The 72089-nt window shown below is 45.3% G+C and overlaps 2 protein-coding genes across 6 annotated transcripts in view; both read left to right on the forward strand.

The window, feature by feature from the left end:
* Nucleotides 1-20091: 20091 nt before the first annotated feature.
* Nucleotides 20092-36771, forward strand: LOC141100183 (uncharacterized). 2 transcript variants are annotated; one of them, XM_073588482.1, is made up of 5 exons: nucleotides 20092-20372; nucleotides 23567-23714; nucleotides 23825-24010; nucleotides 24096-24219; nucleotides 28286-36771. In XM_073588482.1, the coding sequence occupies exons 2-5, from the start codon at nucleotides 23583-23585 to the stop codon at nucleotides 29629-29631; spliced, it is 1788 nt and encodes a 595-aa protein (XP_073444583.1). In that variant the 5' UTR covers nucleotides 20092-20372; nucleotides 23567-23582; the 3' UTR covers nucleotides 29632-36771. The 2 variants fall into 2 exon arrangements, with proteins under 2 accessions (XP_073444583.1, XP_073444585.1); XM_073588484.1 differs by having other exon boundaries at nucleotides 28289-36771.
* Nucleotides 36772-69660: 32889 nt separating this feature from the next.
* Nucleotides 69661-72089, forward strand: part of LOC141100185 (oocyte zinc finger protein XlCOF7.1-like) — an 18856-nt gene continuing 16427 nt past the window's right edge. For 2 of the 4 annotated variants that reach the window (XM_073588489.1, XM_073588487.1), the window contains exon 1: nucleotides 69662-70197. Coding sequence is in view for 2 of the 4 variants with exons in the window: in XM_073588487.1 (XP_073444588.1) it covers nucleotides 70127-70197 (71 nt within the window). In the remaining 2 variants the exon portion in view is untranslated. Of the gene's footprint in view, nucleotides 70198-72089 lie in introns of all 4 variants that reach the window. The other 2 variants (XM_073588488.1, XM_073588490.1) reach the window with 2 other exon arrangements.

The following is a 72089-nucleotide window of genomic DNA, read 5'->3' on the forward strand; positions in this document are numbered from 1 at the left end:
TTTTTAATAATTCCACAAGAAGGGCCCTTTGATACTGCAAGATTTTTGTACACCTGTCTGCCTCTGAAATAAGAGATATCAAGTTCTCCTATTAGTGTGTGTCTAGAAGTGTCACCAGTCAGTATTGCCTGGCTGTCAGCCAAAATTTCTAGAACGCGAGGGTCATGGGAAAGGCAGCGTAACATAAACTCAACCAATGCGTGCCAGAATGTGAACAGGCAAGACTTCCATGTCCAAACCAAGGGAATGACTGACCATGCTCTCCTCCTCCTTGTCCTCAGGCCATCCCCGACCTTCAAATAACCTCTGCACCATCATTGTAAATACATCATTGTAAATACAACCCTGTACTTTGTATCTCCCCAACCTCATTGTAGATTGTAAGCTCTCACGAGCAGGGTCGCTATCTTTTTATTTAATTATTGTATTATTGTTAATGTTGTTATTGTTACTTAGTACTGTTGTGTTTAAAAATGTTAAACTGTAAATATGTTTGTGCTATATAAATAATGATTATTAGTATTATTAGAACACAAAGAAGCGGAATGGTGACGCTAATTATGGCGTCATCACCTGTCCACCATCTTGGTGGATTCCTCAAAGTTTTGGAGGATGTTACATATGTCTGACATCCATGTCCACCATTGAGATCTTATGTGTAAAGTCTGAACTGAATACCGATGGCCTTGCTGGTAGTCAACAACTGCCCTCTTCTGCTCACAAATCCTTTCTAACATGTACAGTGTAGAGTTCCAATGCTTGGGCACATCACACACCAGTCGGTGATCCGGAAGCTGCAAACGCTGCTGAAGCACATCAAGGGCGGATGAAGCTGTAGCTGACCTTCTAAAATGGATACGCAGGGTGGCGTACTTTCACAAGCAGATCCGGGTCACTTTTGAGAAACCATTGACCAACGAGGTTAAGCACATGGGCCAGACATAGTATGTGTGTGAGCTTGCCTCGCTTCAGAGCTGCCACCAGGTTCCGTCCATTGTCACACATGACCATGCTTAGCTGTAGATTCAGCGGTGTTAGCCACAGATCTGCCTGCTCTTTCAGAGCTGTCCACAACTCCAGCATTGTGCAGTTTGTCACCTAAAGAGAAAACTGAGCAAAGCTCCAAAAAAAGCGACTATAAGTCCAGAGTAAAGTCAAAAAGTTTTTTATTTTAATTAAGACACATCCAGATACAAATGGGGGGAGTGAGCAATAAAGTGCGAAACCGCACACCGCATGGATAAAAAAAGGATTGTTGTACAACCAGAACCTATGCAGTAACAAGACATACATAAAGTTACTAAATTGTCACAAAGTGCATATGGTACATGGCAATGTATGGCAATTAAGAATGGACCGCCAAACAGTATATATGTATATATATATATCTCTTTATGCCAGCTCCATCCATCAAGTAAACAGCTAAATACACAGATCATTATCAGATAGCAGGTGACCATTCACCATGGTTAGACAGATATATGACGCCTAAGAAGCATAGTAATAAGAGAGGAAGCATAAATTACCTAATGAAATGGCAGACAGAGGTTCCAGCAGTCAGCAATCCAGCCCAACGATCGTTTCGGAGGGTTACTCCTTCAATATATATACTGTTTGGCAGTCCATTCTTAATTGCCATACATTGCCATGCACCATATGCACTTTGTGACAATTTAGTAACTTTATGTATGTCTTGTTACTGCATAGGTTCTGGTTGTACAACAATCCTTTTTTTTATCCATGCGGTGTGCGGTTTCGCACTTTATTGCCCACTCCCCCCATTTGTATCTGGATGTGTCTTAATTAAAATAAAAAACTTTTTGACTTTACTCTGGACTGGATATTTCCGCTTGCGGTCCAAGAACTGGGGTATGGACAACTGAATGCTGCGCTGGGACAAGGATGTTGACATGCTTGTGATGGTGCTATTTGAGTTTGTGTGCAATGACAGATGCAGGACAGGAGGCATCTTCGCATGCACTATGGACAGGGGATTTGCTTGCATGCACAACAGCGGAATAAACCGTGGTATCACCAACAGACACTGTTCCTGGATCCTGGCGTTCAGCCCACAAAGTAGGGTGCTTTGCTGCCATATGCTTGATCATGCTGGTGGTGGAAAGGCTGGAATTTTCGCTACCCCTGCTGATGCTGGCATGGCCGGTGGTGCAAATGGCCTGTTTGAGGTTATCGCAGAGTCTTTAAAAAACCACCAGACTCAGGAACACCTAACACTTGTACTGGCAACTTCCGTCGTGTTGGTGTTACTTGGCATTCAGTGTCTCCCTCTCCCACACCACCTCCTCACCTCGCCCATTGTGTTTTGGGGTTCCCCAAGGCTCAGTTATAGGACCCCTACTCTTCTCCATCTCCACCTTCGGCCTGTGACAGCTTATAGAATCCCAATGTTTGCAATATCATCTCTACGCCGATGACATACAGATCTACCTTTCTCGACCTGACATCACCTCCTTACTGACCAATATCACACAATGTCTGTCTGCTTTTTCCTCCTTATTTTCTGCTTACTTTCTAAAAGTGGACATGGACAAAACAGAATTCATAATCATCTTTCAATCATCTCACTGTACCCTTCCACCAGAACTATCAATGTTAATGGCTGATCACTTTCCCCAGTCCTGCATGATTGGTGCCTCAGGGTGATCCTCGACTCTGCCCTCTTTCAAGCCACATATCCAAGCACTTGCCTCCTCCTACCAACTCCAACGCAAAAACATTTCCTTACATTCGCATCCTTACATTCCTTGACCAAGAAACTGCACAAAAGATTTTGCACTCCCCCATCATCTCCCGCCTCGACTATTGCAACATTCTACTCTCTGGCCTCCCCTACAGCACTCTTGCACCACTCCAATCTATCCTAAACTGTGCTGCCCAACTAATCCACCTGTCTCCCCGTTATTCCCCAGCCTCTCCTCTCTAAACCCTAAAACTATGACATACAAAGCCATCCACAATCTGTCTTCTACATAAATCTGTGACATGGTCTACCTGGAGTTACCTACACGCAACCTTCGATCCTCTTAACATCTTCTTCTCTACTCCCCTCTTATCTCTTCTTCCCCAAACCGCATACAAGACTTCTCCCGTGCTTCACCCATACTCTGTAACTCTCTACCCCAACACATCAGACTACCGCCTACACATTCAAAATCAACCTGAAGAACAACCTCTTCCGACAAGCCTACAACCTGCAGTGATCCTCAGTCTACTGAACTACATGACCAGCTCTACCCTCTCCTACTGTTAGGCGTCGGATTCCTGGGACTGCACAACAGGAACCTAGAGCCGTACATCCAGCGGTCTCCCATTCCCCTCCAACCGCTCAGGGCCCTGCTCAGCATTCCCAGCGATCCAGGCATCCTGCTCAGACTCGCTCTGTGAGCCTGGATGTTGCTGCCACCTCTGGTGCAGCATTGGTAGCGCGACCTGCTCTGCAGGGAACCGCTCCAGAGGCTAAGTCCTCTCGTCGTGCTACTGGGCATGCCCGCAGGATGACCTCTCACTGGAGAGCAGGGGTCACATGCTCAGGTCCTGTGTCGGATCTGATTGGTCCTTCCCAGAGTACTGGAAGGTCCCGGAAGTGCATGGCTATAAAAAGCCCGCATGGCGGCTCGGCCATGCGCTAGTGTAGACTATTATGCTGTGTGTGAAAGGTGATGGATGCATGTGTCTGGTGACCCACTTATTTGAAACCCCCTTCCCTCTGATATTACAAATGGTGACGGAGTGTTGGTAATAGTCAGTACCAGGTAGTGGCAAGCTAGGCGCCACTGTGCTAACCGCACCTTACACTAGCGTCCGTCGGTGTCCGGCTCTCCGGCACCGTCACTTAGCGGCTACAGTTACCGCCGCGCTGCAGTAGCAGCATCTATTGGCGTTTGCGGTTGCGACGCCACACGCTGCCTGGCCTGTGGAGATAACAGGTCCAGCGTTCCTTTCCCATTTGTATTAGGGCGACTCTGTGTCCTAAACAGAGTCTGCCTAGGCTACCTCGGGTGACGTTAACCCGAGTGCTCTACTTCGCCATCTTGCGAGTTTGCCATTGTCCAGCAGCGGTCTTGTCACCTACCGCACGGTGGACCACGGGCGGCGAACGCACCTCCTATTATTTATATTTGGTGCGTTCCGCTGTCCCTAACACCTACTGTATCCACACCCATCCCCTATAGACTGTGAGCCCTTGCGGGAAGGGTCCTTTCTCCTTCTGTACTTGTGTGAGTCTTGTATTGCTCATGTTTAGTGTACTTGTCTGTCTGCCCCTTTTTCACATGTAAAGTGCCATGGAATAAATGGCGCTATAAAAATGACTAATAATATCTTTCACCACCTCGTCTTCCACTTCTGCACCCTGGTCCTCCTCCTGACTTTCTCGCAATTGTATCTCATCATTGTCCACCTCTTGTCACACGTTTCCACCGTCGCATTTGTGTGACCGTGGCTGCTCAAATATTTGGGCAGCAATACATGCGATATCATCTTGCCCCACCTCAAGTGTATCGTGCAAGAGGCCCAAATCTTTAAATGGTAAAGTTAACAGCTCTTGGGAGTGTCCAAGTGTGGGATCAGTTGTCTACAGGCAATCAGCATGGTGGGAGGAAGGAGGATCAGGGCAAGGAATATGCAGTCCAGACCCACGGCTACTCAGACTTGACCATATGGAAGACAGGGTGCTGATGGCAAAGTGACCGGTGGTGGCAAGTAAGCCATTAAAAGGTATCAACCACTGAGGACTTTCAATTCTGAATATTTTTCTACCGGTTTTAAAAAATTTACTATGGGGGGCACCATTCTGCACTTCGCCTCATGCAGCACAGAGGCTAGGTTCACCCCTGAGTGTCTAGATGGATGATGATGTCGCAGGAAGGGGCAGAGCCTCCTGGATCTCAGCACCACTCTTCACTGCTCATAGGAGACAATAGTTAATACATTTTTTGATAACGCTAAGGCCTCTTTCACACATCAGGTTTTCGCCGTCAGGCGCGATCCGGCGCTTTTGACAGAAACCGGATCCGGCGAAATGCAATGCCGGATCCGGTTTCCCCCCCATTGACTTGCATTTGCGCCGGATCGCGCCGGATGGCCATGCGTTTCATCCGGTTTTCGCCGGATCCGGCAATGTGTCGCGATCCGGCGTCTGGAAAAAACGGCTACTGTAACGTTTTTTGTCTCCGGCGAAAAAGCCGGACACGCCGGATCCGGCGCGTCTGGCTTTTTCACACAATGAAAGCCTATGAGCGCCGCAATGCGCCTGATCCGGCGAAAGCCGGATCTGGTGGCCGGATCCGGTTTTTTTGGTCTGAGCATGCTCAGTAGCTCTGCCCACAAGACATATATAAAAGCAAGACAGTGGGACCCACAGCCACACCCAACATGCCACCCAAGAAAGCAAACAAGCGCAGCAGGAGAAGGCAGGAGACCACTGCAGCACCATCAGCACCAACACCACCCCAAATGGAGCAGCAAATGGAACATGCTGAGGAGGGGAGTCCAGCAGCAGATGAGAGACGGTAATTATCAAATCCCCCATTCCTCCAAACTAGGGCCATGGAATATCAAGATATTCATTGGCCCTTTGTTTCTCTTTATTCAACAGCCGCCAAAGAGATGCAGCAGCAGCAGAAATGGCATCACTGGCAGCAGCAACAGCAGCAGCAATACCCACAGCCATGGAGTCTGGCCATCAACAGGACAGCACATCTTCTTCTGGGAGCCCTCCCTCGCATCGTCAGCGTTTGACGGTAAGTTGTTATTTCCAAAATCCATCATCTCTGTAATATATGTCTATTCATTGCCTTTTATTTCAAAACAGGAATCACAAGATGAAGAGGAGCTCCCAGAAGAAGAAGGAAGGGGTGGACAGACACCTGGAGTGGGCTCACAATTGGTAAGTTTTTTGCATCAAACGCAGAAACACAACATCACACTACACACAACACATAGAAAACAATGTTCTGCAGACCACACACAGCAAACAAATGCCTACATCCAAAGACATAACATTTTTTGTTTTCTTCTCTAGTCTTCCCAATCTGGTGCTCGGCCAAGAGGTCCTCGCAGTGCCTCCCAGGGTCGTCGGCGACAGCAACGCGGCGGTCACCAGCGTGTAAGTATAAATATTTTTGCTTTGTTTTTTTGCACTTTTTATTTCATTTCTTTTGTGGAGGCTAATTATGTTATTTTTGTCTTTTTCTTTAACAGCCTTCACAGCGTGCTCCCGACTCTGACGGTGAGGATGGAGGACTCGATGTGGACCACCTCATCGATCTCGTCAGAGAAAGGGAGCCGCTCTGGAATATGGCTGACCGCCGCCACGCTGACCTTATCGTTACCCGACGACTCTGGGAGGAAATCTGTTCGCTCCTTGTGGGCCGCTGGGAGGACCTCGATATTCGGGCCCAGATTAAAGAGCGTAAGTATATACAGTACCGGTTGCTTGATGTAAACCAGTGTTTCCCGAACTCCAGTCCTCGTGGTCCCCACGGATCATGTGTTCAGGATTTCTATTTACTATGGAAATCCTGAAAACATGACCCCTGGGGACCATGAGGACTGGAGTTTGTGAAACACTGATGTTGTATACTAACCACTCCTTTCTCGTTTCAGGGAACAGAATTGTGAATCGGTGGCGGTCTGTGAGGGATCGTTTCAAGAAGTAGTTCAATAAAGAGATGCGGGCCCCGAGTGGATCTGGAGGACGCAGGAGCAAGTACAAGTACGCACAAGCCCTGTCGTTCCTCCGGGAGACAATGCTCACCAGAAGGTAAATATTACACACCACATGTGACAAAAAAATGTTTAGATGTAACTTTTTTTTTCAGCCAGGGCCATACCATGTCACTATTTTAATTGTTTTTTTTTCTCTTTATTCCACAGCACGGTGAGCAGCACTCGGGAGCCTGCACGATTGGACCCTTCTGAGGCGATCCCTGAGGAGACCGGCACCGAGGGACACTTTGACCGCCCCGGTACATCTGCACCTTCCCAGCCTTCCCACACATTCGACCCATCTGTCCCATCCACCAGCACAGGAGCATCGTGGCCGCCTACATTACATGAAGCTGCTGGTGAGGAGATCGCTTTCCATTTACCCCACCCTTCTGCCCCTGCCACCTCTAGTACACCTGCGGGTACTGGGCGACAGCGGCAGAGGGGTCAGGAAAAGAGTTATGCGCAAGAGTTCTTGCATCTGAATGCATCTTTCCAGAACTGTCTAAAAGTCTTGTCAGAGCAAATCTCCGCAGGCTTTCAGCAGATCAACTCCAGCATTCTGGAGGTGAAGACACTTCTGCAAACCATGCATTCAGAAGCAAGATCTTCGCCAAACCACACCTTTTTCAGGTCTGTTGTGGAGCGCATGGCAACACTATCTCCAACCCAGCAGATGCATGTAATGCATTCGTGCCACGGTGCTCTACAGCAGGTTACCTCCCAACCTCCACCTCCCACCACTGTAGTTCCTCCACCTGCACCCCCTCCAGCCACTTTCCATCCTCCCCCTCCTATTACATCTGCACCCCCTCCAGCCACTTTCCATCCTCCCCCTCCTATTACATCTGCACCCCCTCCAGCCACTTTCCATCCTCCCCCTCCTATTACATACCAGCAACCTCCCCAGTACCAGACATCTCCCCACTTCCAGCAACCTGCCCCGTACCAAACTCCTTCCCCGTACCAAACTCCTTCCCCGTACCAAACTCCTTCCCCGTACCAAACTCCTTCCCCATACAACTTTCCATCAACATCATCTGCTCCTACAGTCCCTGCCCAACCCTCCACTCCACCGCCCACCACCTCTTCTGCCTCCCACATGTCCACCCATTCTGTAGCTTTTTCCACACCTTCACCTCTAACTGTTCCTTCCCCACCACGATCCCAGTCCTCTCTCCACACACCCAGTGTCGAAGTGTCCCGCAGCCCCTCCAGCAGTATTTCCACCCCACACTACACAGATTTGTAATGTGTGTTTTTTAATAAAAATGCCCATTGGGTTTAAAACCTTTATTAAAAAAGTTGTTTGCACTTTAAAAACATTTTACAAAAAAAAAAAAATTTTAAATAAAAGTTAAAGTATCGTTTTACAATGGTTGTCTGTCATTTCTTTCTGCGGCGAACTATGTTTAAAAAAAAGGTTAAATACAGGGTATTTCAAAGGTAAAAAGGTATTCAAAACCAGGTATATAACTGTGGGTAAATTTTAGCTTTTTGCCACAGTTGTGTTCCTGGTTGTGTTTGAAGCAAAGTATTTCACCTAAAAAGTTGTGTTTATTGTTGGTGATTTCCTAACAATGTACACAACTTTTGTTAAAAGGTGAAATACTTTGCATAAAACACAACCAGGTACACACCTGTGGCCTAAAGCTAAAAATAGTAAGACCATGACAAGATAGCCAACTTTGGTTGGCAAAGGTATATACTGTTGGTCCAGAAGGTACACAAGTTTGGTTAGGGCACAAATCTTTCACACTCTGTCATCCTGCCAGTGTACTCTGCCTTGAGGTGACATAAAGTATAGTGCAAAATTGTCCCTCATTACTGAAACCGTCACAGAACTTCTAGTGGTAATGTCATGGTAATCTTGCAAGGTGGTTTCTTCAGAGGTGTCCTCAATGGAAATGGGTTCCTTGCAGATAACAAAATTGTGGAGTACCACGCACGCTTTGATCACCTCGTCCACAGTTTCTGTCTTGAGGTTGATCGCAGTCAATAGGACCCGCCATTTGGCTGTCAGAATACCAAAGGTACATTCAACCATTCTTCTTGCTCTTGTGAGGCGGTAATTAAAAATGCGTTTTGGTCTTGTCAATCCTCTGCTAGAGTACGGTTTCAAAAGGTGTTCTGACAGCTGGAAGGCTTCATCCCCTACACAGACAAATGGCATAGGTGGACCAGATGTTTGCGGCAGCGGTCTAGGTGGTGGGAACTGGAAGGTGTTTCCATACAGTTTACGCTCCATGGCAGACAGTTTGAAAACTTGAGAGTCATTGGAGCGGCCATAGGCCCCAATATCAACCGCAATAAATTTGTATTCCGCGTCAGCGATGGCCATGAGGACAATTGAAAAATATTTCTTGTAATTGAAATATTCCGATCCCGATCCAGCTGGCTTTACAATGCGGATATGTTTCCCGTCCACAGCGCCCAAGCAGTTTGGAAACTGACATATCTGTTGAAACTTGTCAGCAATTTCAATCCACCTCTCTGTTGTGGGCTCTGGTAAAAACTCTTCAGCTAAGGAGTCCCACAGTGCACGGCATGTGTACTTCACAATTCCAGATATGGTGGAAATCCCGAGTCTGTACTGGAAATGCAGTGACGAAAGGGATTCTCCAGTTGCAAGAAATCTGTGGGGAATTAAAAAACAATAAATTAGTTTTAAATCACAGCATTACATACCAAAACTGACCTATAACACTTGGAGATACAAACTACCACCAACAAGATTGCAGTGAAAGTGTGCTCTGATGCGAGCATATCCAATAAATGTGGCTTACCTTAAAGTCACCATCAGACGCTCTGCGGGTGAAACAGAGAAGCGGCAATAGGTGTCCGCTTTTCTTATGAGGTGTGCAATGCGCTCCACCAAGTAATCAAAATTCTCCATTTTCATCCTAACATATCCAAAAAATTTATCCGGGTTTCGTCGAAGGTCCATGCAGAGTGTAGAATAGACCCCACGCGTCATTCTCTTGGCTGTGATGGGGTGGATCCACAAACGTCGTCTACGATGCCTGATGCGCTGCTGTCTCGCTCTCTCCTTCTCCAGAACAATCACCCTCAAACGATTCGCCTCCGCTATAAAATCCGCCAAATTCTTCAAAATATTTCCAATGACAACATCCATCTTCGCCAGTAACTTGCTCTTCTCTCCAACCTGCACTTTCTCCTCTACAACCTGTCAAAGAAGGGCTATAGGAACATGCTATATACTGTATAGTTTTCCAGTAGCCAATCCCGTTCGGAAGGCCACAAGGGTCAATTTTAAAAACCGGATACGGCGTAATCCGTCGAAAAACGGATAGAAAAACGGATGTACCGGATGAGACGGATCCGGTTTTGTCTGTCAAGAAAAAGACGGATCCGGCAGAAAACCGGATCCGTCACATCCGGTTTTACGAAACATTTGCCGGATCCGGCGTTCCGGCACGACGCCGGATCGCGCCTGACGCCGAAAACCTGATGTGTGAAAGTAGCCTAAGCCACATGCTGTAAAGCTAAGCTCTGCTCACTTTCTAAAACGTTTAAAAGAGCAGACGTAAAAAGGCCAAAAGTATTCAATTATGAGTTGTGCAGGAATTTTTCAGAAATTAAAACAATTCTACAAGAATATTCTTGAATAATCTATTTCAAGTTATTGGTACTAGATTTTGTTATGGGACATTAATCCAGGGAAATAGTCTGATTGCCATATGTGGAGTCAGGAAGGATTTTTTTCCCCTGATACGTGGCAATTGGCATCTCCCTCATGGGGTTTTTGTCATTAGCTTTTAGGTTGAACTTGATGGTCTTGTGTTTTCCAACTTTAAAACTATGAAACTGTCCCTGTATTGAGCTTCAAGGGTTAAGGCCAGGGTTCCGTTGGTACCAGCAGAAATGGAGTGTTTTGCTATCCTGTAGAATACATTGGCTTGTACTAAGTCTGGCCGAATAAGCCTTTTTTGAGCCAATGACCTCTGACATGTCCTAACGAGAGAGTGGCATCAGATTAGCTTTTTTTCAGATACGTTTTTCAACTACTCTAGACTCAGGCTCGCTTCTCCGGTAAGCAGCTACCGTATTTTTCAGATTGCAAGACGCACTTTTTTCCTGCAAAAATGTGGAGGAAAATGGGGGGGTTGCGTCTTATAATCCGGATGTACCGGCTCTGGCTGTGGTGGGGAGGTGGGGGAGCAGGTCACAGGAGGCTGGCGACTGCGGCTAATTCCTGTTTCCGCTGCTATAGAGAAATGAATATTCACTGCATTCCATGTGCATGAATATTCATTTCTCTTAAGTAGCGGTATACGTGACTGCCGGCAGCAGCCGGAAGTCGGTGGCTGACACTGCGCGCTACTGAAGAGCAATGAATACTCATGGCTCTAAGCACACACAGTCTCGGTTAGTATTCCAGCAGCTGTGCTCAGCATTACATCCCTGCCATGCACTGCTTGCAAGCATAAATCAGTTGCTGGCCCTGGAGCAGGACGATACGAGGGAGCGCCTGTTAGGTAAGTGTATTTTTTTTTTTAAATGTTTTCTAATGAAGCCATGTATACCAGGATGGGGGGTGGGGGCCAATTACAAGGATGGGGGCCTATCATACCAGAATAGAGATGGGACCATGCATACCAGGATAAGGATGGGGCTATGCATATTAGGACAAGATGGGGGCTCTGTATACTAGGATAGGGATGTAGCCATGTATACTAGGATGAGATGGGGGGCCCTGCATACCAGGATGGGGATGGGGCCATGCATATCAGGATAGGGAAGGGGCCATGCATACTAGAATAGGGATGAGAGCGATCATTCCTGCCAGGATTGGGATGAGGGGGCCATGCATACCAGGGTAGGGATGAGGGGCCCATATATACCAGGGTAGGGGATATTAAGTACAGAATTGACCACATTTTTTGCTTCAATTTCTTTCCCTAATTTCCTCCTCTAAAATCTAGGAGCATAATGTGGTCCGATGCATCTTATAGTCCGAAAAATACGGTACTCAGTGGATGCAACCCTGATGCTGTGGTAAGTCAATCTCCTTATGCAGGGATTGAAGGATGAAGGCTATGGTTCCTTTATAACTTGCAAGATGGATTGGCTTGCATCAAGTCTTTCCAAGGAAGCCTTTTTGAGCCGACTGCCTTAATGGGGCTTCACACATAGCGATATCGCTAGCAATATCGCTAAAGCATCACCGATTTTGTGACGCAGCAGCGATATTGCTAGTGATATCGCTATATGTGACACTTACCTCCGACCGGCTCCCCCACTGGCTATCGCTGATAGCGCGAGAACGTCCTGGGCTGTTTGTCGGCGGCGGCTTCCTGCTGGGCTTCCTGGTGGCGCCGACGAGCGACGTGTGGACGCGGGCAGGATGACGTCTTCATCGCCACGTCTGACAGGTAAGTAACGACCGCTGCTACGTCGCTGGTGAGATCTGCCTGTTTGGCAGCTCACTAGCGACCATTTAGTGATGCACCAGCGATCCTGACCGGGTCGTATCGTTGTCGGGATCGCTGGTGCATCGCTAAATGTAAACAGGACCCTTAAGGGCCTGTCACACTAAGCGATATTGCTAGGAATATCGCTGTAACGTCACTGGTCTTTGTGCCGTAGCAGTGATATTGCTAGCGATATCGCTATGTGTGATGCTTACCTCCAACCGGCTCCCCCACTGGTTATTGCTGATCGCGCGAGAACGTCCTGGGCCGTTTCTCGTCGTCAGCTTCCTGCTGGGCTTCCTGTGGCGCCGAGCGACGCGTGGACGCGGGCGGGAGGACGTCAGGATCGCAGTGTCTGACAGGTAAGTAACAACCGCCGACCGCTGCGATGTCGCTGGTGAGATCTGCCTGTGTGGCGGCTCACTAGCGACCATTTAGTGATGAACCAGCTTTCCTGACCGCGTCATATCGCTAGTCGGGATCACTGGTGCACAGCTTTTAGTGTGACAGTACCTTTAGACACATCCCAACATTTAGGGAAAAAAACAAACTTTAGTTGGAGTTGAATGAATCACTATGACTGCAAGATTACTACTCTGGCCAGCAGCTACTCTGTAGATGCAACTGAGGCACTGAGATAGCCTCCTGCTGTGCCTGACACAGTGCTATGTCCCCCCCCAGACAAAGTAAAAAAGTAAAAAAAACAAGTGCAAAAATATATTTTTTTAAATTTCTAAATAAATAAAAACCCTAATAAATTATTTTTTTTCTAAATAAAAAACAAACAAAAGTACACATATAGTATTGCCGTGTCCGTAATGACTTGCCCTATAAAACTGTCCCACTAGTTAACCCCTTTAGTGAACCCCTTCAAAAAAAAAAACAAGGCAAAAAAACATGCTTTATCATCATACCGCCGATCAAAAAGTGCAATAACACGCGATCAAAAAGACGGATATAAATAAACATGGTACCGCTGAAAACGTCATCTTGCAAAAAACAAGCCGCCATACAGCGTCATCAGAAAAAAAAATTAAAAAGTTATAGCTTGCAGAATAAAGCGATGCAAAAATAATTATTTCTTATATAAAATAGTTTTTATTGTATAAAAGCGCCAAAACATAAAAAAATTATATAAATGAGGTATCGCTGTCATTGTACTAACCCGAAGAATAAAACCACTTTATCAATTTTACCGCACGCGGAACGGTGTCAATGCCCCCTCCCCCCAAAAAAGAAATTCACGAATTGCTGGTTTTTGTTCATTCTGCGTCCCAAAAATCGGAATAAAAAGCGATCAAAAAATGTCATGTGCCCGAAAATGGTACCAATAAAAACGTCAACTCGTCCCGCAAAAAATAAGACCTGACATGACTCTGTGGGTAAAAATATGGAAAAATTATAGGTCTCAAAATGTGGTAATGCAAAAACTATTTTTTGCAATAAAAAACATCTTTTAGCGTGTGACAGCTGCCAAACATAAAAACCTGCCATAAATAGTAAATCAAACCCCTCCGTTATCACCCCCTTAGTTAGATGTGTTGGGGTTAGGGTTGGAGATAGAATTGGGTGGTTTCCACTGTTTGCGCACATCAGGTGCTCTCCAAACGCAACATGGCATCTGATCTCAATTCCAGCCAATTCTGCGTTGAAAAAGTCAAACAGTGCTCCTTCTCCTTCTCTAAACAGTGGTTTACTCCCATATATGGGGTGTCAGCATACTCAGGAAAAATTGGACAACTTTCGGGGTCCAATTTCTCCTGTTACCCTGTGGAAAATAAAAAAATTGGGGGCAAAAATATCATTATTGTGGAAAAAAGTATGATTTTTTTATTTTTATGGCTCTACGTTGTAAACTTCTGTGAAGCACTTGGGGGATCAAAGCGCTCACCAGTCACCACACATCTAGATAAGTTCCTTGGGGGTCTAGTTTCCAAAATGGGGTCACTTGTGGGGGGTTTCCACAGTTTAGGCACATCAGGGACTCTCCAAATGCGACATGACACCTGCAGACCATTCCATCAAAGTCTGCATTCCAAAACGTCACTACTTCCCGTATTAGATCAGCTGTCATGTGCCGGAAAAACAAATGTGGAAAAATGTTGAAAATTTTGCAATTTTCAAACTTTTGATTTTTGTGCACTTAACCCATTAACACCCAATGACGGACACTGCTTGGTGTGGGCTCCGGTGATGACCCCACACCAAGCAGTGTCAGTCATTGGGTTTTAATGGGTTAAGTGCACAAAAATTAAAAGTTTGAAAATTGCAAAATTTTCTAAATTGTTTCCACATTTGTTTTTTTTTTTTTTATAAATTAACGCAAATCATAATGAAGAAATCTTACCACTATCATGAAGTACAATATATCACGAAAAAACACACTATTAAGATCCCCGAAAGACCCTTATATAGTATGATGGTCCCACTAAAAGCCCCCCATACAGTATGATGGCCCTCCCGAAAAGCCCCCTATATAGTATGATGGTCCCCCACAAGCAGCCCCCCATAAAATAAGGTGATCTCCCATAAACAGCATCCCCATATAGTATGAAGCCCCCTACAAACAGCCCACCCCAACAAACAGTCCCCCATTTATTGTGATTGTCCCCCACAAGCAGCCCACCCACATAGTATGGTGGTTCCCACAAACAGCCCCCCATTTAGTATGATGGTCCCCCACAGCCTCCAAAAATACAAAAAATTCTTATACTCGCCTAACCCTGGCTCGTTGTCTCCGCATCGTCCATCTCCTCTTTTGTGCCTTCTCTCAGTGGATGCTGGCGGTGCAATGCAGTGACGCCATTGCACCGCTGACATCACCTGCATGTGACGGCCTGCAGCAGGCCCCTGGGAGAAGGGATGTCCAATGCCCCCCTTTTTAAGTGACCTGCATGTGACAGCCTCCAACAGGCCCCGGGCAGAATAGATGCCCGTGGCCTGCCTGAGTAAGTGACAGAGCCTGCGGCTCTGTACTCCATCACAATTAATAGCAGGTAATGCGGCCCACAGCCGGACTGGCTCATCTAGCATTTGCCAGTCAGGCCCTGGTCTACACTCTGCAGTCTCAAGTATCTGCTGAATGTTCATCACTGCCACAGCCCTTCTGACGACATCTACTGCCAGGGGAGAAATGGTAGATGGGTGTCGATTGGGGTCAAAATTTGCCATGGCGCCCTACATGCACCGCATGATCTGTCCCTCTTTCTGTTTCTCAAAAGTTGGGATGTGTGGTGTATATATACACAGTGGGTACAGAAAGTATTCAGATCCCTTTAAATTTTCCACTCATTGTTTCATTGCAGCCATTTGGTAAATTCAAAAAAGTTCATTTATATTCTCATTAATGTACACTCTGCACCCCCTCTTGATTGCTAAAAAACAGAAATGTAGAAATTTTTGCAAATTTACTAAAAAAAGAAAAACTGAAATATCACATGGTCATAAGTATTCAGACCCTTTGCTCAGACACTCATATTTAAGTCACAAGATGTCCATTTCCTTGTGATCCTCCTTGAGATGGTTCTACTCCTTCATTGGAGTCCAGCTGTGATTAATTAAACTGATCGGACTTGATTTGTAAAGGCACACACCTGTCTACAGTATATAAGACCTCACAGCTCACAGTGCATGTCAGACCTAATGAGAATCATGAGGTCAAAGGAACTGGCCAAGGAGCTCAGAGACAGAATTGTGGCAAGGCACACATCTGGCCAAGGTTACAAAGAATTTCTGCAGTACTCAAGGTTCCTAAGAGCACAGTGGCCTCCATAATCCTTATGTGGAAGAAGTTTGGGACCAGAAGTCTTCCTAGACCTGGTCGTCCAGCCAAACTTAGCAATCATGGGAGAAGAGCCTTGGTGAGAGAGATAAATAAGAACCCAAGATCACTGTGGCTGCGCTCCACAGATGCAGTAGGGAGATAGTTGACTTTGTGGAACTTTCTCCTATCACTGCAGTCCTCCACCAGTCAGCCCGACGGAAGCCTCTCCTCAGTGCCAGACATATGAAAAGCTGCATACAGCTTGCTAAAAAACACATGAAGGACTCAGAGGCTATGAGAAATAAGATTCTTTGGTCTGATGAGATGAAGAGAGAACTTTTTGGTGATATTTCTAAGTGGTATGTGATGAGAAAACCAGGCACTGCTCATCACCTGCCCAATACAATCCCAACAGTGAAACATGCTGGCAGCATCATGCTATGGGAGTGTATTTCAGCAGCAAGGACAGGACGACTGGTTGCAATTGAAGGAAACATGAATGTGGCCAAGAACAGAGATGTCCTGGATGAAAACCTCTTCCAGATTGCTCTGGACCTCAGACTTGGCCGAAGGTTCACCTTCCAACAAGACAAGACAATGACCCTAAGCACACAGCTAAAATAACAAAGGAGTGGCTTCAGAACAACTCTGTGACCATTCTTGACTTGCCCAGCCAGAGCCCTGACCTAAATCCAATTGAGCATCTCTGGATGAACCTGAAAATGGCTGTACACCAACGTTCACTATCCAACCTGACGGAACTGGAGAGGATCTGCAAGGAAGAATGGCAGAGGATCCCCAAATCCAGTTGTGGAAAAACTTGTTGCATCATTCCCAAGAAGACTCATGGCTGTACTAGCTCAAAAGGGTGCTTCTACTCAATACTGAGCAAAGGGTCTGAATACTTATGGCCATGTGATATTTCAGTTTTTCATTTTTAATAAATTTGCAAACATTTCTACATTTCTGTTTTTTAATACAAAATATCATGCCTATAATTGATCAAAATTAGGACTTGAGTCCAAACAAAGGGGGGCAACTCAATACTAAAGCACACAACAGAGATCAAAATGAGTTCAGAAAACGCCCAAGAAGTAATTATAGAATCATAGAATCATAGAATCGTAGAGTTGGAAGGGACCTCCTGGGCCATCTGGTCCAACCCCCTGCTCAAAGCAGGATTCGCTAAATCATCCCAGTCAGATGTTTGTCCAGCCTCTGTTTGAAGACTTCCATTGAAGGAGAACTCACCACTTCTCGTGGCAGCCTGTTCCACTCATTGATCACTCTAACTGTCAAAAAGTTTTTTCTAATATCTAATCTGTGTCTCCTCCCATTCAGTTTCATCCCATTGCTTCTAGTCTTTCCTTGTACAAATGAGAATAAAGTTGATCCTTCTACAATGTGACAGCCCTTGAGATATTTGTAGACAGCTATTAAGTCTCCTCTCAGTCTTCTCTTTTGCAAACTAAACATTCCCAAATCCTGCAACCTTTCCTCATAAGACAGGGTTTGCAGACCGGTCACCATTACTACGCTATCAAATATGAAATACACACAGAATTGTATTTTGTGCAAAAAATATAAATATTTTATTAAACTGTTATATTTCTTAAAATATCAGTAAGTACAAAATATGAGTCGGTACATGATGGAAGACAACATGACTAGAACACCCGGTAATAGTAATGTGATCGGATGAATAAAGGCTAACAGGAAAAGGTTAAGAGAAAAGGAATATCCCCAGATTCCTACTTGGGCACACAGTCTAAGGGTACTGTCACACTTAGCGATGTACCAGCGATCCCGACCAGTGATATGACGCGGTCAGGATCGCTGGTACATCGCTAAGTGGTCGCTAGTGAGCTGCCACACAGGCAGATCTCACTAGCGACATCGCTGGGGACGGGGGTCGCTACTTACCTGTCACACCAGGTGATCCTGCGTCCTCCCGCCCGGCTCCACGCATCGCTCGTCCTCACAGCAGGAAGCGCCGCAGGAAGCTGACGACGAGAAACAGTCCTGAACGTTCTCGCGCGATCAGCGATAACCAGCGTGGGAGCGGGTCGTAGGTAAGTATCAGACACAGAGATATCGCTAGCAATATCGCTATAACGACACTAGTTATAGCGATATTGCTAGCGATATCTCTTAGTGTGACAGGCCCTTAAGACTACTTCATCTGTGCATATACATATAATAACCTGTCTAGGGAAAATTCCTGTATGCAACATTGCAAGGCTCAGTAGCCAGCCCATTAACCCCACATAGTAATCCTGAGCTTCTGTCATTCAGCCATCAATACATATAATAAGAATAAGAGTTTTTTCTTACCCATAATGGTAATACCGGGGGTCCCGCCAATGCCCCTACGCGTTTCGCACACACAGGGCTTCCTCGGGGGGCCGTATACGGGACCCCGGTATTACCATTATGGGTAAGAAAAATCTCTTATTGTGATATGTATTGATGGCTGAATGACAGAAGCTCAGGATTACTATGTGGGGTTAATTGGCTGGCTACTGAGCCTTGCAATGTTGCATACAGGAATTTTCCCTAGACAGGATATTTTATGTATATGCACAGATGAAGTAGTCTTAGGCTAAGTTCACACGTTGCGGAACTCTCGCGGAAATGACCGCGAGAGTTCCGGCATTCCATTCCGCGGGAAAATCGCATTTTAAATTCCCGCGATTTCCCGTGGAAAAACTAGCATTTTGCAAGCGTAATTAGCTTGCAAAATGCTAGCGTTTTCCAAGCGATCTGTAGCATCGCTTGGAGAACTGATTGACAGGTTGGTCACACTCGTCAAACACAGTGTTTGACAAGTGTGACCAACTTTTTACTACTGAGGCCGCCTATGCAGCATCAGTATTAAAAGATAAAATGTAAAAAAAAATAAAAAAAGGTGTTATTCTTACCTTCCGACGTCCCGCGCAGCCGTTCCCAGTAATCCTTTGCGAAAATGCCCGCGATGACGTCCGTTCTCACGGGATCGCGACGTCTCGCCGTCATTCGCGATGACGTCGCGCGAATGACCGCGAGACTTCGCGATCCCGCGAGAACGGACGTCATCGCGGGCATTTTCGCAAAGGATTACTGGGAACGAGAGCGTGGAGAGAGGCGGGAATGCTGCGCGGGGCGTCGGAAGGTGAGAATAACAATATTTTTTATTTTAAATTCTATTTTTTACAGGGATATGGTACCCAAAGCCCGGAGGACAGTCTCCTCTCCTCCGGACCGTGGGTACCATCCGCAAATGTTCTGCTTACTTTCCGCATGGTGTGCACAGCCACATGCAGGAAGTAAGCGGAACAATGCATTCCTATGGGTGCGGGATCGCCGCGATTCCGCAAAATTAATGAGCATGCTGCGGTTTTTACCGCGAAGCGATTCCGCCGCGGTAAAAACCGCAGCATTAGCACAGCATTGCGGAATCCCATAGGAATGCATGGGATGCTTATTTTTCGTGGCAAAATCGTGCGATTAAAACCGCCGCAGAAACGCGAAAAAAACGCCACGTGTGAACTCAGCCTCAGACTGTGTGCCCAAGTAGGAATCTGGGGATATTCATTTTCTCTAAACCTTTTCCTGTTAGCCTTTATTCATCCGATCACATTACTATTACCGGGTGTTCTAGTCATGTTGTCTTCCATCATGTACTCATATTTTGTACTTACTGATATTTTATGAAATATAACAGTTTAATAAAATATTTATATTTTTGCACAAAATACAATTCTGTGTGTATTTCATATTTGATAGCGTAGTAATTACTTCTTGGGCGTTTTCTGAACTCATTTTGATCTCTGTTGTGTATTTCTGTTTTTTAGCAGTTAAGTTGAGGTGCAGAGTGTACATTATTGAGAAAAAAATGAACCTTTTTGAATATATATTATATAACACTCCTATAACGCCTCCATTCTGTCCTGTCAGTGGTTCCTGTGAGGTGCCCCCTCCGGTCACCTCAGCACCGAACTGTCTACAGCGGAGGCTCTGGTGAGACCCTCACTGTAGACACTCCATCTCGTCACCTCACCAGTGAGCCGGCTATAGACAGGAGCCACTCCAATCTAGACACAATCATCCCAGAACTGCTTCTCAAGGCGCTGCCCCAAATGTCACATGACTGATCACATGACTATGACATCATCACAGGTCCTGCAGTTACTGGCACCACACAGCACACACACCTCAGATCCTGGCTGGGGTATATGTGATTTCTTGGAATTATGGTACAAAACGATAATGACATTCAACCTGTGACATGTGACGAGAAGAACACTGGCTAGCTTGTTACAGTGGCTGTCAGCCATGACTGCATGGCTCTTCCTTGCTTTTGACCCAGCCTGAGGTTGAAGACCCAAAGAAGCATGTGACACCTCACCCAGGACCTTAAAGGGCTGCAACATTAATCTTCCAGTGCTAGGTTATCAGCCTCAGAGGTGAGTTTCGTGGCTGTGTGAATTTTAGTGCTTTATTATCCCGGATGAATCCCAGACTGAAGCTAAGGGTATCCAGCACCCTAGGGTGCTCTCTGGGAGAAGGCAAGATGGCGGGTGATATGGGCAATGTGCTGCTGGGAAACCGCAGTGCCTAGAATTCATGAGCTTGTTACTTGCACGTACAGCCCCCCCATGGCATAACATGGCAGCTTCACCAGGATAAATTGTCTCAACTAGTGATGAGCGATCGGGCTCGGATGGATAACATCTTATCCATTATCAGAATATCTCAGGCATGCTCAGGACAGCACAGTAGCTCAGTGGTTAGTACTGCAGCATTGCAGCGCCTGGGTCCTGGGTTCAAATCCCACAAAGGACAACATCTGCAAGGAGTTTGTATGTTCTGCCTGTTTGTGTGGGTTTCCTCCGGGTTCTCCGGTTTCCTCCTACATTCCAAAGACATACTGATAGGGAATTAAGATTGTGAGCCCCATTGGGGACAGTGATGATGAGGTCTGTAAAGTGCTGTGGAATATGTTAGCGCTATATAATTAGAGATTATTATGTTTGAGTCCCTGCGGCTGCATGGTTCACTGTCTGTTAGACTGCCTCAACACTTGGGGATTGTCTGTTAGGGAATTGCCATGATTCATGCAGCTGCAGGGACTCTAACATAATATATGAGCACAGCCGAGATGTTCGGATAAGATGTTATCCATCCGAACCTGTTCGCTCATCACTAGTCACAGCGTAAAAAGTGTGTTGGATTGATATTATTATTATTTATATAGCACCATTGATTCCATGGTGCTGTACATGAGAAGGGGTTACATCAAAGTACAAATATACCTTACAGTGAAAAAAAACTAAAAATGACAGACTGATACAGAGGGGAGAGAGGACCTTGCCCTTGCGGGCTTACATTCTACAGGATTATGGAGAAGGAGACAGTAGGTTGGGGGTTGTAAACTTTTTTGAAGAAGTGGGTTTTCAGGTTCCGTTTGAAGGATCCAAATGTGGATAACCGGACGGGGCACAGAATTCCAGATGATGGGGGATATTCGGGAGAAATCTTGGCGGCGACTGGGCGAGGAGCGAATAAACGTGGAAGAGAGAAGGAGGTCTTGGGAGGACCAGAAATTTCGTGAGGGAAAATATTGAAAGATTAGTTCGGAAATATACGGAGGAGAAAGGTTATGAATGGCTTTGTAGGTCAGTGTTAGTAGTTTAAACTGGATATGCTGGGAAATTGGGAGCCAGTGAAGGGATTTGCAAAGAGGAGAAGCAGGAGTGTATCGAGGAGAGAAATGAATTAGTCAGGCAGCAGAGTTAAGGACGGACTGGAGGGGTGCGACAGTGTTAGAAGGTAGGCCACAGAAGAGGATGTTGCAGTAGTCGAGGCGGGAGATGATGATGGCATGCACAAGCATTTTAGTAGAGTGAGGGATAAGGAAAGGACGGATTCTGGAAATATTTTTGAGCTGGAGGCGACAGAACGTGGTAAGAGCTTGGATGTGTGGTTTGAAGGACAGGGCAGAGTCAAGGGTTACTCTGAGGCAGCAGATTACAGGTACAGGGGAGAGTGTGAATTCATTTATTGTGATAGATAGATCAGGTAGGGAAGGTATGCGAGATGGAGGAAAGATAATTACTTTGGATTTGTCCACATTGAGTTTGAGGAAGCAAGAGGAGAAGAAGGATATAGTTCATAGACACTCATTGATATGAGGAACAGAACACATTTGTCAGAATTCAGCATGGTCAAACATCTGTAGGATGTGCTAGGAAAGCAAATCTGGTCCGTAGAGAACTCCCCGCACATCTTATAGGACTTATAAAATCAGCTGCTAACAGATTGGTGCCAGATACCATCAGGGATCATGTGGAGTCCGTGCCTCAAGATGTTAAAGCTGTTTTGGTGGCACAAGAGGGACATATACAATATTACCAAAGTGGTTTTAATTAGATTTGGGGCAAATCGATTCACATAACCCAGTCCATCAGCCATGACCAAAATGTCTATCTTCTGGATTGGTGCCGTGAGAAACGCCTCCTCCCTGATGGCATACTTGGCTTTTCTTTTGATTAGCTAGCCTAGTACAGTGTCATCATTGCAGAGTAGTGACGTGCCAGGCTGGATAATTAGGAAGCACCAAAGATGTCAAGAGGTAAGAGGCAGGTACTGCGGCTCTGGTCCGATAGCCACAGACCTGTACACAGTCACCATGGCTCAGTGGTTAGCACTGCAGCCTTGCAGCGCTGGAGTACTGGGTTCAAATCTCACCAGGTACAGGTTTGTATGTTCTCCCTGTGTTTGTGTGGGTTTCTCCCACACTCCAAAGACATACTGATGGGGAATTTAGATTGTGAGCCTCATCGGGGACAGTGATGATAATGTCTGTAAAGTGCTGTGGAATTAATGGCGTTATATATGTGAGTAAAATATTTATGGAGCCATAAATCTGTAGAAGACAGGGAGTGTCCTATTTCTATATACTAAAAGACAAAAATAGAAAAAACAAAAATTAAGGGGTTAAAGCCTACAAATGCCTGGGAAATTATAGCTGAGTCTTAGGGTAGATTCACATGACAGTCTAAAAAGTTGTTCAGAGATGCATCTAAAATCGTGGGACGATTTGTTTCTCACTTGTCATCTGTGTACAATCCGTTTTTTTTTTTTAATCAGCAGCTATTAATCATTTACAGGACCATTTACCGTTTCCTGTGTTACAGACTTGCAATGTATGGCAACAGATTTTTTTTTTCTCTCACACCCATAGACTTTTTTGATTTATGGAAGAACCTAGTTCGTGCTGCGATTTTCTTTTTTTTTTCACATGTAGATTCAGGTACTGAAAAAAATTGCTCATCTGCACTGCCCCATTGAATATCATTGGTCTAAGTGCGATCCTTATTTTAACTGATATCACTTGGAACGAAAATATGGTTGTGTGTACGAGCCCTTAACCATACAAGACAGCTGATTTTGGCTTCTGATTCTGCTGGAAGCTTCAAACCTACAGAGGGAATAGGGTAACTTTTACCAATATCCCATACATTTATATTAGTAATTTGAGGTTTTCCAATCCAGGCTCTAACGACTTATTGTGCCCATCTTCCAGTTTACTCAAAAATTAAGCTCATACAAACACTGCAATATTCAATATTCTCTGTGTTTTGTATTCCAATTCCAGCAGTCAGGATTGCTTAATGCTGAAGACTCCTCCGCACACTATGGTTCTCTCCTTCACTGACCCAACAGGATTGGACAAGCACAGAAAAACAATGACCAACGATATTCTAGAGCTCACCTTGGAGATCATCTACCTGCTGACCGGAGAGGTGAGAGTCACTGGGAATTATGAAACATGTCATCTCTATTAGCAATAACGTGGCATAGGTGGCGACATGAGAGGTTCTAAATATAAATAATGCGATTTCTCCATCTGCAGGATTACACAGTAGCAAAAAAGACATCTAGACAATGTGTGACCCCCTGCAGCTGTCCTCCTGAAGGATGGAGCAGGACCCAGATCCCCATCATGGAGCTTCCACCTCACTCACTTATACATAACAGAAATAATGATCAGAAGATCCTGGACCTCACCAACAAGATGATTGAGCTGCTGACCGGAGAGGTGAGCGCTGCTGAGAATAGTGGGACATTATACAGTAACACAAGGGATGATGTGTCTGGGTGATGACTGTATCATTGTGTGTCAGGTTCCTATAAGGTGTCAGGATGTCACTGTCCATTTCTCCATGGAGGAGTGGGAGTATATAGAAGGACACATGGATCTGTACAAGGACATCATTATGGAGGACCAAGAGACCCTCACATTCTTTGGTAAGAGGAACATTTTTTTGCATAATAATCATGCAAAATATAATAGGAGTGTACATATATTGAAATTGTACTAAATTTACAAACAGCTGATAGCCAAATTCCTCCAAAAGCAATGACACAGAGACACCCATTCTAATGATATCCCAAACATAAGCAGGTCTTCAAATGTATTTTCCACTAGGCATTAGACTTTTAGACAGTTGCAGATTACAATCAAATGCTTCTTATACCTGTGTATTTTTCTATAGCTCTCCACTCAGTGATTCTGTCTACATTTTTTATTTAAGTGTAATATGTACCGTAATTAAATCATGTTGAACTATGAAACATTTGTTGCACCTTCATTTTGTTTGTGTTTGGAATAAAATTGAACCAAATGTATCAAAATGAGGCTCAGAGCCTCAAAAATGTCATTTTCTTATACCACCTCATTGCTTTCATTTTATGTTTTCTTGACACTTTAAAACTAATGTAGGTATAACAATTAAAATACCGTAAATGAAAATACATAGTTACTTGGTACAGGTCAATTACTTTGTTTTTCTAAACATACTTTTTTTTTTTTTTAATATATAGTTAGTTAGGACAATGATAGCAATCTTCCTCTCAAAAGCTATTGTCTGTTCTCCACAGATTGCAGAAAGGGGTTGTCCACTACTCGGACAACATCTTTTCAATCACTGTGCTCCCTCCTTAGAAAATAATAACAGCCATGCTTGCCTCCGGTGTGGGCACCATTTCAGAGGTGATGGCACTGGCTCTCCTGGGGTTAATGTGACATTATGTCACGTGAGCCCTGCAGCCAATCAGCGAATGCTTCACTCTCCTCTGCCTCCGGACTTAACTGATATTTGGAGGAAGTCACAGCTGCAGGTGCTGTCTCACTTACTTTGGATGTCTACTTTTTTCGAGGGAAGGGAGAGTGAAGTCAACCTTTCAGGTTTCATGTGGCATAGAAATGACAAGCCAGGCCTGAAAGACTCATTGCCGACACCAGAGGTGAGTATAAGGCTGGCGTCGCACTACTGTAGAATACGGGCAAGAGCTATGCGAGGAAACATCGCATAGCACTCGGCCTAGTGTTAATCTCTGGGGCAGCTCACATCACCGTTTATTTTCTTGGGCGTATTCAGTGTGCGTTTAAAATTGCAGCATGCTGTGATTGTCACCGAGACTCATCAATGTAAGCCTATGGGTGTGAGAAAAAAAATCACACAGCACTCGGACCATGCGAGTGGTGTCCGATTTTTACTCACCGGTGTCCTTTGAAAAGCCAGCAATTCATGTGCAGCATGCAGTAAAATCACACTGACAGGTTAGAATAGAATAGATATATACACATAGAATACATAGATATATAGATGTCAGTGACATACACACACATATATATGTATTACATAGATACAAAAGAAACCGGCAATTCATCTGCCATGTACTGTAAAAATCACTGCAGGAGCCGACACGATAGAAGAGATTGATTACATACAGTAAATACATATAGAATAGAGATATAGAAGTCAGTGACATACAATTAGTGCAGTGTATGTGTAAATTACTGTACATAATTAATAAAAGATTTTTTGGAAAAAAATTGCGTGGTCTCCCGCGTAATTTTCATAACCAGCTGGGGGTCAATGTTTATAGCCTGGGAAGGGAGTAATACCCATGGAGCTTCCCAGGCTATTAATATCAGCTAACAACTGTATACTTAGCCTTTACTGGCTGTTAAAATGGGGGACCCATAAAAAAAATAAAAGACGTAGAGTCCCCCTATAATTAGTAACCAACAAAGTCTATGCAGACAGCTACGAGCTGATATTAATAGCCTAGGAAGGAACCATGAATATTGCCCCCCCCCCCCGGCTAAAAACATCAGCTCTCAGCCGCCCCAGAAAAGTCGCATCTCTAAGGTGCGCCAATTCTGACACTTAGCCTCGCTCTTCCCACTTGCCCTGTAGTGGTGGCAAGTGGGGTGATAGTTGGGAGGGTTGATGTCACTTTTGTATTGTCAAGTGACATCAAGCCCCAAGGTTAGTGATGTAGAGGTGTCAATAAGACGCCCCCATTACTAACCCATTAGTCACATTGTAAGAAAACACAGACACCCAGAAAAAGACCTTTAATTGATAGAATGACACAGATTCCTTTAATAGTCTTAATTAAACCATACTTACGACCTCGCCCATTCCCCCGTCATCTGCAAAAAAGGTTAAAAAAAAAAAAACATCAATATTCCTCATCTTTCCGCAGAGATGCTTTTAATCAATTTGTCTCATAACGGCAGGCTACATGGATGCATGATGCGAGCATGCAGCCTGTTATCCAGTAGACACTGAGCACTGTGTGCTCAGTGTCTGCCTGTGAACTACTATTCCCTGTCTGAGGGCACCGCGAGCGTGAGAAAGTTCTCCTGCTCGCTGTGCCGTTAGACAGGTCCTGCGAGTTCATGGTCAATGAACTCTGCTGGATTAAAGGAGTCTGTCGTCATTTCAATTAAAGGGCTGTTTTCTGGGAGACTGTGTTTTCTTACAATGTGACTATGGGGTTAGTAATGGGGGCGTCTTATTGACGTCTCTCCATTACTAACCTCGGGACTTGATGTCACTTGACAATACAAAGATGACATCAACCCCCCCAACTATCACCCCACTTGCCTCCGCTAGAGGGCAAGTAGGAAAAGCCAGGCTAAGTGCCACAATTGACGCATCTTAGAGATGCGCCTTTTCTGGGGCTGCTAAGAGCAGATGTTTCTAGCCTGGGTGGGGCCAGTATCCATGGCCCCTTCCTAGTTTATTAATATCAGCCCGCAGCTGTCTGCATAGTCTTTGCTGGTTATTAATTATAGGGGGACCCTATGTCATTTTTTTTTAGAGTCCCCCATTTTAATAACTGTATAATTAGCCTTTAACAGCTGTTAGCTGATATTAATAGCCTGGGAATCTCCATGGGTATTACCCCCTTCCCAGGCTATAAATATTGTTCCCCAGCTATCGGATATTCTCTGCTGGTTCCGAAAATTGCCCAGGAGCCCATGCCATTTTTTTTCAGAAAAATAATCTATTAATTAAATACTTGTACATTAATTTGCACATACACTGCACTAATTGTATTTGTCACTGACATTTGTATATCTACCTATTCTATGTGTATTTACTGTATGTAATCCATCTCTTCTATCCTGTCGGCTCTTGCAGTGATTTTAAAGTACACGGCAGATAAATTGCCAGCTTTTATTGTATCTATGTAATAAATATAAATAAATATATATATGGATACACCTGGGTGGGACTTTTATATGGATAAACCTAAATAAAATGGGAATGGTTGGTGATATCAACTTTCTGTTTGTGGCACATTAGTGTATGGGAGGGGGAAACTTTTCAAGATGGGTGGTGACCATGGTGGCCATTTTGAAGTTGGCCATTTTGGATCCAACTTTATAAATGGCTCACCCAGGTGTATCCATATAAATAGCCCACTCTGTATATTTATATATACTGTATGTGTGTGTGTCTCACTGACATCTACATATTTATGTATTATATGTGTATAAATCTATTCCAACTTGTCAGTGATTTTACTGTATGCGGCACATGAATTGCCAGCTTTTATTCTATCTAACTATTATATATATGTGTGTTTTGACAAATATTTCCTTGGAAAACGATGTGTAAATAATATACAAAATTGCTCCATGTAAAAGCTCATGTTAAAATCGCATTGCAATCTGATAGCAATCACACTGCATTCAGTTATAAATCGAGTGCTAGGTGTGAAAAATTGACTTTTACTCGCATTACACTCGTGCGACTCTCGGCATGGAGACTTGGACCGTTTATTTTCATATGTTTAGTGTGATTCCGGCCTAACTGTGATTATTTTATAAAGGGAGAATATAGCGATTGAGAAGGGGTTGTTTGGGTAGTGGACAACCCCCTTAAACCCACGATGAAAAGCTAAATTTTGCGAGATAAAGCAAAAATATGAAATTAAGATGTAATAAATAAAACAAAATGACTGACATTTTTTTAAAAATAAAAAATCACAACATCGCTTTTCTCCTCAGCAGATGGCTATAAGAAGGATCCAGAGGGATGTGTCTTGTTATCCTCAGCATTTGGAGGAAAAGAGAACAATATCACTAAAGATGCTTTTACAGGAAATCTCATTATCCCAACTATCTGTTCACAACGTCACGACGGACCAATACATTCTGAACCCTCTAATGGACAGCAATCGTTTTCTGAGCAGTCGCAAATTTTAACACAAAGTGCAAGTTATAGAGAAGGTCAAATATATCCATCTCGTGAAAGTGACTGTGGTAACTTCATCCAATCTTCCCACATGGGAGAATGGCCGCTTAAGTATTCAGAAAACGGAGAATGTTTCAAACAAAGCACCAGCATAAATTTGTTTTTGTGCACAGAATGCGGGAAATGTTTCAACCAAAACTGTTTTCAAGAAATCGACTTGGGGGAGAAGCCATATTCATGTTCAGAATGTGGAAAACGGTTCACGCAGAAAACAGGTCTTGTTGACCATCAGAGAAGCCACACAGGAGAAAGGCCGTTTCCATGTTTAGAATGTGGGAAACGTTTTTCCCGGAAGTCGCTTCTTATTCGACATCGTAAAAGTCACACAGGAGAGAAAATGTTTCAATGTTCAGAATGCGGTAAATGTTTTGTCTACAAATCAGATCTTTTTAAACATCAGAAACGTCACACAGGGGACAAACCGTTTTCATGTTCTGAATGTGCAAAATGTTTTTTCCTGAAATCTGACCTCGTTAGACATCAGAAAGTCCACACAGAGGAAAAGCTGTTTTCATATAACAGGATAGTTTTAGCTAAGGAACCAAATCTCCTTGAACCTCAGACAAGTGACACAGTAGGGAAACTGTTTTCATGTCCACAATGTGGAAAATGCTTTAGCAAAAAATCAGAACTTAATAAACACTGGAAAATTCATATAGGGGCAAAGACGTTTCCATGTTCAGAATGTGGGAAATATTTCTTTCATAAATCGGAGCTTTTACGACATCAGAAAAGTCACACAGGAGAGAGGCTGTTTTCATGTCAAGAATGTGGCAAAGGTTATATCCATAAAACCGGTCTTGTGGAACATCTGAGAACACACACAGGAGAGAATCTTTTTCCTTGTTCTGAATGTCGGAAATATTTTACCAACAAATCAGCTCTTGCTCGTCATTTAAAGGTTCACACAGGGGAGAAGCCTTTTGCATGTTGTGAATGTGGGAAATGTTTTGCACATAAATCCGGACTCATTGACCATCAGAGAATTCACACTGGAGAGAAGCCGTTTCTCTGTACAGAATGTGGGAAATGTTTTAGCACCAGATCAGATCTTACTAGGCATCAAAAAATTCACACACGGGGGAAACTGCTCACATGACCCAAATCTTATAAACGTTTGATCAAAGAGTGTTTAATCCAAGTGTTATCTACTGAAATTCAGTAGATCACTAAACCCAACATGATGCACAAAGATTACATAATTTGCCTGAAGTTAAGGCCGTGCTCACATGATGTGTTCCTGAAGTATTTTTTTTTGCCTTGATTTGTCAAAAATGTGGTAAAATAGCTGCTTTTTACTAGAAAAATTGCACAAAAAAACACACCATATGATCATGTTGTGGGTACACGGCCTAATAGGCCACACCGTGCGGTATTGCAGAAACAAGTGTGGTTTTTGATGGTTTTGGTACATTTACTAGTAAAAAAAAAAGCATGAAAACCATGCTTCGCTTAAAGGGGTTGTCTGGTCCAAATCAATAAGTCTGCACGCACTGTGTGCTGCGGGGATTCACTGGTTTCTGAATGGGGTCCAGAAGGTAACATCTCTCGGAATTGTCCTATTTGGGAAAAGAAGCGGAAGGGGCGAATGTTAAATTAACAGGCCTCATGGTCAACTAGCCCACCGTGGGGCTCTGCACCCCTAGGATGGGGATGATGATTCTGAAGATATAGTATCTGAAAGACCTACTACCAGAGTCAAGTTGAATGGACAATGAATCCGCTATTTGATGGACACTGGCTGAGGCGGCAGCAAGGGCCATGTGTAGTGACTGGAGGGTACAGTGTGGAATAAAAAGTATTTAGTCAGCTACCAATTGTGCAAGTTCTCCCACTTAAAAAGATGTGAGGCCTGTAATTGACATTATAGGTAGACCACAGCTATAAGAGTCAAAATGAGAAAACAAATCCAGTTAATCACCTTGTCTGATTTGGCAAGACTTATTTTGCAAATTATGGTAGAAAATAAGTATTTGGTCACCTAAAAACATACAAGATTTCTGGCTCTCACAGACCTGCGGTGAGCCCACATCTCTCACGGGACATGTCAGCTGTTTTGAACAGCTGATGTGCCCACAATAGTAGCGGGTGAAATCGCGATCCACCCACGGCTATTAAGTAGTTAAATGACGCTGTCAAGTGCTGACACTGGCATTTAAATGATGCTTCCGGCAATCGTGCCGGAAATATTCACACTGGTGACCCGCGTCATGTGATCATGGGTCACCGGTGTGTCGGCATGTCAACCCGAGGTCTCCTGGAGACCTCTGTGGTTGTCAATGCCGGATTGCTGTGAGCACCACCCAGTGGTCGGCTCTTATAGCAAGTCAGCAATTCTACTACATAGAGGCGATCTGACCATTGCCTCTATGTAGCAGAGCCAATCGAGTTGTGGCAGCTTCTAACCTCCTATGGAGACTATTGAAACATGCCAAAAGTTAAAAAAAAAAATATATAAAAGTTCAAATACCGCCCTTTCGTCCCATTGAAAATAAAAATAAAATCAAACATACACATATATGGTATCGTCGCGTTCTCAATCGCCTGATCAATAAAAAAAAGGATTAACCTGATCGCTAAACAGCATGGCGAGAAAAAAGTTAAAACGCCAGAATTACGTTATTTTGGTCGCCGCGACATTGCATTAAAATGCAATAACAGGCGATCAAAAGAACATAGCTGCACAAAAATGGTATCATTAAAAATGTCAGCTGGGCACACAAAAAATAAGCCCTCACACAACACAAGAGCACGAAAAATGGAGACGCTATGGGTCTGGGAAAATGGCCCATTTTTTTTTTTTTAGCAAAGTTTGTAATTTTTTTTCACCACTTAGATAAAAAAGAACTTAGACAGACACGTTTGGTGTGTATGAACTCGTAATGACCTGGAGAATCATAATGGCAGGTCAGTTTTAGCATTTAGTGAACCTAGAAAAAAAGTCATTAAAAAAACTGTGGGATTGCACTTTTGTTTGCAATTTCACCGCATTTGGAATATTTTTCCCGTTTTCCAGTACACGACATGGTAAAACCAATGATCTTCTTCAAAAGTACAACTTGTCCCACAAAAAATAAGCCCTCACATAGTCATATTAACGAAAAAATAAAAAAGTTATGGCTCTGGGAAGGAGGGGAGCGAAAAACGCAAAACCGAAAAAGCTCTGGGGGTTAAAAGGCTCTTCTGTCCTCCACTCATAACGGTAGTAATGGCACCTGTTTGATCTTGTTATCAGTATAAAAGACACCTGTCCACAACCTCAAACGGTCACATTCCAAACTCCACTATGGTGAAGACCAAAGAGCTGTTGAAGGACATCAGAAACAAAATTGTAGCCCTGCACCAGGCTGGGCAGAATGAATCTGCAATAGTCAAGCAGCTTGGTGTGATGAAATCAACTGTGGGAGCAATAATCAGAAAATGGAAGACATACAAGACCACTGATAATCTCCCTCGATCTGGGGCTCCACGCAAGATGTCATCCCGTGGGGGTCAAAATGATCACAAGAACGGTGAGCAAAAAGTCCAGAACCCACACGGGGGGGACCTAATGAATGTCCTGCATAGAACTGAGACCACCGTAACAAAGGCTACCATCAGTACCACACCAGGGACTCAAATCCTGCAGTGCCAGACGTGTCCCCCTGCTTAATTTAAGCCAGTACATGTCCAGACCCGTCTGAAGTTTGCTAGATCGCTTTTGGATTATCCAGAAGAGTATTGGGAGAATGTCATATAGTCTGATGAAACCAAAGTAGAACTGTTTTGTAGAAACAAAACTCGTCGTGTTTGGAGGAGACAAAGCTGAGTTGCATCCAAAGAACACTATACCTACTGTGAAGCATGGTGGCAAAATCATGCTTTGGGACTGTTTCTCTGCAAAGGGATCAGGACGATTGACCCGTGTACATGAAAGAATGAATGGGGCCATATGTCGTGAGATTTTAAATGCAAACTTTCTTCCATCAGCAAGGGCATTGAAGATGAAATGTGTATGTTTTTTTCAGCATGATAATGATCCTAAGCACACCGCCAGGGCAACGAAGAAGTGGCTTCATAAGAAGCTTATGAAGGTCCTGGAGTGGCCTAGCCAGTCTCCAGATCTCAACCCCATAGAAAACCTTTGGAAGGATTTGAAAGTCCGTGTTGCTCAGAGCAGGCCCAAAACATCACTGCTCTAGAGGAGATCTGCATGGAGGAATGGGCCAACATACCACCAACAGTGTGCGCCAACCTTGTGAAGACTTACAGAAAACGTTTGACCTCTGTCATTGCCAACAAAGGATATATAACAAAATATTGAGATGAACTTTTGTTAATGACCAAATACTTATTTTCCACCATAATCTGAAAAATAAATCTTGCCAAATCAGACAAGGTGATTTTCTGGACTTGTTTTCTCATTTTGACTCCCATAGTTGTGATCTACCTATGATGTCATTTACAGGCCTCTCTCATCTTTTTAATAGGAGGACTTGCACAATTGGTGGCTGACTAAATACTTTTTTTCACATTTCAAAAAACTGTCACTGTTTTTTATTACTTATTGCAAAGTGAAAAGTTTACATACATTTCATTAGTATTTAGTACCATTCAGTTTAAGGGCAATGACTTGGGTCAAACAATTGAGATATTCTTCCACAAGCTTCTCAATGGTTGGTAGGAATTTGGGCCTATTCCTCCTGACAAAACTGGTGTAACTGATCCAGGTTTGTAGGTCACCTTGCTCACACCTGCCTTTTCAGTTTTGCCCGTACATTTTCAATAAGATTGAGATCAGGGCTTTGTGATGGCCACTCCAAAACATTGACTTTGTTATCCTTAAGCCATTTTACCATTTTGGCAGTATGCTTTGGGTCATTGTCCATTTGGAAGACTCATTTCCGCCCAAGCTTTAACTTCCTGGCTGACGTCTTGAGATGTTGCTTCAGTATTGCCACATAATCTTCTTTTCTCCTGATGCCATCTATTTTGGGAAGGGCACCAGTGCCTCCTGCAGCAAAACAACCCCACAACATGATTCTGCCAACCCCATGTTTCACAGCTGGGATGGTGTTCTTAGGCTTCCAAGCTTCTCCCATTTTCCTCCAACTGTAACGATGGTCATTATGCCCATAAAGTGCAATTTATTTTCATCAGACCACAGGACAAGTCTCCAAAAATTAAAGTCTTTGTTCTTGTGTGCATTTGCAAACATTAATTTGGCTTTTTATGTTTCTTTTGGAGTATTGGCTTGTTCCTGGGAGAGTGGCCTTTCAGCCCATGTTGATACAGTACTTGTTTCACTCTGTATATTGACACAATCTTGCCAGCTTCCATCATCATCTTCACAAGGTCTTTTCTTTTTGTCCTTGTGTTGATATGCACATGTCGGACCAAAGCACTTTCATCTCTGGGACACAGAATCCATCTCCTTCCTGAGCGGTATGATGGCTGGACATTCTCATCTTGTTTGTACTTGTGTATAATTGTTTGTACAGATGAACAAAGCACCTTCAGGAATCTTGAAATTGTACTAAAGGATGAGCCAGACTTGTGCAAGCAGGGCTGTGGAGTCGGTAAGCCAAACCTGCGTCTCCGACTCCTCAATTTCTCTTACACTGACTCCAACTCCGACTCCCACATATATTGCTTATATTTAAGTGAAAAATGTATTGTAGTACAATGTGAACATCAGACATTTAATCATTTTTATGATGCAATAATCAAGATATTTAGAACATAATATATATTTATTGGAATACAACTTTAGAACACAAAAAACTAATGCATTGTAAATATGTAATGCACTATGTAATATCGATTACATATATATATTGTATGTATATATACATACAATATATAACACTATGTAATAAACTATGTAAGTGGCAAAAACCAGTTTTCAACACAAACATACTAAATAACATTTGTGCAGTCTATGAATTTGTTCTAAGAAATAGTATCGCCTCCATCAGATCCTCCTTCATAGATGACCTCAAATCTGACCTAATAATTTTAAGGCTAGAGAACAACCTCTCTACACTAACTTGGGTTGGAGGCAAAGCCGTAACCACATGGGCAACATCTCTAATAATTTCCGGGTATAAAGGAATTGCCTCATGCACAGTCAGTTTTGATGAACGGTTGAATTTTTCTATTTCTTTGAGAGCAAGTGAAACATTTTGCTGAAATATGTTCAATCTGCTTGCTATAGGAGACGGAGTGAAATCTTATTCCTTGCGGCAATGCCTACTCCATGTCATCCACTTACTTGTCAAAGTCAAACTCCTCATCTGATGAGGATCAAGATATGGCAGCATTAGCACTGTCAGGACCCAAGTCCTCTTGCGCCTGGTAGTCCTCCTGTAGGCCACTCATCCTAACTTCTACCTCAGTCAGAGCTTCTTTTCCTTTAGTAAGCTGTTGATCATCAAGTAATATACGGTGACTTGGGTCCACATAAACAGCTGCCAGAAAATTTTTATTTTCCAATAGTTGTGTCTCTGTTTCATTGAAGCAGAAATTTCATCTGTGATTAAACCTCCTCTTTGGGACAGGCAAAATAGCAAGTTCTTCCACTCCCTTATGAAAATGCCAGGAGTTAAATCCTCAGCTTGTAATTTTTTAGTCATGGTAAATGGGTGATTAAGCAATTCCTTCAATTCAGCCACCTGTGTCCATTGACCTTCATTTAGGATTACCTGAGGGTTCGCCATATACAGTATATAAGAAACGGTTTTAGTTCAAGCAATCGCTCAATCATTAAATAAGTGCTGCCAGACCGAGAGGCTTGATCGACAATTGCCACTTTTCCAGCACGTCTCTTCAAGATGGAATCAATTTTAGGGGTTCTGGCGGCAATAACCTATTTCCTCACTTTTCCAATCAGATTTCCAGCATGTCCCTCTTGCAGACTATCTCTTATTGCCAGCTGCAGCGTGTGGACAACTCTCTCACTTTCTCCTGCTCGGGGCCCAGGAATTGGATCCTGTGCAGGGCAGGCACCCCTCCCCCTCCTCTCTCTAGTGAAGACGGCAGAAGACAGGACAGAGGAGGGGAGATTGCCCCCTGCAGTCTGGAGCCGGTGAAGGACAGGAGCACTGCAGCATACAAATGAGTTTTGATAGGTGCGTGCCCCTGCTTCTGGGGGGGGTAGCTGCCCCCCCTGCTGCTCGCTGGCTACGGCCATGATTCACACAGCGTTTTTGCGGATCCGTTTTTTGCAGTGACTCTGGGCATCCCAGCAAAGTCAATGGGTTTCAAGATATGACATTCAGACACATTTTTTTGTGAGGATTCGTTTTTTGGCTGAATGAGCATGTCAGGTTGTGTGGCGTTTTTCTAATCTGCTTTTGCTATTGAAAACATTATCTATGAGCTCAAAAACCTTTCAGGTGATGCAGTTTTTTAAAAAGATGATCAGCTTTTGCAGCTGAAAAACGTATCCTCAAAAAACACAGCAAAAACGCTGTGTGTGAATGTAGCCTTAGATCAGGAATATAACAGTCATTTATAGGACATTTCATAACTTTCCCAAATTCCTATGAAAAAATATTCAGCACGTCCTGCATCGAACTACTGTACCCAATTTATTATATATTTTAGGAGTCGGTCCATTTTATACAGACTCTGACTCCACAGCCCTGTGTGCAAGTCCACAATTCTCTTCCTGATATCTTTGCTGATTTCTTTAGGCTATGTGCACACGCTGTGGATTTGGCCTCTGCGGATCCGCAGCAGTTCTGCAGACAGTGTACAGTACAATGTAAGTCTATGTGATTTCATGTCAGATATTGAGAAAAAATGCATGTGTCTTTTTATATAGTGTATGGAAACTTCTGGTTTCAACTGTATACCCTCCGGTCACGGCTCAGGAACTGGTGGATCCTCGCAGCGCACAATGTGTGCTGGGTGGATTCATAAGTTTACAGTCGATTCATTTAATGCCTCAGTCTGTTTTTTTTTTTTCAAAGATAGAACATGCACCCATTATAACCATTGGAGCTGTTCACATGTTTGTGTTTTTTGTGGAAAGTCTGTTCATGAAAAAAAATCATGGCGATTATGAGCGTGTGAAAATCCGCGGCCAGTCTGAGATCAGACTCATTTGTTGGGACATCTGCATGAGCCCTTCCAATGAAGCAGCGATCAGTATTTATACCATCACTGTGTCATTAAGCGGGAAAGTGTCAGACACCACAATCCATCATTATATCGGCATTCTAGGTGTTATGTATCCCGTGCACGTCAGTAAATAGATTGCAAACAATTCATGTGTCATTTTCTACAACAATGAGGATCTTATAATGCAACAAACGTATAAGGGATTTACAAGTGTTTTCCCTTCCAATCCGTCACATCACAAGAGTATGCAAACAAGAAACAAGTGGAAGAGGCTGTAAGCTGGGTTATACCCCCTAATTAATATCTCTGCCAAAGTACATGGCACAAAGGGCTGTCGCCCTACGTGACAAATGATGCTCGCAGTATGATGTCATATTGATAATTTCAATATTGCGGATCACATAATCCTTAAAGGGATCCTGTCATGTCGGATAGCGCTTTTTTCTGCAGATATATAGTTAATCTGCGGGTTAATAGCGATATGAAGGTGCTTGGCCGTTGTACTGAAAGTGTAGCACCGTGGAGAAAATGAACTTTTTTTTTTCCTCTTGGGAGTCGCCACCTTTCAGGCATATTGGTGCAGCTACAGTCACCTCTCACAGCAGTGTCAGTCAGTGCCAGGGGGTACTTACAGCCTCCGATCACTATGTACTGACTGTAGGCACGCCTGTATGACTGAAAGCCTGCGGCTCCCAGAGGAGAAATAAAGTTCATTTTCTCTTGGGTGCTGCACTTTAAGTATGGAGGCCAGGCACCTTCCTAACACTACTCACTCCATATCTGCAGGCTAAAGGCTAATAGTGGTATCAACCTGACAGGTTCCCTGATGTGCCATACACTGATGCGGCCACTATGTAATTGACATACCAAAAAGAGCCAAAAAAAGATGCAGCATCAAAATGTGATAAAAACAAATGTAAAAAAAGTGGTGTAAAAGCCGTAATGCATCTCCCCTTAAAAGGAATCTGTGACCAGGCTTTTGCTACCTGACTTAACTATAGAATAACAGAGACGGAGACCCGGATTCCAGTGATGTGTCATTTGCTGGGCTGCTTGCTGTAATTTTGATAAAATCACTGTATTAATAGCAGATTATCACTAGGGGACTAGTAAACCTACTGTCAGGTAGTCCTTCATATTCATAACTACACCCCCACCACTGATTGGCAGCTTTCTTCCTTCACACAGTGTACACAGACAGATGCCAGTCAGTGGTGTGGGTGGGGTTATACAGAGCTCAGCATTCAGAGAACTGGTACAGTAGCTCTGCAGCAGAGAAAACAGTGATTTTATTAAAAATGCCAAAAGCAGCGCAGGAAGTGATACATCGCTGGAATCGGTGTCTTTGCTCCTACATCATGCTGATCTTAGTTGTGGAGGCAAAACCTAGTGACAGATTCCCTTAAATCTGTAAAGATATTGCAAATTTAATGTAAGTCATGCTTCGCATGCCCAGCAATTTATTGGCCAAATTCCACGTTTTCTAGATCCTTCTGGTGGACCTTTGTAGATGCAGTGGAGATGTTTTGTTGCTTTACGGGGCTATTAAATAAGCCAAAGATCAGGAAATACTATAGTGCAGATATTCTACACAAACCCCAGTTTATTACATGGCCATAACCTGGAAAAACTGAAGCAGTCATGAAATTGTTGCATTAATAATAAAATAATTGTTGCATTAATAATAATGCACAGTGCCCTCCCCTACCCCCTCAATGACCGCCTATAACCACCTATTTAAAATCAGATCGGTCCTCGTTTTTTTTTTTTAGCACAATGTCTGTTGAGGCCTAAAACACCTAAAAGTGCATTTTCATAGATACGTACACAATCCTTTAAAGAGAACCTGTTAGGCTATGTGCACATGCTGCGGATTTGGCCTCTGCAGCAGTTCTGCAGACAGTGTACAGTACAATGTAAGTCTATGGGATTTACAGTCTGCTGTGCACATGCTGCGGATTTACAACTGTGGAAAAGCTGCGGATTTGAATCCGCAGAAAGAATTGATTCCGCTGCGGTTTGCCACCTATTCCATTGTCCAGGTGTCAAACCGCAGGGGAAAACCACTGGCCAATCTGCAGGTGTAAAACCACAGGTCATTTTACCTGCGGATCCGCAGATACAAATCCATGGGTGAATCCGCAGCGTGTGCACATAGCCTTAGCAAGAGTTAACCCTGTAAATTACAGACAAGGTCATATTGGAACTGTGATGCTGATTTACCCAATGTGAAGGGATACGTTTTTGTGCTACTGTGTCCTTCTGTGCAGGGTCTTCTTCTGGTTCGCTGCCCCCACCAGCCTCCTCCGCTTGTACAGGTCACTGATTATTTTTAAAATTCCATCACTGCGTGGGCAGCACGTGCGCAGTACGAGTGAGCATCCTATGTGCAGGACTTCAATAAAACGGTGCGGAAGGTGGCGCATGCGCAGATCAAGATGTCGGTTCAGTCCATTTTTCACATACCGTACTTCTGATTATTGCGTGTTTGCTGCGTTTCTTTTATTTGTTCCCTCCTTTATTTGATGCATTTTTGGTGCAGATGTGACTGCGTTTTTAGTGCTTTTTTAGTAATACAGAAAAGCTTTAGTCGCATTGATGGTGGAGATTTCATGGAATCACATCCACTTTGCTTAGACATTTAGACCATGTTCACATGTAGTGGAAATGCTGCGTTTTTTCTGCTTTTTTTGTACTGAAATTGGCTGTTTAACTTTCCAAGCAAAGTGGATGTAATTTCATGAAAACTCCGCCCCTCTGTGGTCTAAAGACGCTGCTGAATTGTGCGGTTTTGGTGCTTATTTTTCCCTCTCTTCTTTGTGGAGCCTTAAAAAAAGCATGTAAAAAAACTGCAATTATTTATTAAGTGCAGAATCAAAGCTTTTCTGTACCATAAAAAAAAAACACATTAAAATGCGGCTTCACATGTGATGACATAGAATGAAGCTAGATAAAGAGAAAGTTCTGGAGGTTCCGACTGTGAATGAAGGAACAAAAAATATCCATAGGTCCCAACTAGAGATGAGCAGGAAGCACCAATAACGTCAAACCAGACCTGGGTGATCAAAAGCCGCACCGGGGACACCGGCATGTTAGAGATTCACGGCCTATCATTGATCTGGACACTGGACCAGAGACCGGTGAATCTATCTGCTCATCTCTAGTCCCAGATACAGCGGACAGTCCCGAATTTTGGTCTACACTCAGCAGTCTTGTGTGCCTGCTGATTGTCCCTCACTACCACCGCCCCTCTGACATCTCCTCCTGCCAGGGTAGCAAGAAATGGTAAATGTGCGTGGAATGGGGTGTGGTCAGGGTCGTGGCCAAAATTTGCTATGGCGCACTACACGCTCCACATAATTTGTCCCTTTTTCTTATCATCAAGAGATGGGAGGTATGATAAATGTAGTAGTTAGGCTATGTGCACACTTAGCAGAAAATTTCTGCGCATTTTCCTCACAGTTCCAGACCCATAAGAATTGCCAGAAATGCGGAAAAATCCGCAAAATTAATGAGCATGCTGCGTTTTTTACCGCAAAGCGTTTTTTTCGCGGCAAAAAAACGCATCAATATGCACAAAAATTGCAAAATGCATAGAAATGAATGGGAAGCTTATTTTTAGCGTTTTTATAGCGGATTTATTGGCAAATCGGCTAAAAAAACGCTGTGTCTTCACACAGCCTCAAAGAAAAGTTCACAACACTTAATTCATAAGAATGTAGAGTTTAATTCATAATGAATGATGGAATATCAAAAATAAATTACCCAAGGGTATAAAAGTTCATCAATGAGGGGGTCACATCAAATAAGAATAAAATTAACAAACCCATAGGAGTCAAAGTGCACGGTTTGTCCTCTCTGTAGATTGTCACAACGTTCAACAGAGCTCATGTTTCAGGCTGGTTTGGCGGGCAAAGTTATGACAATAGAACTATGACATCTACTGATTTCATTTCCACACTAAACCACCTTATGTACAATAAGAAACTACATATATGATAAGGGAGGACACTGTATGAATAGGCGTACCTAGGGATCCAAAAGGGACAACACAATCCAGATTTTTCAAACTCTGGTAAATATAGCTGCTGTGTATGTTTTTGTTTTTTCACCAACAAGAATGTTCCTATCCGTAAACAATTACATCCAGTGACATCTGTTCTGACTGGAGTCATGCCATTTATTTTCTTCTCCACCTTTGTCCAATCAAGACAGCTTCTCCTGGTCACGACTTGTCTCTGTAGAGTTTGCCATGTAGATGTCTTCGGTTCCTCACTTTAAGGCCATGTTCACACGTTCCGTATTTAGTCAGTATTTTATTTGTAAGCCAAAACCAGGAGTGGAACAATCAGAGGAATAGAAACCTGTCACCACTTCTGGATTTATCGCCCACTCCTGGTTCTGGCTTACACATACTGAGGGAAAATACTGACCAAATACTGAACGTGTGCATGTGGCGACAGCTAACCACATACCACACCCTGAAAATAACCACATAAAAGGCACACCAAATTAAAAAGCCACATGCAGTGCTTCTAAAAAGAGATGTGCCCTAACCTGCGTCTCTGAATACAAATATCCCCTAACTGTACCACCGGAACACATATATCCCATTTGTCCCTAATACAATCTACCTGAAATTGTCCCCATGATTAAAACAGAATTGCACGGTTACCCTGTATACAAAATGAAGCTACTATGCCTACCTAAATACAACACAAACGACTGTGCTCCCGGAATGTAAAATGGAGCTACTGCGCTGCCTCTGAATATAAAAGGAAGCCATTTGTGACCTCTGAATAAAAACTATAGGGAGTCTGTCAGCACAAAATGAATGTCCAAACTAAACAGCACTTTTCTCCAAAATCCTCTTCAAAAAACGTTTCCAATTCCTATCTATGGGTAAGTACACATGGTGTCTTTCACATGGATAGCACCTGAAAAAGCGCTGCAAAACTGCTGCTGAAAATGAACATAGTGCAGAGCAATGTAAAAGTGACATGGCTGTGCACACGTTTAGTCTTTTTTCACCTCTTTAAACCACTCCAGGGTTTGGTAAAGTTTATTTAAATAACAGAAGACGCCAACTGTAGAAAAATTGCCAGCGAAACTTGCTAATGAGGTTCTTGGTGTACCCTTGGTGTGGTTAAGTGCTTCAGTGCACCTTCCCACCTACCTATTTTACAGGTATCTCTCCCCATCTTCTCCCCACCAACAATGGGCGCTCATAATAATCTCTGCTTTTTAGCCCATCAAATGCAACTGTTACGTCTCTGGCATTTTTATCCCTTCACAACATGCGCTGTACATGCAAGGCGGAAGCAGCAGGTGACCTACCACTAGCTGATCTACTGAAGACCACCGTGCCTGTCATTACAGAACGCTGCCTTAGCTTCAAAGGAGATCGTAATTTCAGCTATATGCTGGATATAGCACAAGCGATCAGATGATCGCAGTTTCAAGTCTCTAAGGGGACTATTAAGAACAGTGAAACGTTAAAAAAAAAAAAAAGTTTTAAAAAAAATATGAAAAAACAAAGTTTAAATCTTCCTTTTTCCCCATAAAAAAATAGACTAAAAAATAAAAAAAACCCATTCAGAAAAGTCCAGTCTATCAAAATATAAAAATAATAAACCCGATTGGTAAACACTGTAAAGAGAAATAAAATCAAGAACTTAAAAATTAAATTTTTTTTGGTTGCTGCAATTCCACAAAAAATGCTGTCACAAGCAATCAAAAAAAAAAAAAAATCACATCATTCCCAAAATGTTATTACTAAAAACTTTTCAAATTTCATATACCGTATATACTCGGGTATAAGCAGACACCCCGAATTTTGCCACAAAAAACTGGGAAAACTTATTGACTCGAGTATAAGCCTAGGGTGGAAAATGCAGCAGCTACTGGTAAATTACAAAAATAAAAATAGATACCAATAAAAGTAAAATTAATTGAGACATCAGTAGGATAAATGTTTTTGAATAGCCATATTGAATCAGGAGCCCCATATAATGCTCCATACAGTTCATGATGGGCCCCATAAGATGTTCCATACAAAATACACCCCATATAATGCTGCACAAAGGTTAATAATGGCCCCATAAGATGCTCCCCAGAATAATATGCCCCATATGCTGCTCCATAAAGGTTAAGGCCCCATAAGATGCTCCATAGATTATGCCCCATATGCTGCCCCATAAAATGCTCCATAGAATATGCTGCCCCATAAGATGCTCCATGGATTATTCCCCCATATGCTGCTCCATATATTATGCCCCCCATATGCTGCCCCCACAAGATGCTCCATATATCATGCCCCCATATGTTGTCCCCATATGCTGCTCCACATATCATGCCCCCATAAGATGCTCCATACATTATGCCCCCATATGTTGTCCCCATATGCTGCTCCACATATTATGCCCCCATATGCTGCCACGTCATCTGTCAGTGACGTTCAGGCAGCAGAGGGCACGGCGCGCACTAACCACGTCACCGCGCCCCCTGCTGTCTGAATGTCACTGACAAGAGGACACATCAGACAGCAGCAAGCACCGATGGACCAGGGACAGGTGAATATAGCCTATACTTACCCCGTCCTCGGTCTCTGCAGTCCCGTTCTCCCACTGTCTTCAGCAGTCACGTGATACCGCATTACACTCATGAATATGCGCATATTCATGAGTTTAATGAGCGGTACCATGTGATCGCTGAAGGCAGGAAGGAAGACAGTGGAGAAGCGGAGGGCTGCAGAGACCGAGCCAGGACGGGGTATGATCTGGACACCCCCGCTCCCCCTCTCCCGCCGACCCCCAAGTATATGACTCGAATATAAGCCGAGAAGGGGACTTTCAGCCCAAAAAAATGGGCTGAAAATCTCGGCTTATATTCAAGTAAATACGGTATTTCAGATTTACATGCTATAGCAGTACAGAGTGCAACTTTATTTGTTGGTTATATATGGAGACGGCTACTCTTTTTAAGCACCTGTACACACATTTTCTGGTTAGGATGTGATGGTCAGACTTTTGATATTTGCATACATTGGCTCCCTTACTGAGCACTTCACCCCTCAGACTCAAGCGTTTTTAATTACAGTAGGATCCTACTTTCCTATATAACTATAGGCTTTAGCCCAAGAGAGGAATCACACAGGCAGGTTCCCAGCAACAAGAATCGCCTTATCGTGGCTGCCGGGTACACATGAATTGGTCAATTTACCATATTTTTTGGACTATAAGACGCACCGGATCATAAGACGCACCTAGGTTTTAGAGGAGGAAATTAGGGGGGAAAAAAATTGAAGCAAAAAATGTGGTCAATTTTGTACTTAATATCCCCTATCCTGGTAAATATGGTTCCCTCATCCCCATCCTAATACACATGACCCCCTCATCCCTACCCTGATATGCATGGCCCCCTCATCCCTATCCTGGTGCGCATGACCCCCTCATTGCTATCCTGGTAGGAATGGTCTCCCTCATCCTTATACTAGTATGCATGGCCCCATCCCTATTCTGGTATGATTGGCCCCCATCCCGGTCCTGGTATGCATGGCCCCCATCCATACAATTGGCCCCACCCCCATTCTGATCTCTCTGGGCGTGGAGAGACGTGAATATTAATTTCTCTTAAGTAGTGGCACACGTGACAGCCCGGCAGCTGCAGGAAGCTAGTGATACTCACTTCTCTCTGCGCGCACAGTCCCGGTGTGCAGAGCAGAGAGTATTCCGGCAGCTACCTTTCGGCTTGCAAGCAGCACATGACGTCCCCGCCATTCGCTGCTTACAAGCATAAAGCAGCTTCTGGCATCGGAACAAGATGCTGCAAGGGAGCTCCGGGAACGGAAGTGTAATGATTTTTTTTTTTAATGTTTTCTGATGGCGCCGTGCATACCATGACCGGGTTTGGGGGCCAATCATACCAAGACACACAATATTCATTGCCCTCCACACCCATGCACGTGGAATGCAGTAAATATTAATTTCTCTTTAGCAGCGGGCACAGGAGTTAGCCGCAGCCACCGGCTCTTGCCTCTGACCTGCTGCGTCTCCTACGTCGCTCCCCCACCGCAGCCAGAGCCGGTACAACCGGACTATAAGACGCATCCCCCATTTTCCTCCACAATTTTGGAGGAAAAAAGTGCGTCTTATAGTCCGAAAAATACGGTATGTGCTAAGTATTCTCCATTTTTCTAAATTTCTAGACCACTAATGCATTTAAATTTCATATATTTCAGATTTGCATGCTATAGCAATACAGAGTGCAACTTTGATGATGAATAAAAACTTTGTCTCGCCCCACAAAAAATAAGCCATAACACACAGTTCCATCAGACGAAAAAGAAAAACTTCTGATCTTTTTTTTAACCACCAAAATAATAAAGAAACTTGAAATGTTTGGTATCACCGTAGTCGTATTGATGAGGATAATAATATTGCAAGATCATTTTTCCATTAAAAGGACACCGTGTAAATAATTCCCTAAAAAAAGTCAAAATTGCATTTTATTCAAAATTCAACCCACTTGGAATTTTTTTTCCCATTTTCCAGTACATTATGTACTAAAATTAATGGTGTCATTGAAAAGTACAAGTCGTCCATGAGAGCATTGATGGTTAATATAATGATACCTCAGATGCTTCTGGGTACAGTTAGGCTACTTTCACACATCAGGTTTTCGGCGTCAGGCGCGATCCGGCGTCGTGCCGGAACGCCGGATCCGGCAAATGTTTCGTAAAACCGGATGTGACGGATCCGGTTTTCTGGCGGATCCGTCTTTTTCTGGACAGACAAAACCGGATCCGTCTCATCCGGTTCATCCGTTTTTCTATCCGTTTTTCGACGGATTACGCCGGATCCGGTTTTTAAAATTGACCCTTGTGGCCTTCCGAACGGGATTGGCTACTGGAAAACTATATATAGCATTTTCCTACAGCCCTTCTTTGACAGGTTGTAGAGGAGAAAGTGCAGGTTGGAGAGAAGAGCAAGTTACTGGTGAAGATGGATGTTGTCATTGGAAATATTTTGAAGAATTTGGCGGATTTTACAGCGGAGGCAAATCGTTTGAGGGTGATTGTTCTGGAGAAGGAGAGAGCGAGACAGCAGCGCATCAGGCATCGTAGACGACGTTTGTGGATCCACCCCATCACAGCCAAGAGAATGACGCGTGGGGTCTATTCTACACTATGCATGGACCTTCGACGAAACCCGGATACATTTTTTGGATATGTTAGGATGAAAATGGAGAATTTTGATTACTTGGTGGAGCGCATTGCACACCTCATAAGAAAAGCGGACACCTATTGCCGCTTCTCTGTTTCACCCGCAGAGCGTCTGATGGTGACTTTAAGGTAAGCCACATTTATTGGATATGATCGCATCAGAGCACACTTTCACTGCAATCTTGTTGGTGGTAGTTTGTATCTCCAAGTGTTATAGGTCAGTTTTGGTATGTAATGCTGTGATTTAAAACTAATTTATTGTTTTTTAATTCCCCACAGATTTCTTGCAACTGGAGAATCCCTTTCGTCACTGCATTTCCAGTACAGACTCGGGATTTCCACCATATCTGGAATTGTGAAGTACACATGCCGTGCACTGTGGGACTCCTTAGCTGAAGAGTTTTTACCAGAGCCCACAACAGAGAGGTGGATTGAAATTGCTGACAAGTTTCAACAGATATGTCAGTTTCCAAACTGCTTGGGCGCTGTGGACGGGAAACATATCCGCATTGTAAAGCCAGCTGGATCGGGATCGGAACATTTCAATTGCAAGAAATATTTTTCAATTGTCCTCATGGCCATCGCTGACGCGGAATACAAATTTATTGCGATTGATATTGGGGCCTATGGCCGCTCCAATGACTCTCAAGTTTTCAAACTGTCTGCCATGGGGCGTAAACTGTATGGAAACACCTTCCAGTTCCCACCACCTAGACCGCTGCCGCAAACATCTGGTCCACCTATGCCATTTGTCTGTGTAGGGTATGAAGCCTTCCAGCTGTCAGAACACCTTTTGAAACCGTACTCTAGCAGAGGATTGACAAGACCAAAACGCATTTTTAATTACCGCCTCACAAGAGCAAGAAGAATGGTTGAATGTACCTTTGGTATTCTGACAGCCAAATGGCGGGTCCTATTGACTGCGATCAACCTCAAGATAGAAACTGTGGACGAGGTGATCAAAGCGTGCGTGGTACTCCACAATTTTGTTAGCTGCAAGGAACCCATTTCCATTGAGGACACCTCTGAAGAAACCACCTTGCAAGATTACCATGACATTACCACTAGAAGTTCTGTGACGGTTTCAGTAATGAGGGACAATTTTGCACTATACTTTATGTCACCTCAAGGCAGAGTACACTGGCAGGATGACAGAGTGTGAAAGATTTGTGCCCAACCAAACTTGTGTACCTTCTGTACCAACAGTATATACCTTTGCCAACCAAAGTTGGCTATCTTGTCATGGTCTCTATTTTTAGCTTTAGGCCACAGGTGTGTACCTGGTTGTGTTTTATGCAAAGTATTTCACCTTTTAACAAAAGTTGTGTACATTGTTAGGAAATCACCAACAATAAACACAACTTTTTAGGTGAAATACTTTGCTTCAAACACAACCAGGAACACAACTGTGGCAAAAAGCTAAAATTTACCCACAGTTATATACCTAGTTTTGAATACCATTTCACCTTTTAAATACCCTGTATTTAACCTTTTTCGCCGCAGAAAGAAATGACAGACAACCAGTGTAAAATAATTTAACTTTTATTGAAAAATGTTTTTTTTAGTAAACTTTTTTAAAATTTTAATAAACTTGTTTAATAAAACTTTGAAACTATAAAACTGAAACCATAAAACTGGTCATTTTTATTTAAATACACACATTATAAATCTGTGTAGTGTGTGGTGGAAATACTGCTGTAGGGGCTGCGGGACACTTCGACACTGGGAGTGTGGAGAGAGGACTGGGATCGTGGTGGGGAAGGAACAGTTAGAGGTGAAGGTGTGGAAAAAACTACAGAATGGGTGGACATGTGGGAAGCAGAAGAGGTGGTGGGTGGTGGAGTGGAGGGTTGGGCAGGGACTGTAGGAGCAGATGATGTTGATGGCAAGTTGTATGGGGAAGGAGTTTGGTACGGGGCAGGTTGCTGGAAGTGGGGAGATGTCTGGTACGGGGCAGGTTGCTGGAAGTGGGGAGATGTCTGGTACTGGGGAGGTTGCTGGTACTGGGGAGTTTGCAGGTACTGTGGAGGTTGCTGGTGCTGGGGAGGTTGCTGGTGCTGGGGAGGTGGATGGTGCTGGGGAGGTGGATGGTATGTAATAGGAGGGGGAGGATGGAAAGTGGCTGGAGGTGGATGGTATGTAATAGGAGGGGGAGGATGGAAAGTGGCTGGAGGGGGTGTAGATGTAATAGGAGGGGGAGGATGGAAAGTGGCTGGAGGGGGTGTAGATGTAATAGGAGGGGGAGGATGGAAAGTGGCTGGAGGGGGTGCAGGTGGAGGAACTACTGTGGTGGGAGGAGGAGGAGGTTGGGAGGTAACTTGCTGGAGAGCAGCGTGGCATGAATGCATTACATGCATCTGCTGGGCAGGAGAGAGCGTTTCCATGCGCTCCACAACAGACCTGAAAAAGGTGTGGTTTGGCGAAGATCTTGCTTCTGAATGCATGGTTTGCAGAAGTGTCTTCACCTCCAGAATGCTGGAGTTGATCTGCTGATAGCCTGCGGAGATTTGCTCTGACAAGACTTTTAGACAGTTCTGGAAAGATGCATTCAGATGCAAGAACTCTGGCGCATAAGTCTTTTCCTGACCCCTCTGCCGCTGCCGCCCAGTACCCGCAGGTGTACTAGAGGTGGCAGGGGCAGAAGGGTGGGGTAAAGGGAAAGCGATCTCCTCACCAGCAGCTTCATGTAATGTAGGCGGCCACGATGCTCCTGTGCTGGTGGATGGGACAGATGGGTCGAATGTGTGGGAAGGCTGGGAAGGTGCAGATGTACCGGGGCGGTCGAAGTGTCCCTCGGTGCCGGTCTCCTCAGGGATCGCCTCAGAAGGGTCCAATCGTGCCGGCTCCCGAGTGCTGCTCACCGTGCTGTGGAATAAAGAGAAAAAAAAACAATTAAAATACTGACATGGTATGGCCCTGGCTGAAAAAAAATTTTACATCTAACATTTTTTTTCACATGTGGTGTGTAATATTTACCTTCTGGTGACCATTGTTTCCCGGAGGAACGACAGGGCTTCTGCGTACTTGTACTTGCTCCTGCGTCCTCCAGATCCACTCGGGGCCCGCATCTCTTTATTGAACTCCTTCTTGAAACGATCTCTCACAGACCGCCACCGATTCACAATTCTGTTCCCTGAAACGAGAAAGGAGTGGTTAGTATACAACATCAGTGTTTCCCAAACTCCAGTCCTCATGGTCCCCAGGGGTCATGTTTTCAGGATTTCCATAGTAAATAGAAATCCTGAACACATGATCCGTGGGGACCACGAGGACTGGAGTTCGGGAAACACTGGTTTACATCAAGCAACCGGTACTGTATATACTTACGCTCTTTAATCTGGGCCCGAGCTTCGAGGTCCTCCCAGCGGCCCACAAGGAGCGAACAGATTTCCTCCCAGAGTCGTCGGGTAACGATCAGGTCAGCGTGGCGGCGGTCAGCCATATTCCAGAGCGGCTCCCTTTCTCTGACGAGATCGATGAGGCGGTCCACATCAATCCCTCCATCCTCACCGTCAGAGTCGGGAGCACGCTGTGAAGGCTGTTAAAGAAAAAGACAAAAATAACATAATTAGCCTCCACAAAAGAAATGAAATAAAAAGTGCAAAAAAACAAAGCAAAAATATTTATACTTACACGCTGGTGACCGCCGCGTTGCTGTCGCCGACGACCCTGGGAGGCACTGCGAGGACCTCTTGGCCAAGCACCAGATTGGGAAGACTAGAGAAGAAAACAAAAAATGTTATGTCTTTGGATGTAGGCATTTGTTTGCTGTGTGTGGTCTGCAGAACATTGTTTTCTATGTGTTGTGTGTAGTGTGATGTTGTGTTTCTGCGTTTGATGCAAAAAACTTACCAATTGTGAGCCCACTCCAGGTGTCTGTCCACCCCTTCCTTCTTCTTCTGGGAGCTCCTCTTCATCTTGTGATTCCTGTTTTGAAATAAAAGGCAATGAATAGACATATATTACAGAGAAGATGGATTTTGGAAATAAAAACTTACCGTCAAATGCTGACGATGCGAGGGAGGGCTCCCAGAAGATGATGTGCTGTCTTCCTGGTGGCCACACTCCATGCCTGTGGGTGGTGTTCCAGCTGCTGCCATTGCTGCTGCTGCTGCATCTATTGGGCGGTTGTTGAATAAAGAGAAACAAAGGGCCAATGAATATCTTGATATTCAATAGCCCTAGTTTGGAGGAATGGGTTATTTGATAATTACCGTCTCTCATCTGCTGCTGGCCTCCCCTCCTCAGCATGTTCTATTTGCTGCTCCATTTGGGGTGGTGGTGGTGCGGATGGTGCTGCAGTGGTCTCCTGCCTTCTCCTGCTTCGCTTGGTTGCTTTCTTGGGTGGCATGTTGGGTGTGGCTGTGGGTCCCACTGTCTTGCTTTTATATATGTCTTGTGGGCAGAGCTACTGAGCATGCTCAGACCAAAAAACCGGATCCGGCGCATTGCGGCGCTCATAGGCTTTCATTGTGTGAAAAAGCCGGACGCGCCGGATCCGGCGTGTCCGGCTTTTTCGCCGGAGACAAAAAACGTTACAGTCACCGTTTTTTCCAGACGCCGGATCGCGACACATTGCCGGATCCGGCGAAAACCGGATGAAACGCATGGCCATCCGGCGCGATCCGGCGCAAATGCAAGTCAATGGGGGGGAAACCGGATCCGGCATTGCATTTCGCCGGATCCGGTTTCTGTCAAAAGCGCCGGATCGCGCCTGACGGCGAAAACCTGATGTGTGAAAGAGGCCTTAGAATATCTGGCTAATGAATTACCCTAGTCTGAACAAAAGGAGTATAATTGATAGAAATAAGGATCATTCAATCTGTAATAATGAGCAATGTGAGTCCTTTTTTGAACTAAGGGAAACCCTGGAAGGCAAAATTTTAGAGACAAGTCGATCCCTAGTGGCTCCACCCTCCCCCTTTTCCCTCCCTGCCAGCTATTAAATCGAATGAATCGTCACTGCTCCCCACTCCCATAGTCGACCCCCACCTCTCGGTACCAGCTTTAGTGCATGGAGTTGGGAGGGACTATGGGTGTGGGGAGCAGTGAATACATTCTTTAACCCCTTAACGACCGCCGATACGCCTTTTAACGGAGGTAATTAAGGGTACTTAAACCACAGCGCCGTTAATTCACGGCGCTGTGATTTAAGTGAATAGCGCCCCCCAGTGTCGGATTTTCTCCGGGGTCTCGGCTGCCAGGGGTAGCCGAGACCCCAGAGAACATGAATCGGTCGGTTTTTACCGACCTCCGCTTTTGCGATCGCCGTTATTAACCCTATAACGGCGACCGCAAAAAAAAAAAAAAAAGCCGCGATTTTACATTTAATTTCTCTTTCCTCTGATGTGATCGCACATCAGAGGATAGAGAAATAGGGTCCCCGATCCCCCCGGTCCCCTCCCGGTACCTCTCCCTTGTCCTCCGTCCCCTCCCGGTGGTCCCGCGCCCGCCGGCGTCATCCGATGGGCACCACCATCTTGAAAATGGCGGGCGCATGCGCAGTGCGCCCGCCGGGAATCTGCTGCTCCGGCTGGCAGATTCCATTCATTATTTTGATCACTATGATAAACGATCATAGTGATCAAAATAATAAAAATAGTACATAACCCCCCCTTTTATCACCCCCTTATTCTGGCACACATAATGAAATAAAAAAAATATTTTTTTTTTCAGTTTTCCATAAGGGTTAGGGTTAGGCTAGGGGTAGGGTTAGGCTAGGGGTAGGGTTAGGCTAGGGGTAGGGTTAGGCTAGGGGTAGGGTTAAGGGTTAGGCTAGGGTTAGGGCTAGGGTTAGGGCTGGGCTAGGGTTAAGGGTTAGGGTTGGGCTAGGGTTAGGGCGAACTAGGATTAGGGTTAGGATTAGGGATTAGGGTTGGGATTAGGGTTAGGGGTGTGTTGGGGTTAGGGTTGGAGCAAGAATTGAGGGGTTTCCACTATTTACCAACTTTGGGGGTCTAAAAATTGGGGTCTAAAAAAATCACTTTTGTGGAAATAAAAAAGACTTTATTTTCACGGCTCTGCGTTTATAAAACTTCTGTGACGCGCTTGGGGGTTCAAAGTGCTCACCACACATCTAGATAAGTTCCTTAGGGGGTCTAATTTCCAAAATGGGGTCACTTGTGGGGGGTTTCCACTGTTTAGGCCCATCAGGGGCTCTGCAAACGCAACATTATGCCCGCAGACCATTCCATCAAAGTCTGCATTCCAAAATGGCACTCCTTCCCTTCCGAGCTCTCCCATGCGCCCAAACAGTGGTTCCTCCCCACATATGGGGTATCAGCGTACTCAGGACAAATCGCATAATAACTGTGGGGGTATGATTTCTCCTGTTACCCTTGTAAAAATAAAAATTTGGGGGTGAAAAGATCATTTTTGTGGAAAAAAAAATGGATTTCTTATTTTCACGGCTCTACGTTATAAACTTCTGTGAAGCACTTGAAGGTTGAAAGTGCTCACCACACATCTAGATAAGTTCCTTCATGGGTCTAGTTTCCAAAATGGAGTCACTTGTTGGGGGTTTCCACTGTTTAGGCCCATCAGGGGCTCTGCAAATGCAACATGATGCCCGCAGACCATTCCATCAAAGTCTGCATTCCAAAATGGCACTCCTTCCCTTCCAAGCTCTCCCATGCACCCAAACAGTGGTTCCTCCCCACATATGGGGTATCAGCGTACTCAGGACAAATCGCATAATAACTGTGGGGGTATGATTTCTCCTGTTACCCTTGTAAAAATAAAAATTTGGGGGTGAAAAGATCATTTTTGTGGAAAAAAAATGGATTTCTTATTTTCATGGCTCTACGTTATAAACTTCTGTGAAGCACTTGAAGGTTGAAAGTGCTCACCACACATCTAGATAAGTTCCTTAATGGGTCTAGTTTCCAAAATGGGGTCACTTGTTGGAGTTTTCCACTGTTTAGGCACATTAAGGGCTCTCCGAACGCAACATGGCATCCGATCTTAATTCCAGCCAATTCTGCGTTGAAAAAGTCAAACGGTGCTCCATCCCTTGCGAGCTCTGCCGTGTGCTGAAAAAGGGGTTTACCCCCACATATGGGGTATCGGCGTATTCAGGAGAAATTGTACAACAAATTTTGTGGTTGATTTTCTCTTTTAACACTTGTGAAAATAAAAAAAAATTGGTTCTGAAGTAATTTTTTTCCAAAAAAAAGTTAAATGTTAATTTTTTCCATCCACATTGCTTTCGTTCCTGTGAAGCACTTAAAGGGTTAATAAACTTCTAGAATGTGGTTTTGAGCACCTTGAGGGGTCTAGTTTTTAGAATGGTGCCACTTTTGGGTATTTTCTGTCATGTACACCCCTCAAAATGACTTTAAATATGATGTGGTCCCTAAAAAAAATGGCTTTGTAAATTTTGTTGTAAAAATGAGAAATCGCTGGTCAACTTTTAACCCTTATAACTTCCTAACAAAAAAAAATTTTGCATCCAAAATTGTGCTGATGTAAAGTAGACATGTGGGAAATGTTATTTATTAAGAAAGTCTTAGTTACTCACCGGTTAACGGTATTTTTCGGAGTCCATGACAGCACCACCTGAGAGAGGGGATCCGCCCTTCAGGAACAGGAAACCTACAGATACAAAAGGGCGGCACCTCTCCCACGCATCAGTTGGATTACAGAGCACAAGAGGACCACAATGGTTAATAGCAAAATTATATACAGTACTTTACACAACTATTCTTTACCGGTGTACATACAAGAGGAAGAAGTGCACACCCAAATTTAAACTAAAGGGAGGGAATATACGGGTGCTGTCATGGACTCCGAAAAATACCGTTAACCGGTGAGTAACTAAGACTTTATTCGGTCGTCCATGACAGCACCACCTGAGAGATTTACAGAGAATAATAACTATTTTAGGGAGGGACTACAGCCTGCAGTACCCTTAAACCAAAAGAGAGGTCTGTGGAAGCACCCAAGTCTAGCCTATAATGATTATAAAAGGTGCTCGGAGAGGACCAAGTAGCCGCCTTACATATCTGGTCAATGGAGACTTCTGATCTCTCGGCCCACGAGGACACCATGGCTCTGGTGGAATGCGCCCTCACTTTTGCAGGTGCCGGTCTGCCCTTTGAGGTGTATGCAATTGAAATAGCCTCTCTAATCCACCTAGCTAGTGTATTTTTTGACACTCTACAGCCTTTCCTGGGACCTTGATGGGAGATAAATAGGGCATTCTCCTTTTTCCAGGGGTCAGTAACCGCCAGATATTCTTTAAGGCATTCTCTAACATCTAAGGTGTGTAATTTCTCTTCCTTCTCATTAGCTGGATTAGGGAGGAAGGATGGAAGGACTATTTCCTGTGTTCTATGAAAGCTAGAAACTACCTTCGGTAAGTACGCCGGGTCAGGTCTGAGTATTACCCTATCGTCCTTAAACTGTAAATAAGGAGGACGCCTAGATAATGCCTGGATGTCGCTTACTCTACGAGCTGAGGTTAGAGCTACCAGGAAGGCTACCTTGAGGGACAGGTTTTTTATAGAGGCTGATGAGATGGGTTCGAAAGGAGCTTCTGTCATGGCTGTGAGGACTAGGTTCAAGTCCCATGGCATGAATCTATCCTTCACCACTGGCCTGGATCTACCTGCTGCCTTGATGAATCTACTGACCCAGTAATTACCCGCGATGTTGCAGCTAAAGAGGGCCCCCAAGGCTGAAACTTGTACTTTGAGGGTACTAGTGGAGAGCCCCATTTCTAGACCTTTCTGAAGAAATTCTAAGATTTGATTTATAGGAGCCGAACCCCCAGTGACTACTCTAGAGTTCTTTAGGAATCTCTTCCAAATTTTGACATAGATCTTGGTAGTAGTGATCTTTCTACTTTTAAGTAGAGTGTCAACCAGGTCTGGGGAGAAGCCTTTATCTTTCAGCAGTGTCCGTTCAAACTCCACGCCGTCAGATGTAGGCCAGCCACCTGAGGATGAAAGACTGGGCCCTGGGATAGGAGATCCGGGATCTCCGGCAGGACCCAAGGATCGGACACTGACATGGTCCTGAGGCATGAGAACCAAGCCCTCCTGGGCCAAAACGGAGCGATCACTATAACTTTCGCTCTGTCTCTCCTGATTTTCCTCACCACTAGAGGTAATAGCGATAGGGGAGGGAAGGCATAGGATAGCCCGAAATCCCACTTTATCAGCAAGGAGTCTACCGCCAGGGGGTCTTCTCTGGGATTTAGTGAGCAAAACTGCCTTACTTTCCTGTTTTCTTTGGTGGCGAAGAGATCTATCTCTGGCAGTCCCCACTTCTGTACAATCAGGTCGAAGATAGTTTTTTAGGGACCATTCTCCTTGCCTTAAGAGATTGCGGCTCAGGAAATCTGCCGTGGTGTTTTCTTTCCCCTTTATATGTAGAGCTGTTAATGATAGGAAATGCTGCTCTGCTAGCTGGAACAGCCGTTCTGCTACATTCATCAGGGATTTGGAACGGGTCCCGCCTTGGTGGTTGATATACGCTACGGTGACCAGATTGTCGGAGAACACTCGCACATGATGGCCCTGTAGATACACAAGCAGTTCTTTAGCCGCCAGCTCTACTGCTGTCAATTCTTTCAAGTTGGATGACATCTCTATCTGATGATGCTCCCATAGGCCCTGGACCAGAATTTCCCCCATATGAGCCCCCCAACCGGAAGGGCTAGCATCCGTGGTGATTATGCGGGATATGTCATATTCCCAGGGAACCCCTCTGGATAAATTATTCTCATCTAGCCACCATTCTAGGGACTCCCTTGTGTTTCGGGACAAGGTTAGCTGGCCCTCTAAGTAACCCCCAAGCATTTTTTGATGCCTTAAGACCTCGCCCTGTAGAGTTCTTGAATGAAGCTGGGCCCACTGGACCGCCGGGATACAGGAGGAAAGTGAACCTAGAAGGGACATGGCTTTCCTGAGGGACATGGTCAGGTTATTGGAAGCGTTCAGGACCTGATAGTGTAGGCGAACCAGCTTCTCTGGGGGCAGACGGCATTCCTGTTTTACAGAATCTAGGATGAGGCCCAAGAATTGTTGGATTCTCATCGGCTGTAACCGAGATTTTTTAATGTTAAGCAGCCATCCTAACCGTTCTAGGGCAGACCTTGCCCTTTGTAGCTGTTGCAAACAATGGTTAGCCGTTTTCCCTACAATCAAGAAGTCATCTAAGTAGGGAACTACTAAAATGTCTGATTCACGTAGATGGGCCATAACTTCCGCTACTACTTTAGTAAACACACGGGGAGCGACTGCTACCCCAAAGGGGAGGGCCGCATACTGGAAATGTTGAACTGACCCATCTAACTGCACTGCCACTCTGAGAAAACTCTGATGATCTGCATGAATGGGTATATGGTAGTAGGCATCTTTCAAATCTAACACCACCATGAAGCAGTTTTGAAACAGTAATTTTATTGTTGAATTAATTGTTTCCATCTTAAATGGACGTGTGACCAGGAATTCATTGAGGGAGTTAAGATTTATTATGGTCCTAAAGGAACTGTCTGGCTTGCGGACCAGGAACAAAGGGGAGTAGAAACCTTTCCCCCTTTCTTCCTCTGGAACTTTAGTTAGGACCTTTTTATGGCAAAGATCCCGAACTTCAGCTTCCAGGGCAGACTGTTCTGATGAGGATGACCTAAGAGGAGTGACCTTAAAACGATCTTGGGGAACCCGGGAGAATTCTAGTCGTAGGCCCGCAGTTACCACCCCCAGTATCCAGTTGCTATTAGAGATTAATGCCCAGGCCGGGTAGAAGGCAGCTAGTCTCCCCCCTACCGGAGCAACTAGTCATTGGGGCGGCTTTTTAGTGTCCCGTGCTGGACCTTCCTGGCGCCCCCCTCCTCCGAACATGAATCCAGTACCTCTCCTTCTTTTGTCGTCCCATCTGCCCTGATCCCTGGACGGCCTCCTACGGAAATATCCTTTCCTGGTAAAGGGGCGTCTAAAAGAGGGGTTCGGCAGACTGGGGAACTTCTTTTTATCGTCCCCGGCCTTCTCTAAAAGTTCATCCAGGACGGGCCCAAACAGGTATTCGCCCTCACAAGGAATGGAACAGAGTCGAGATCTGGCCTGGATGTCTCCTGGCCAGCATTTTAACCAGAGAGCCCTTCGAGCTGCGTTGGATAAACCTGCGGTCCTAGCCGCCATCCTCGCAGAATCTGCTGACGCATCAGCCAGAAAAGCAGCAGCACTTTGGATAACTGGTAAGGCTTTTCGAATGTATGCTCTCGAGGTTCCATCCTTCAATTGGGAATCCAGCTGATCCAGCCAGACCATCAAGGATCTGGCCGTACATGTGGCCGCTACCGCTGGTCTCAATGCACCCGCTGACATCTCCCATGTTCCTTTCAGAAAAGAATCCGCTTTTTTATCTAGCGGGTCTTTTAAGGAGGCCATGTCATCGAAAGGTATGGAGGACTTTTTGGAGGCTTTGGCCACTGCCGCGTCCAGCTTAGGGGCCTTGTCCCATTTGGTTACCACTGGGTCATCAAACGGGTACCTTCGTTTGAAGGCAGGTGGCAAAGAACCTCTTTTTTCAGGCTTTTTCCATTCTCTATTTATTAGGTTCTGGACTTTATCATTCAACGGGAAGGATCTACGCTTTCTGGGATCTAGGCCTCCGAACATCACGTCCTGTGCCGAAAGTTCCGGTTTTGTGTCTGCTACCCCCATAGTGGACCTTACTGCTTTAACTAACTTATCCATCTGGTCTAAGGGAAAGCAGAAACGGCTCGAGTCTTCCTCTGAAGATGATGAAGTGGAGGCCGGGGAATCTGAGGAGATATCGATTCCAGGTGCGGCCGAGGACTCTGAACCAGAGAGGTTAACCTCTCTTCCCTTAGAGGAGTCTTTTTTAGATAGGGCCTTCATTTCTGTCCTGATTATCTCCCTCAGGCTTGTGGTGAAGTCCGGTGTTTCTTCCGCCACCTGTATGGACGGGGAAGAGTGTAAGGGCCTGTCAATCTACCCCTAGGGTACCCCTATCCAACCCCTACCGTTTGTCGCACGCATGGCTGACACAACTTTTTAGGGTCGCCGTCTGGCAAAGGGCAATTACAGAGGGCACATTCCCTGTGCTTCTGCTTCCCCGTAGCTTTCCTTGCCGGGTCACGGAGGGAGGCAGGAGGGTCCTTTAGCCTGGAGGAACTTCTGTGGCTTTGTTCGCCCGTCCGTTTCCTCTTCTGCTGGCCACTCGCCTGTGAATTCACTGTGGCCTGTTTCTCTGGGCGCTCCTGCGCCTCGTCCTGCTGCTCTGTGGGGGCTTCTGTCGAATCCATTGCTGGGCCTTCAGAAGCACCCCAGCAGCGTCACCTCCTGTCTTTTAATGCCACAGTGTCCGGGTCAGCAGGGCTCTGGCGCGGCACCTCCCCCCCCGGGTCCTCCCCCCCCGCGACTCCCCCCCACATGCTCCGTCCCCCCCCCCTCCCCGGGTACCGCGCGCCGCCCCAGACCGCCGAGCACCGGCGGGGCATCCCGGAAAGCCGGCCGGCACCCGACTTCCGGTTTCGGCGTTCCCGGCCCCGCCCCTTCCGCTGCGTCACTTCCGCCGCGCGATCAAGACCGCGGGAGCGCGCGGAAAGGAGCCGGCACGGCGCCCCCGGCTCCGGAATGCCTGCCGCCCCCACATGCGCCGACCTGCGCCCGCCGCACAGGCGCGACCGCCAGCCCCCGGAGAGAGAGAGAGAGAGGAGCAAGCGGAGACCGGGTGGATGCAACAGGAGGGGTTCCAGGGGTCATACGTACCTTGTGCCGGCCCTATGGAGACGGCTGTCCACCGGACCCTCTGCTCCGCCTGCTCCAACCACTGTCGTGGTGACCTACCCGGCCCCACCGTGGCGCATCCAGGGACCCGAGCTTGACCGAGGTAGGAGACCCCCCCCGCTACCTGGGTCGGTCAGCCGGCCTGGGAATCCCTCGACGACTCCATGATGGACCATCTGTAGGAAGTCCCGTCCTATAGGAACAGGAAACCAACTGATGCGTGGGAGAGGTGCCGCCCTTTTGTATCTGTAGGTTTCCTGTTCCTGAAGGGCGGATCCCCTCTCTCAGGTGGTGCTGTCATGGACGACCGAATAAATTTATGTGACACATCTCTCTGATTTAAGGGCATAAAAATTTAAAGTTTTAAAATTGCAAAATTTTAAATTTTTTTGCCATATTTCTGTTTTTTTCATAAATAAACACAAGACTTATCGAAGAAATTTTACCACTAACATGAAGTACAATATGTCACGAAGAAACAATCTCAGAATCAGCAGGATCCATTAAAGCGTTCCAGAGTTATAACCTCATAAAAGGACAGTGGTCAGAATTGTAAAAATTGGCCTGGTCATTAAGCTGCAAACTGGCTCTGTCGCTAAGGGGTTAACAGTGGGCACATGTGTTAGGCCTGTTTCACACTTCCGTTTTTTCAAATCCGTCAAAATCCGTTGTTTTCCGTAAAAAAACGGATCCGCCATTTTTTACAGGATCCGTTTTTTTTGTCCCATAGACTTCCATTACGGTTACCGCGGATCCATCAAAAAAACGGATCCGTTTTTAAAAAAACGGATCCGTTTGCATCAGTTTCCGTCAAAAAAACGGAAACGGATCCGTTTGGCGGACACAAAAACGGAAGTGTGAAACAGGCCTTAGCTGTGGCAACCACCAGCTCCTGCATCCCGTGAACGTTCCTCCGCTGCCGCTCCCTACAGACACAGCTGGACTATAAGGTACACGCGGACTATAAGACGCACCCCCCCACACTTTCCTCCAAAATTTCCTCCAGACTGTACTGCTCCGGGGCGGCCTGTGGGCAGGTCTTTCCTTGGTTCTTGGCACCAATATAACACGCTCATTAACTGAAAACTTCTAACACTGATTACACAAGAACCATAAGACTGCTTTCATCACAACAGGTATAATCTTAATCAGTATAACTGTAGCAACCTGCCACTGTCTGTAGGTTACTGTGTACAAACCTGCTGACAAGTTCACTTTAACAATGATGATGAGATTCTGGAAGTTGTTGTTACCAGTCATCATCAGACTGCAGACCATACAGGAACTTGAGTACTGATCAAATGTAGTCAGTATCACCAATAAACATTACATTCAGATACCTTATACAAGTAGGTGTCATCTCTGATTGGAGTCCTTCTAATCGATTTCTTCTTTATCTGGTGCAGACACCATGATGAATTTCATATCCACAGCTCATCTCTGTAGACTTCCATCTTCTCTGGCTGCACCACATCCCTACATGGTGCCCTTAAAAATATTTTAAAAAATTAACATTTATTTTGTACCTGAATAAAGAATTGCCCCTCAATGTGCTCCCTGCATAAAATACAACCCCCACACTTACCCTCTTAAAGGGGTTGTCTGGTCTTCAAATACGAGTCTAAAGCCACTCTGTGTGCCGTAACTCTGACTTGCGAATTCCCACATTACTGGCACTGTGACGATTCTCCGTTGCCGGTGGTCATGTGACCGCAAATATGTGCCATACATACTCCCGGACACATTCCAACTAGATGGGCGCATCCTCACTCAATGCAATGCAAAGTCTAGCTCGAAACTGGCGGGGAGTATGCATACCACATACTTGTGGTCACATGACTGCCACCCCCAGAGAATCCTCACAGCATGCAGGATTCACAAGGCTGCAGACTTATTATCGTTTGATGCCAGACAACCCTTTATGTTACGTGGCCTCGCCTATAAAATACTGCCCTTCTGAACTATAATGACTACACTGAACGCTATTATGAACTATACCTTCAATACTGTCCCCTCTTTTCAGCTTTGTTCTCCACATTGACCTTACTTAAGTATGCCCGCTACACTCTCCCCTTCTAACCACAACACTTATTAGCTATAACTGTCCCCCTTACAAACGATGGCCTCCGCACCTTCACGCTGTCCCCTCTGCACTGTTTACCCTCATGCTACACCTATCTCCACACTCTCCCCATGTTCAGTATCCTCCCATGTTTTCCTCTCCATACTGTCCCCATATGCTGCCCCTCTTCATACAGTCCCCCACAAGCTGCCCCTTTCCATACTGTCACCCACATGCTGCCCCTCTACATCCTGTCCACTACATCTCCATACGGTCTCCCATAAGAACCATATTAGGCCGCTGACTTCCATAGTATACCATCAGATGATGGGGGCTTAAGTTGAAAGAGAGTCCTCTCCCTCTACCAAACACCTTAAATACAATAATCAGTTTTGACAGTGCCATCTGAGGGGTTAAACCATCAGAGACCATAATTTTTGTTGTTTGGTCCTTGCCTGATGCCCAAGGCTGCACATACCAGGTTAAAGGGAATCTGTCACCTATTTTTACGCATATAAGCTGCCGGCACCGCCATCAGGGGCTTATCTACAGCATTCTGTAATGCTGTAGATAAGCCCCGATGTAACCTGAAAGATGAGAAAAGCAAGTTAGATTATACTCACCCGGGGGTCGATCTGGTCCGGTGGGTGTCGCAGGTCTGGGTCCGGTGCCTCCTAGCTTCTAGCGATTACATCCTCCTTCTGTCGCGGCTTCTGCGCAGGCGTAATTCTCTGCCCTGTTGAGGGCAGAGCCAAGTACTGCAGTGCGCAGGTGCCGGGAAAGGTCAGAGAGGTCTGGCGCCTACACACTGCAGTACTTGGCTCTGCCCTCAATAGGGCAGAGAATTACGCCTGCGCAGAAGCCGCGACGGAAAGGAGGAGGACGTCATAGCTAGAAGATGCGAGGCAACGGACCGTGACACCCATCGGACCTGGACCGCGCCCCGGTGAATATAATTTAACTCGTTTTTCTTCTCTTTCAGGTTACATCAGGGGCTTATCTACAGCATTACAGAATGCTGTAGAGAAGCCCCTGATGGCGGTGGCCGCATCTCATAGGCCAAAACTAGGGTGACAGATTCTCTTTAAGTATAAATATTTTGCAGCACTATACTGAGGCATCAATGTAAAACAGCAGCGAATCCGACGTCCCCTCATGGCACCATAAGAACACTTCACACATTACTAAAGGGTTAAAGGTGCACTAGTGGGCTCATTGCAGACAACAATTTTTCATGTTTTTTTTATCATAAAGGTTTTTATTGAGTTTTCAGAAAAAATACAAACTTCTCATACAAAAACATCAAGAACAGGAGCAATGAGTAGCAAGAGGTGGAATAACCTCGAGCCATTATTAGAATATCAATCTGGGACATTAAATACCCCTTCCAACAACAACTTGAACATAGAAGCGGGGAGAGGGGGGGGGGAGGGGGAAGGGGAAGCAGCTCTACATGCATGGCATTCTTAGGCACAATCAATTTATTTATGGTGTAGGTGTCTGTATCTGGGGGAGGGCCATTGCATAAAGGGAAGTGGCCCACGGATGCCATTGTTTAAGTCTCACCGTTCTCTTCTCTAGATTGGGGGTCAAGTTGGTTTCGTATAGCCAGTGTAGGTTGGTCCTCTCAATTAGTTCTGTTTTTGTAGGGGGGCTCACCGACCTCCACTTGTATGCCACACAGTACCTGCCGGCTATGAGAATGTGAGAAATGATATTTTTTAAAAGATCCGGTATCCCATCTAGGCCAATGTGTAGCACCGCTAAGGTTGGGTTTGGGGAAAGACGGAGACTAGTAACCTCATGGATTAGATTGAACATCTCCTGCCAGAAGTTAGATAACTTAGGGCAAAACCACCACATATGACACAAGGTGCCCCTGTGGTTGCATCCCCTCCAGCACAAAGGTGACATATGTGGGGAAAAAGAAGTCAGTTTAGTAGGGGAGTTGTACCACCGCAGATGAACCTTTTTTAATTGCTCTATGTGATTGAGACATGAAGAGAATTTGTGGATCCATTTTGAGGCCGCGAACCATTCTTGCGACGGAAGCTGAGAGGCTAGATCTTTTTCCCATTTGAGCATATACGGCAATTGTTTGTCCGGTTCCGGGGAGTTTAGCAGGTTATGGATGTATGAAAGGCCTTTGATTTTGCTATTTTGAAATAATTTTTTAATTGCGGCGTGGTCGGCTGTTGTGGGAACCGGTAGGTGAGGAGCGGACTGAAGGAAGTGACGTATTTGAAAAAACTGGAATAAACTGTGTCGGGGGAGGTTAAATTTAACACACATTTCTGAGTACGGGAGTAGGACGCCTTCTCTATAGAGATCTGCTAGGGTAATTGGACCTCCACGTGTCCAGGCGGCAAGATTCAAATTCAGAATGAAGGCTTCCAGCGATCTAAGGGGAAGGCTGGGACCTAGAGCCTGTGACACTGGCTTGCTCCATAAGGACCAAGCTTTCTTTAGAGCTGCTGTGGTGGGTAGAAGATCGCCGGGGGGCGAAGGGGTTAGGAGCAGGGAGTCTATGAATTGTTTAGGGGAGTGGGCCTGTGCCCAGGTGTACTCAATCTGTAACCATCTCAAGTCTGAATCATTCTTCCACCAATCTCGAGCCGGTTCCAGGATAGCAGCTCTGTGATATGTTAGAATATTAGGAATACCCATTCCTCCACCACTGAACGGGGCATGCATACATCTCAGGGCTATTCTAAGTTTTTTCCCAGCCCATATAAATTTACTCATTAGCGAATGAATTTTGGTGAGATACCGTTGCGGAATTGTTAGGGGCAGGCACCGAAGTAAGTAGATAATTTTTGGGAGACAGATCATTTTAAAAGTCTGCATTCTCGCCACCCAAGAGAGCAGGAGAAGAGAAAGGCGAGTAAGTTCTTTATCCAATGAGGTGTGCAGGGTCAGCAGATTTTTCCGGATCACGGAGTGTAGCGGGGCCAGTATAATACCCAGGTAGGGGATTCCCTCGTCTTCCCATTTGAAAGGGTAAAGATGAGAAAGAGTGGCTCTGGTAGAGGCTGGCAAGAAGAGCGGAAAAATTAAGGACTTGGTAATATTAAGCTTGTAATACGAGACTTGAGCGAAGGAGGACAGGATCTCCATTACGTGTTGTAGGGACACCTCTACATTAGTGCAAGATAAAATCACATCATCTGCATATAGACTGATCACATGATTTATACTCTCCACTCGAATCCCCGAGATCCGAGGGCATTCACGGATAGTCTGCGCCAGAGGCTCTATAGCAAGGGCATAGATGATAGGGGAGAGCGGACACCCCTGGCGTGTCCCATTGGTTAATTCAAAACTCCGAGATATAAATCCGGATGCCAGAACTTTGGCGTTAGGGTTAGAGTACAGCGCCATTATGGCATTAAGTATGGGGCCTTTGAAACCAAACTTGGCCAGAACAGATTTCAGATATCCCCAGTGCACCCTGTCAAACGCCTTCTCTGCGTCCAGGGACAGGAATACACTGGGGATTTTCCTCCCCTCAGCCACCGCAATCAGATCCAGCATACGTCTCGTCCCATCTTTCGCCTGCCTCCCCGCCACAAACCCCACTTGATCCGGGGAAATCAGTGATGGAAGAACTTTATGTATTCTAGCTGAGATTATTTTGGCGTACAATTTTAAGTCGCAGTTTAGGAGGGATATTGGCCTGAAGTTTCCTGGTGAAATAGGGGGTTTTCCTGGTTTTGGCAGGGTAGTTATAATGGCCTCTAGATTATTTGGTGAAATATCTGCTGTGGCTCGCCAAGAGGAGAAAAGTCTCAGGAGGAAAGGAGACAGGGTTTCAGTGAATTGCCTATAATAGGAGTTAGTGAGGCCGTCTGGGCCTGGAGCTGAATTTCTTTTGGCTGTGGTCACCGCCTGGCGAACCTCTTCCAGAGAAAAAGGGGAATTTAGTTGCTCCAGCTGTACTGCAGATAACCGAGGAAGATTAATATTGTTTAAGAAGGAATTAATTGCCGTTTGGGTAGGCTTTGGGGCAGTGGGGTCATTTTTAAGGTTGTAGAGAGACTGGTAAAAGTCAGCGAATGCGTTGGCTATTTCCGTTGGGTTGCGTATTGTGGCATTAGAACCCGTCACGAGGTATTCAATTTTATTTTGCATTTCTCGTTTTTTAACCCTCCTGGCTAGTAAGGCACCCGCCCTGTCACCCATCACATAGTACCGCTGTTTGAGGGATCTTAAGTTTTTCTCATAGTCTGCCATCAACACCTGGGCGGAGCTGTGTTCTTAGTTTCCTGAGTTCATCAGATGTCGACAAGTTTGGGGCAGATTTATTGTGGGCTTCCAAAAGTACTATGTGGGACAGTAGAGCTTTGTAAGTTGCATGACGCCTCCTCTTCTCCCTAGTGGCAATTTTGATGAATGACCCCCTAATATAGGCCTTGTGTGCAGACCAAAGCGTTTCCTCTGTCACCTCCTTGTTATCATTAAAGTTAAAAAACTCTGCGAGGTCGGCCTGCAACTCCTCAGAGATTTGTCTACAGGCTAGGAGGGAGTCATTCATGCGCCACCGGGCAAAAACAGGCGCGCGGTTTTGCTCCTGAACTGTCAGGTATATGGGGGCGTGGTCCAACCAAGCTATAAGTCCAATTTTTGAATCTGAGCAATCCATAATAAGTGAGCTATCAACCAAAAAGTAGTCCAATCTGCTGTAAGAGGTGAACCGAGGCGAGAAGAATGTGTAGTCCCTCTCATTTGCATGTTGGTATCTCCATATATCATGGAGATGCCTTTCTGAAATTATTGTGCTCATCTCCTTCCCCTTTACAGCAGTATTGGAGCAATCCAGAGTGCTGGACATTACCATATTAAAATCCCCGCAGATTATTTGCTTACCCTCTTTAACGGATAAAAGCTTGGAAAGAAACCTCCGCAAAAAGCTGATCTGACCAGAGTTGGGGGCGTAAACGGTTGCAATAGTATACTTAGATCCATTTATGGAGCAATTAATAATGGCGTAACTACCGTCAGGGTCTAAATGTTGTGAATGTAGTGTGAACGCAACAGTATTTTTTACACAAATGAATACTCCAGCCTTTTTTTTTTTTCCACAAGCCAGCAGTATGAAAGGAAATTTAGCATTATTTAACCTGTGCGAGTCCCCTTGGAGGAGATGAGACTCCTGACCACATATTACATCACATTTGGATTTAACCACTTCCCGCCAAAACATGGATCTCTTGGCTGGCGAGTTCAGACCCCTAACATTTATAGACATACAGTTCAGTACCATTGTACATGAAAAAAAAGTCTCTTGCCTAGAGCTGCAGGGGGAAAAGGAAGGTTAGGCAGGAAAGAGATAACACTAACAATATTGACATCACTAACATTACTGATGTAGGGAGCATCAGTCCACAAAGAAAAAAGCCCAAAAAAGGGGCCTGCGGTATGGTGGAAATTTACCGCCATGGGGGTTCAGGGTCCTGGTTGAACAGAACCAGCGGACCTTAAAAGTAGCAACTAAGTCTCAGCCGCGACTCAAACATATCACATAACTCACACGACGGACCAATCTTCATTCACTTTATCCTGTTGGGATGATCCTGTAGCTCTTGGAGATCTGGCCGGGAGATTTGCCAAGTTCCATGAGGATAGGAGCTTTGCCAACTGCTGTGGGGAATGGCAGGCGTGGGTATTTCCTGCTCGGAAAAGCAGGATCTTTACAGGGAAACCCCATCTATAGGATATAGCTTCATCCCTGAGAACTTTGGTATAAGGAGCAAATTCCCTCCTTTTTGCCAGGGTTCCTGCAGACAGATCTGGAAAAATGGACAGGTGCCGGAATTGCTCAGACAGAGGGGGTCTCTTTCTCAGGGCTTGCAGCAGGGCTTCTTTGGTCTTGTAAAAGTGCAGGCGAGCTAAAGTGTCCCGAGGGACATCAGCACTGAGGGATTTAGGCTTAGGGACTCTGTGTATTCTGTCCACCAGGAAATCAGTTGCAGTCAGGTCTGGGAGCAGCTCCTGCAGCAAGGAGCCCAGAAAACTCTGCAGCCCCTTGTCTGGTATGGCCTCTGGAATTCCTCTGATTCTTATATTATTTCGGCGGGACCTGTCCTCTAAATCCAAGACCTTGGTATGGAGCTTTAGCACTTGTTCCTCCAGTGCTGCATTGGCATCAATGAGGCTATTGTGTGACTTTGTCAGCTCCCCCATTTTAGATACAATATGTGCTGTACGGCTGCCTATGGCAGTGATATCTCCCCTCAGCTCAGCCACCATATCTTTCCAATCCTGCTGCAGTGATGAGCGGAGGGCACTGAGCAGTTTCTGCATTGTACCTTTGGTAAGCGGTATATCTGCAGCGTCTGTGTCCAAGTCTGGGCCTGCTGTGGATCCCCTCCTGGATGAGCGTGAGGAAGCTGTGGAGGAGGATGCTGCCGCCATTTTCCCTCGCCCCGTGCTGGAGAAGAAGTCTGTAACTTTCGCCGGGGACGGCTTCTTCTGGGATTTTCCCCTTGGCATGCTACGATCCTGGATACCTCCGCAGCACTCCCCCCCCGTGTGCAGAGAGATTGGTGCCGCTGGCGAGCCGCAATGAGCCGATTAGGAGTCGAAGTGGCTGGAGCTCAGCAGCTAAGTGACCGGTGCCATTAGCAAGCAGGCCACGCCCCCCAATTTTTCATGTTTTATGACAGTTTCCATTGCAATTGTTTTTCTCAGCACATGGGAACTCTTGGCCGCCCAATGTCCAGACAATGGAGTGTAAGTAAAAGCTCATATTCTGAAGGGGCTACATTATATTCTTTGGGGGGGCTGTATTATACCATATGAAGGGGGCTACATTATAGACAAAGAAAGAACAGAGAGAGACAAAAAGAACACAGAGAGAGAGACAAAAAGAACACAGAGAGAGAGACAAAAAGAACACAGAGAGAGAACAGAGCGAGAGAGAGAACAGAGCGAGAGAGAGAACAGAGCGAAAGAGAGAACAGAGCGAAAGAGAGAACAGAGCGAAAGAGAGAACAGAGCGAAAGAGAGAACAGAGCGAAAGAGAGAACAGAGCGAAAGAGAGAACAGAGCGAAAGAGAGAACAGAGCGAAAGAGAGAACAGAGCGAAAGAGAGAACAGAGCGAAAGAGAGAACAGAGCGAAAGAGAGAACAGAGCGAAAGAGAGAACAGAGCGAAAGAGAGAACAGAGCGAAAGAGAGAACAGAGCGAAAGAGAGAACAGAGCGAAAGAGAGAACAGAGCGAAAGAGAGAACAGAGCGAAAAAGAGAACAGAGCGAAAAAGAGAACAGAGCGAAAAAGAGAACAGAGCGAAAAAGAGAACAGAGCGAAAAAGAGAACAGAGCGAAAAAGAGAACAGAGCGAAAGGAAGAGGGGAAAGAACAGAGAGAAAGAAAGAACAGAGAGAAAGAAAGAACAAAGCGAGAGAAAGAAACAGCGAGAAAGAAAGATTCTATAAAGATACTATAGCAGCCCGACTCCCACTGTAGTGCCCACTTGAGCCTCCCGGTGCAGGACATATCATGATCCACTCACATGGCCGACATCCCCAAGTCCAAGGCGATCCCGCTGTCCACGCTGGAGGAGGAGGACACGGTGATGGATCTGAAGCATTCACTGAAGTGCCTCCATGGTTCCGTCACAATCTCCTCCAGAAAATACCTCCTTTCCGGTCAGCTTCTAGCACGTCACTTCCAGTGGAACGTCACGTGCAAATTTTAAAGTGCTCCTCGGGGCTCCACCGTGTACTCCTGTGTCCGAGGGAAAAGTAAGCTCGCGGCCGGGGCAGTGGGGCAGACTCTCTCAAAATCGGGACTGTCCCGCTGGATCCAATACGGTTGTGAGGTATGAATGTTCCCCACCATACAACTTGTACACGCATGATTCCGCACACCTCATACACACACGGTTCAGCTTTCTATGCCTTGTACACACACGGTTTCCGCTCCGCACACATCGCACACACACGGCTCCACTCAGTGCACACATGGCTTGACTCCGTAAACCTCGTACACATGCGGCTCTGCTCTGTACACACATGGCTCCACTCTGTAAACCTTGTACACATGTGGTTTTGCTCCATACACACGCGGTTCCGCTCTGTACATCTCATACACACGTGCCTCCGCTCCATACACCCCGTACACACACGGCTCAGCTCCGTACACTTCATACACACAGGGCTCCGTTTCATTCTCCCCGTACGCATGCGGCTCCACTCTGTACACCCCATACACATGGCTCCACTCCGTACAACCACGGCTCCACTCCATACACACATGGCTCAGCTCCGTACACTTTGTACACACAGGGCTCCGTTCTGTACACCTTGTTCACACACGGCTCCGCTCCATACACATGTGGCTCCACTCCGAACACCCCGTACACTTCATACACACAGGGCTCCATTTCATTCTCCCCATAGACATGCGGCTCCACGCTGTATACCCCATACACATGGCTCCGCACAACCAGAGCTCTGCTCCGTACACCTCGTACACACGCGGCTCCGCTCCGTACACCTCGTACACACGCGGCTCCGCTCCGTACACCTCGTACACACGCGGCTCCGCTCCGTACACCTCGTACACACGCGGCTCCGCTCCGTACACCTCGTACACACGCGGCTCCGCTCCGTACACCTCGTACACACGCGGCTCCGCTCCGTACACCTCGTACACACGCGGCTCCGCTCCGTACACCTCGTACACACGCGGCTCCGCTCCGTACACCTCGTACACACGCGGCTCCGCTCCGTACACCTCGTACACACGCGGCTCCGCTCCGTACACCTCGTACACACGCGGCTCCGCTCCATACACCTCGTACACACACACAGCTCCGCTCCGTACACCTCGTACACACGCGGCTCTGCTATATGCACCCTGTAAACCCCTCCTGACCCCAGACAGAAACTTCCCCTCATCCAGCATGATGACAATCAGCACACACAGCGGCCCCTGCTCATATGACCCTGACTCCTCCCCTCCTGTGACCTCATCACAGGTCCTGTGCAGTGTGCACACAGAAGAGGACATAGCAGAGCAGGGAGATGATCGATTCTCCCTGCTCTGCCGCAGCGTAGCTCCGGGTGGGCCCCCTCAGGGCCCGGGGCTACCGCCCCACCGATTGCTACGCTACTGCCTCCCTTAAAATAATATGAAATGAACTTGCTGCCCCCCGCTGCGGACCTGCAGTGTGCTGCACATCAAGCAAGGTGAAGCAGGTGACCACAGTTTATGAACTCACTTTCCTGTACCGCCTGCTGCACAGCCTCTCTACTCCTGCTTACCACACGGTACATCCAATGCATAAAAAAAAAGGCCACAACAAAATGGCCGCAATTATAAGCTACCGGAGTGAAGCCGTCGGCCATCTTTGATTCGGGCATTTTGTGGATTCTCTGATCGGCGGTCACCAGGTAGCGATTCCCTCACGAGTCACCGCAAATCACAGGTGCTGACCGGAAATGGTCCTGAGGAGGGACGAGCACTTCCGGGGCGTAGTGAGGGCAGCACATAATGAAGAAATAAATGTCAGGTCAGTGAGTATCAGCTGTGCACACTGTCACTGTGTGTGTATATACCCCTAATAGAATACCTACATGACATACACCTGTCATGATGGTGGAGACACCCAGACTGTGGCTGCTATGGCTGGCATGTTCTGAGTCCTATGCCACTATACGTATTAATGCTAGATAGATATATAATGTCACCGATGTTATTATCCGTGCGGACGCCGCAGTATCTCCATATTCACCATTGCTGTCACTATTCTCTATGTGCTGGCGCTGTTATATGGCTGCTGTCAGTGATACTGGTTTATGCCCCTAGTATCACCATGCTGTATGAAATATTATATATATATACTTCCATGTGTACTCACAATGGCTGATACTGCGGCATGTGCACTGTGGGTATTGTCCCATGTAACGGCCCCAATGGAAGTTGCACCAGCTTCCAATCTGATTTTAAAGGTTTTCAGAGTGACAGGTTGTATGTGACTGGGACCCTTTGTGGAACAGTAGGGGTGGTCCATCCGCTGGGAATCCCACCTATCCCGAGAGCAAGGTTGGGTCTGAAATTCTCAGGATCAGGGATGATCCCAGCAGTCTGACCGCCTCCCATCCGCATGGTATTTTCTATACCTTTAAATGTTCGAAATTATCCTTTAAAATATACCTCCACCTTGTGTTTATTTTGTGTGGAGAATTTTTTTTTTTTTTAATTGGGCGGGCAGGATAATTAATAGAAAACATCACATTGATCCAGTCTTTCTATTCTCTGTTGCACTGCTGCCAAAGCACAATCTTTGCTACAAAGTAGCCAAAGGATAGGTGACTGCGTATTTTCTCTGAAGGACCCCTTTAATACCAAGCGCCATAATTGTATCTCTCAGTAGCTCTACAGGAGCCGCCTGTATTTTACAGTAAACACTTCGCTCTAATGAGGATATCACCTAACAGATGTTTGCCTATAGCTATAGTGTGGGCCCCAGGCGCCCCAGTGTGACCCTGCTGATGTGGAGGAGAATTTGTCTGAATAATAACATTGGGCATGTGATGACCACGGCCTGGAAATAATTGTGAATTGGGGTAAGGCGAGCTTCACAGATGTGTGTATATGTGTGTATGTATATATATATATATATATATATATACAGTGCCTTGCGAAAGTATTCGGCCACCTGGAACTTTTCAACCTTTTCCCACATATCATGCTTCAAACATAAAGATACCAAATGTAAAGTTTTGGTGAAGAATCAACACCAAGTGGAACACAATTGTGAAGTTGGATGAAATTTATTTGTTAATTTACATTTTTGTGGAAATTCAAAAACTGAAAAGTGGGGCGTGCAATATTATTCGACCCCTTTACTTTCAGTGCAGCAAACTCACTCCAGAAGTTCATTGTGGATCTCTGAATGAGCCAATGTTGTCCTAAATGACTAATGATGACAAATATAATCCACCTGTGTGTAATCAAGTCTCCGTATAAATGCACCTGCTCTGTGATAGTCTCAGGGTTCTGTTTGAAGCACAGAGAGCATCATGAAGACGAAGGAACACAACAAGCAGGTCCGTGATACTGTTGTGGAGAAGTTTAAAGCCGGATTTGGATACAAAATGATTTCCAAAATTTTAAACATCCCAAGGAGCACTGTGCAAGCGATCATATTGAAATGGAAGGAGTATCATACCACTGCAAATCTACCAAGACCCGGCCGTCCCTCTAAACTTTCATCTCAAACAAGGAGAAGACTGATCAGAGATGCAGCCAAGAGGCCCATGATCACTCTGGATGAACTGCAGAGATCTACAGCTGAGGTGGGACAGTCTGTATATAGGAGAACAATCAGTCGTACACTGCACAAATCTGGCCTTTATGGAAGAGTGGCAAGAAGAAAGCCATTTCTCAAAGATATCCATA

The sequence above is a fragment of the Dendrobates tinctorius genome, unplaced genomic scaffold (genome assembly GCF_039654945.1).
Source record: "Dendrobates tinctorius isolate UK_male_01 unplaced genomic scaffold, ASM3965494v1 ptg000103l, whole genome shotgun sequence".
Lineage (NCBI taxonomy): Eukaryota > Metazoa > Chordata > Amphibia > Anura > Dendrobatidae > Dendrobates > Dendrobates tinctorius.

Bases quoted from the DNA above. Each gene is read 5' to 3' on its own strand.
- LOC141100183 (XM_073588482.1), top strand. From the start codon at position 23,583: ATGCTGAAGACTCCTCCGCACACTATGGTTCTCTCCTTCACTGACCCA. The intron at 23,715-23,824 runs GTGAGAGTCACT...CTCCATCTGCAG, and splicing joins TCTACCTGCTGACCGGAGAG to GATTACACAGTAGCAAAAAA. The intron at 24,220-28,285 runs GTAAGAGGAACA...TTTTCTCCTCAG, and splicing joins AGAGACCCTCACATTCTTTG to CAGATGGCTATAAGAAGGAT.